Source organism: Oncorhynchus clarkii, chromosome 2, assembly GCF_045791955.1.
Source record: "Oncorhynchus clarkii lewisi isolate Uvic-CL-2024 chromosome 2, UVic_Ocla_1.0, whole genome shotgun sequence".
Taxonomy (NCBI): Eukaryota; Metazoa; Chordata; class Actinopteri; order Salmoniformes; family Salmonidae; genus Oncorhynchus; species Oncorhynchus clarkii.
Window position 1 is genome coordinate 64,800,654 of NC_092148.1, and position 72,089 is coordinate 64,872,742.

A 72,089-nucleotide genomic window follows, 5' to 3' on the forward strand; every position below is an offset into this window, starting at 1 on the left:
TAGCTAGCTCGAATCTACCACTCCCAAGGAATTGACTTCGCCAAGGTACACAAACAAAGCCAAAGCGGAAGAAGAGCGATGCAGAGCCTATCCACCCTACCACAAGCACCACCAGGATAATGGCTCCACAGCCACCACCACCTCCGACTGTTCTTGACAATCTTGGAACAGAGGAGCCAGCCCAGTTTAGCCTAGAATCCTACTCTAGGTTTTCTGTCCAAAAATGTTAATTTAATAGCAACTGGTTCATAGGAAGAGAGTGGTTGAAATACTGAAATACAACATTTTGTTTCTTGTATCGAAAGTTCTGTGTTAGGTCCAATGGTAATGCAGACAAGGCCTTTACCCAAGCTGGGTATTCTAACTGGAAGCAAGCTATATAGTACCAATAACGACACAGTGTGAGACTTTACAAGCATTTCGCCACACTCACATTAACATCTGCTAACCATGTGTATGTGACCAATAACATTTGATTTAATTTGACCCAGATGCAGACACAGGAGGCATATGGTTCGAGTCTCTGATATATATTAAAACTAAATGCATGCTCTTCAACGGATCGCTGCCCACACGACTAGCATCACTACTCTGGATGGTTCTGACTTAGAATATGTGGACAACTACAAATACCTAGGTGTCTGGTTCGACTGTAAACTCTCCTTCCAGACTCATATTAAACATCTCCAATCCAAAATTAAATCTAGAATCGGCTTCCGATTTCGCAACAAAGCCTCCTTCACTCATGCTGCTAAACATACCCTCGAAAAACTGACCATACTACCGATCCTTGACTTCGGCCATGTCATTTATAAATAACCTCCAAAGCTCTACTCAGTAAATTGGATATAGTCTATCACAGTGCCATCCGTTTTATAATCAAAGCGCCATATGCTATCCACCACTGCAACCTGTGTGCTCTCGTTGGCTGGCCATTGCTTCATATTCGTCGCCAAACCCACTGGCTCCAGGTCATCTGTAAGTCTTTGCTTGGTAAAGCCCTGCTTTATCTCAGCTCACTGGCCACCATAGCAACATCCAGCCCTATCAGGCGCTCCAGCAGGTTATTTCACTGGTCATCCCCAAAACCAACACCTCCTTTGGCCGCCTTTCCTTCCAGTTCTCTGCTGCCAATGACTGGAACGAATTTAAAAGATCACTGAAGCTGGAGACTTATATCTCCCTCACTAACTTTAAGCATCAGCTGTCACAACAGCTTACAGCACCTGTACATAGCCCACTCAACTACCTCATCCCCATATTGTTATTTATTTTTGCTCTTTTGCATCCCAGTATCTCTACTTGCACATCATCATCTGCACATCTATCACTCCAGTGTAAATGCTAAATTGTAATTATTTCGCCGCTATGGCCTATTTATTGCCTTACCTCCCTAATCTTACTACATTTGCACACACTCTATATAGATTTTTCTATTGTGTTATTGACTGTACGTTTGTTTATGCCATGTGTAGCTCTGCATTGTTGTTTTTGTCGCACTGCTTTGCTTTATCTTGGCCAGGTCGCAGTTGTAAATGAGAACTTGTACTCAACTGGCCTATCTGGTTAAATAAGGGTGAAAAAATAATAAATATAATAATTTAAATGTACTGCTCTGTGGTTGGAAAAACAAGTTCAAAGTGCTATGGGAACATTGGGCGCCAGCTGGCAAGAAATCGTATGTATTTGTCACGATTGTTGACATCATTGAGTTGCTTGTTTCAAACCAGTAGCCACTGAGGGGGACATTGCATGTGATAGAGTCAAGAGGAGACGGGGGCAGTGGACTTTTTCTGTCTATGATGGAACATACTCTCCGAAAAGACAAGGAACTTGCCAAAGTGTTTAGCACCATACACCACAATGCCACAATATTCAAAATGGAATCATAGGGCTCATGCGTCCACAGCTACATGCACAAACTAATTTTCCACTTTGACAAACGTGTTCAGTCAGAAGAAGCATGCTATACCTGGGGAAAACTTAACTAATCCAACTAGCATTTAAGTATCAAAAGGAAGAAAAAACATTGTTTATGAAAAAGTTATCTGTGCCTTACTACTATTAGCGCATACAAATGCATTGAATAACAGATTCACTACATGGAACAACAGATAGCCCCCCCCCCAAAAAAAAAACTATATAAAGGAAGTTTGTTCTGAAGTGTCTATCCTATACTAAGGATGGCGCCGAAGAACATGGCTGACATTTTACATTCTCCTTGTGCGCGATGTCTATTATTAAAGAAGTCTCGAGGTATTGCTCGCCTGAGTTAGAGTACCTTATAATAAGCTGTGGACCCCACTATCTACAGAGAGAGTTCTCGTCTGTTTAATTCGTAGCCATCGATTTACCACCACAAAAAGAAGCTGGCACGAAGACCGCTCTCAACCAACTCTATAAGGCCACAAGCAAAGAAGAAAATGCTCACCTAGAAGCAGTGCTCCTGGTGGCCGGGGATACTTAAATCAGTTTTACCAAATTTTTACCAGCATGTCACATGTGCAACCAGGGGGGAAAAATCAGAGACCATCTTTATTCCACACACAGAGATGCACACAAGCTCTCCCCCGCCCTCCATTTGGCAAATCTGACCATAGTTATATCCTTCTGCTTACAAGCAAAAACTAAAGCAGGAAGTACCAGTTACTCGCTCAATACGGACGTGGTCAGTTGACGCGGATGCTACACTACAGGACTGTTTTGCTAGCACAGACTAGAATATGTTCCGGGATTCAGCCAATGGCATTGAGGAAAACAGCCAATGGCATTGAGGAAATCGGCTTCATCAATAAGTGCATCGATGATGTCGTCCCCACAGTGACTGTACATACATATCCCAACCAGAAGCCATGGATTACAGCCAACATCTGCATCGCGCTAAAGGCTAAAGCTGACGCTTTCAAGGAGCGGGAGACTATTCCGGACGCTTATAAGAAATCCCGCTATGCCCTCAGACAAACCATCAAAACAAGCAAAGCATCAATACAGGATTAAGATTGAATCCTACTCCACCGGCTCTGACGCTCGTCGGCTTGAAAACTATTACGGACTACAAAGGGAAACCCAGACGCGAGCTGCTCAGTGATGCGAGCCTACCGGACGAGCTAAATGCCTTTAATGCTCCCTTCGAGGCAACCAACACCGAAGCATGCACGAGAGCACTAGCTGTTCAAGATGACTGTGATCACGCTCTCAGTAGCCGATGTGAACAAAACATTCACAAAGCCGCTGGGCCAGACGGATTACCAGGACGTGTACTCAAAGCATTCCAACTGTCAAGTCTCTTCACTGACATTTTCAACCTCTCCCTGACCGAGTCTGTAATACCTACATGTTTCAAGCAGACCACCATGGCTTCCTTGGGCACAGGGCCTAAGGTAACCTGCCTAAATGATTACCGCCCCGTGGCACTCACGTCGGTAGCCATGAAGTACTTTGAAAGGCTGGTCATGGCTCACATCAGCAGCATCCCCCTGGACACGCTAAACCCACTCCAATTCGCATACCGCCCCAACAGATCCACAGATGACGCAATCTCAATTGCACTCCACACTGCCCTTTCTCACCTGGACAAAAGGAACACCTATGTGAGAATGCTGTTCATTGACTACAGCTCTGCGTTCAACACCAGTGCCCACAAAGCTCACCACTAAGCTAAGGACTCTGGGATTAAACACCTCTCTCTGCAACTGTATCCTAGACTTCCTGACGGGCCGCCCCCAGGTAGTAAGAGTAGGCAACAACGCGTCTGCTACACTGATCCTTAACACTGGGGCCACTCATGGGTGTGTACACTTAGTCCGCACCTTGGGGGGGGGGGGGGGGGGGGGGGGGGGGGGGGGGGGGGGAAACATATTTAGGTAGCCTGTTTTGTCTGTGGGTTGTTGGTGATTGTCTATGTGTAGTGTTTGTGTCAGCACAATTGTTCATTAGCTTCACGGTTGTCACGTTGTTGTTTTTTAGTGTTCAATTTTCCCATTAAAATGACAAACACTTACCACGCCGCATCTTGGTCCTCCTCTCTATCTCCAGATGACAACCGTGACAGAACCCCTATATGTTCTTCGAAGAACCCTTGTAATATATTATTTGAAGAACCCCTTATTCCTCGAATAACCTTTTGGGGTTAATTTTTTTAACTCCCTGTCCACCCTCCCCCATTATCAAAAAATATTTTAATCATAATAATTACAATATTGACAATATTGATTTAAATAATGAATGATTTATTTAGTAGCACCACAAATGTGAATTAATATTTACAAAACAATTTACCAAACAAAACACATAAAAAATGGCAAAATTTCTGCAGACGTGTCAGAACATAATAAATAATACAATTTTCTAAATAATGATGTACAATAAAAACATGAATTAAAAATAAATCATAGGTAAACTTACAATATTGTAGACTTGGATTTGTTTTGTGTGTGTGTGTGTGTTTCCAACAGCCACTTGCCCAACAACCACCCATTTAAGTTAGGAAGTTTGCCATCTTTATGACTAGCCCTGGTAACTTCACCCCAACTTCTCTTATACCCAGAACACAGTAACTTAACAAGTGGTTTTCTGACATTTTTGGTCTTGGAGTCACGGCATTTGAACTGTATGTTTATTGTGGTATAGAGTGATATAAGTAGAATTCATATAATTCCAATGCAAGAAGACCTCAAAATTGTGCCACCTCACCGATTTCAACTGCCCCCTTATGCTAGTTAACTGTCAAAAACAGTTTTTTAAAAAACAGTACAGACCCCCAGAAATCGGGAGATTACCCTCTGGTGGTGAAAGTAAGAGCTGCTGAAAATGCATAGTCAAAGAGGAGAAGATGCATGGTCTGTCAAGGATGTAAATAAAAAGTCGGAATAGAGGCATGCTAAGAAAAAATAAACGTGAAAATGATAACACATTAGTGCAGGAAATTAAGAAATGTATTACAATGCTGGAAATGAATGCTGGAATTAAACAATTAACTATGCAAATGATCAAAAGCTGTGCGCATCATGGAAATAGACGCTTGGCTCAAATAGAAGCCTGTATCTAATAAGTGCCTTTTGTGTTCAGTGATTTTAAGTAAATAAGTGCCTGGGTTATGAATTTATGTTTTACAGTGCCTTTTTTTTTGGAACCCAGTTATGGTCTCAATTTACTGTTGAGAGTTAGAATGGTAGAATACACAAGGTGCAATATCGAAATGTGGTGGTGCATCAGCAGTTTTCCTCTTGTTATGTCAGTCATTGACAGTCAGTCAATTAGCCTTGTCAGCTAAAATTGGTAAGTTTGTCTAGCCAGCTATCTAAACTTGTAGTAATGGCTGAATTACCGACTGGGCATGAAGAGCACGTGCCCAGGGGCCCTGACCTCCAGGGGACCCCTGTTGATTTTGTTATGCTATGTTCATATGATATCTGAGTGAGCGTGACTATGTAATGGCAAAATGTGTTTAATTTCAGGAAATTAAACTTTACCCTCATACTACCAATGGGTCATTTTGACCCCACAGGCATATTTTTGATCATAACCCAAATGTGGTTTATTAAATTCTTCAAATGTCATGACTTTGTCGATCAACTTTTTAAAAAAAATAATCGTTGTTTAGTGTTTCTTTATCAACATTTTTACCCAAAAACAAAAACACCTATTTCCATCTATAGTAATTTGTTAGATATGACCTTTATTTGAATCTAGGTTTCTCTGGAGACATAAAAACAAGTTATCCATACCACCAGAGGGTGGAGGGGGAGCTGTATCAGTGTATTTGACCAGATAGAAAGATCATCTACAGAGATATAGCTCTCCATGTACTTGCCTAATATTGTACTCTTCTAACACGTATTGTATGACTGTGTATAAAACCAACATTAGCATATACAAAACTACAAATGGTATAAATACTTGATAGAACTGCAATACAGAACTCAGATACTTTCACGACTTCTGCCGAAGTTGAAGCCTCTCCTTGTTCGGTGCTCGGCGGTCGATGTCACCGGTCTTCTAGCCATCATTGATCCATTTTTCATTTTCCATTGGTTTTGTCTTGTCTTCCTACACACCTGGTTTCAATCCCATTCATTACCTGTTATGTCTTTGTCAGAGATTGTTTGTATTTCAGTGTTGTATATATTTTTGTATTGGTGCGTGCCGGGTCCTCGTACCCATTTTTGTTATTTATTACATTTAGTGTTTGGAGTATGTTTCGTTCATTGTTATTAAATAACTCCATTACACTCAGTTTGATTCTCCTGCGCCTGACTTCCCTGCCACCTATATAAATGACTCTGACAGATACACTCTGAATCTACACATAGCTGTATTGGTGTGTATTCTCCAAAAGTAGTTATTCTACAGCAAATCTAAAAAGTCTATTTGAATCCAGGTTTCTCTAAGAGACATAATATTAAGTTATAAATATCCTCAGAGGGTCGAGGAAATAAATTGCAAATAAATTCATAAAAAATCCTACAATGTGATTTTATGGATTTTTTTCCCCTCATTTTGTCTGTCATAGTTTAAGTGTACCTATGATGAAAATTACAGGCCTCTCTCATCTTCTTAAGTGGGAGAACTTGCACAATTGGTGGCTGACTAAATAATTTTTTGCCCCACTGTATGTTGTAAGAATAATTTCGATATCACAAACAGAATGTGATATAAACAGTTTTAAGAAGACGTACAGGTAAGATGCTTTGATGTCTATGTAGTGAAAGAAAGAGTATGTCCATAGGTTTCCTAAACCCTTACCATTGGCAAATCGCTCTCAAAATTGAAGATATTAGCTCAATTTCTAAATATTACCAGTGTTCCATGCGGTCCACGTGTGTACAAATAAGCAAATAGCCTACAGTAACATAAACTAATTAAAAAATGCTATTGTGTTCTTTGCAATAACTTTTATCCAGTCATTTGTACCACATAAATATGACAAAATGACTATTTAATTACAAATTCTAAAAATTAAATTATACTACAATCAAATGATGGCAAATCATCTTTTTAGTACTAATGTGGATTGTACTTTGGAAAAAAGCTGCACATAACATAATAAAATGCAAAAAAAGTATTTGCTAGAGTAGCAGTCTGTTTTGGTTATTTTTAATTTCAGATAACACCATTTACATGTATAATGATGTTTTGATAAGAATTAAGTTCATATTTTGGCATGATTGTTGCTTTTTCCAATAGTATCTTCTTGGGGTCAAAATGACCCAAGTTGGTAATCCATGTATGTAAAATACAGTGCATTCGGGAAAGTAATCAGACCCCTTCCCCTTTTCCACATTTTTTTACGTTACAGGCTTATTCAAAAATGTAATAAATAAAAAATGTTCCTCATCAATATACACACAATACCCCATAATGACATGGGGTAAAATGCGCCTTGGTCAGGGAAATGAGCAAGAACGTGATGGTCACTCTGACAGAGCTCCAGAGTTCCTCAGTGGAGATTGGAGAACATTCCAGAAGGACAACCATCTCTGAAGCATGGTGGTGGCAGCATCATGCTGCAGGGATGTTTTTCAGCGGTTCTGTGGTGTTGAACTTACCAAGACTTGTAAGTCTCTAAAAGTGGGTGATTTTATATGAGAATGTAATTTTAAACAGTGTCAGAGGAGTATTATCACAACATGTGTGTTATTGCCTATTGTTGGGCAAAGCCTCGCCACCTCCTGCGCTCCTTGGCTTTGTAGATAAAGGATAATGTGGGTGACCCTGTGTGACTGTTTGTTCTCCAATTTGTTATGCAGTTTCTCTGGCTCCTGCAAGGTGCCTTTGGCTAGGAGCGAGAGCTCCATCCCGCGCCTGCTGAATTGCTTAACTGGGTGAGAAATGAAGATTTATCTGCACATCTGCTAGGCGCTTTCTTTCCCCTGCCATGCCATGTATCTTAACTCCCCCACACATACACACAGTGGAGAGGGGAGACACATTATACTAAAGAAAGAAAGATGACCAACTATTATAATTTATTTACAATTTAGATACTTAAATCTCCATTGAATTGAGTTATGTAATCCTATATATTTATATTTGTACAGTAAATTCACAGTGTTCAAATACACCAACATTATGAACACACATTCTCACGCATACAAATACATGGAGTATTATCATTTAATTATAGTTTAGTCTTTAGAGTGCTTACTGCTCGGTCACATTTACTCAGTGTGTTGGAGCACACTCAAGCCCAAATGGCCCACACCACCTTCATTTCCTGCCAGGCCCCAGCTCAGGCTCCCCCTTATCTGACCTCTCACACAGTGAACCCTATGAATGGACAATAGTGCCCTTCAGTAGGGCCCCAAGACCATAGCAAAGCCTGCAGCTGGAGCGCATAGCAGGCCTGCCCCAGCCTGAGGGCATGCTAACAGCTGAGAAAGATCTCTGAACTGCCGAGGGGATTTGGGAAGGCTGGGGGAATCACAGATGTGAAGGCCAAAGAGGGAACATGTCCAAGAGCCTCCAGCTTGTCCCTGTTTATCAGATGCCATGGAGAAGCTGCTAGTCTTTCCAACAGGTGTTCAGGGGGTGGATGGATGGCAGTTCACAGCTTTAGGTCTGGCTGTTAAAGGAGAGGATGAGCCCCTGGAAAGCACTGTGGTATTATCCATGTAACGAAGGAAGTAGGAAATTAAAGCCCTTGAGAAAATATTTACTGGTGTAAAGTAATGTGAAGAAAAAAAAATGTGTATGGGTCATGTTATAATACGTGTATATCAATATAAAAATATGTGAACAGCATATGCATATAGGAAATTAATTTGAGTTATTTCCAATGAGAGAGCATTAAACACATCCGTTGACTCAGCCATCTGTCACCACTCTTAGTTGTTACTTTGCCAATGTGTCACCTTGACGGAAATATCCACTTCATAAGTAAAAGCCTCACGCCTTGTGTAATGAGCAAATAGAAAAACGCTGGACTGGATGTATGCAAAGGGTTGCCCAACATGTCTCGTCTTTAAGAAATATTTTCCCCACCCAACATGCCATTTTCTTAACTAGGCAAGTCAGTTAAGAACAAATTTCTATTTTCAATGATGGCATAGTGGGTTAACTGCCTTGCTCAGGGGCAGATTTTTACCTTGTCAGCTCGGGGATTTGATCTTGCAACCTTTCGGTTACTAGTCCAACACTCTAACCACTAGGCTACCTGCCTCCCCATAGTTCGTGATGAAAGGACAGAGTATTATAGGCTTACATAGAGGGCATCCTGAAATAACAGAATAACTGAACAGCCAGAGAGAGTTGGGTATTCTTTTCAGCCAGTGGATTAACCCATTAAGAGTAGAACAGTCAACAACAATAAAAAGTCCCCCACCGTGCTGATGTCACTGAGATAAGGCCACAACCTCAGTGGCAGCAGGGAGAGTGATGTGGCTTTTCCACCAGACCACATCCTCACAATGTTGTTGTTTTGTGGCCCCAAGGAGAGACAGAGAGAGAGAGAGAGTGTGCATGAGTGCATGTATGTATGTAGTGCGTGTGTGCGTTTGGAACATATGTGGAGCTAGCAATGAGCTCTTTGACCATGCTATTTATTTACAAAGCCAAAGAGAATAAAAGTGTTCGCATTTTTTTTTATCCCTGCCACTCAGAGTAAACAGTATGGGTGTGAATGCCATACAAATTGTGTTCCGGATTGCTGATACCCAACTGATTGCATCCGTGTGTGCTGCCTGATACCAGGGCTGTGAAGTTCTTTCCCATTTCCACTCTGTTTGCATAGCTCGAGACGCTGGTATAATCACAGCATTGTGCCTGGTCAGTATTTAGCCGTTGTTCTAATGTCAATAAGAGTCTCATTGACATAAGGTGTTTGTGTGCTGGCTATCACTCCATTGAACATATTCCTGTGTTTTTCCACATGTGAGATTGGGCTTTGTTTCCTTGTCAAGACAAGGAGGGTATAGATAGACTTTTGGAAATAGTCTGAGGGGGCATTTGGAACTTAAGGAGCGGTTCTCCATGGGTCATTTTCATTGCGTTTAACGCAGTTAATCTATTGTAATTAATTGATAAAAACTTCTGATAAAAGCTGGGATAATAAATGGTGCAATATAAAGTCGGTAATGGAAAAATACATTTGCCAAGAAGGCACATCTTCAGTAAGGACTGGTGTAATTAAGGCCATTTACCTAACTTTACTCTGTGGTGTTCTTTAAAGTTTATGTAATGCCTTTTGGATAGTTTGAATGGAGCTGATTATCTTTTTTTTTTTTTTAATCTTTTTTAAAGGTGTAGCTGTCTGAACAATGTAGCAATGGATTTAATGCTACCTCTCTCAAGCTTTGTTCAATGGGTAATTGACCATTACATTGATAGAGTAATCCATCACCGGTACCCGTCTTTGTGAACAGTTGTCAGTACTTACTGAGTAACTCCCAGCTTTGTATAATACTGCTGTAACACTGATGGACAACCTCTTAACATTCCTGCATGGCAGGAATACAAATCTAATGTAGCCCATAATAGAATCTAGCATTTTCAGAAAGATGACGGAATTCCAGCAGGAATTTGTTCTTAGTGCACTGGCGTTTCAGCACGTGTCTGAAAGGTTTTTGAGGTAAGATTATTTTCTCCATAGATACAGTAAATTGTTATGTCTGGTATCGTTACCTGGAAACCAATTAATTTACTTCCTTCATAAATGTTATGTCCCACAAAGACTTCTAATCAGAGCAGGAAATGGATTATGACTAAATATCTTCACACATATCAGGCCTGGGCAAAGGCCAGCCCTGGGGCCATATGCGGCCCGCAACCTGATTCAATACCGCCCGCAGAATCATGCTCAGATCACAAAGAATTTGTGATCATGAAGTTTTTTTAAACGTATTTGTTATTCAAATTAAAAGCCCAATGAACTCTCGCCATTATGTAATAATTTAACTCCCACCGCTCGTGGGACATTTATTTTGAAAGCACGTATAAATAACAACTGCACGAGGACAGTGACTGACACACAGGTCACGACGAACATTGACACGGCATGTTGAGGACATCGCAGAGAATATGGAACAACAGTTGAAAGACAAGGTAAAGGATTTCACCTATTTCTCCTTGGCCCTGGATGAGAGCAGTGATGCATGTGACACGGCGCAGTTGTTGATATTCTTACGAGGCATAACCCCAGACTTTGAAATTACAGAGGAGCTTGCTTCCGTACAGTCAATGAAAGCATAACCACGAGGAAAGATTTAATGTATGGCAAAGCTGGAACTGAGTTTTGGAAAGTTATCCAGTATGACAATTGATGGGTGCCCAAACTTGACAGGAAAAAACTTTGGCCTTTTGAAAAGGATACAAGATGAAGTAGCTGAGCTGAACCCAGATCAGAAAATTATTTTCCTGCATTGCATTATTCATCAGGAGGTGCTCTGTAAATGTGTTCTGAAAATGAGCCATGTTGTGGATACTGTCACTAAAGTGGTAAACTTCATAAGAGCAACATCTTTAAAACACAGGCAGTTTGTCTCACTGTTGGAAGAAACAGAGTTGGGTCATGCAGAGTTTGGGGAAGTGGCTTAAAAGGGTGTGGGACCTGATGTCAGAGATTGCTGAAATTTTGCAAATGAAAGGAAAATATGTGGATTTCCCTCAACTGCAAGATAAAGAATGGTTGGTTGATTTTGCCTTCACTGTGGACATCATGGCCCTCATGACTGAACTGAATTCTAAACTACAAGGGAAGGGCCTTTTCACACATCAGATATACAGCCTTGTCATAGCCTTCAAGGGAAAATGACTCCTCCTGACCCGTCAAGTAGAAGCTAACAATGTCACCCACCTTCCGACACTACTAGTCTGTTCCCTATCAGATGACCAGCGGGAGAAGTATACATCGCTGCTGCGTGCTTTGAACAGTGAGTTTTCTCGTTGTTTTGAGGATTTCAACGTGTTGGAAGATGACACGCTGTTGGTTTCCTCTCCTTTCACCTTCAATGTGGATAACGCTCCCACTGAGCTTATCGATCGTCAGTCTGATGCAGTGATTGGAGAACTATTCAAAACAATGTCACTGACGAGGTTCTATGCATCTCTCAATGAACAAAACTTTCCAAAGATTAGGAGTCATGCTCAGAAGATGTTTGTACTGTTTGCGTCAACCTATGTATGTGAACAGACATTTTCAGTGATGAAATATAACAAGTTAAGGCACAGATCATCTCTTACTGACTCACCTCTCAGTAATCCTGTGCATAGCAATGTCAGAAACTATACCTGACTTCACTGCTCTAGTCAATGTCTATCAGAGACCTCACTCCTCACACTGATTGAGTAATTTAAATGTAATATTGAGCTCTCTCTTTCTTGTTTTTGTGCATACCCATTAACAAGAGTTCTTTCTGTCTGTGATGCTGAATGCACAGTGTACTTTTCCCTCCGTGTAGTTTATTGCATGTTTAATAATAAAAATACCTACCAGAAGGAGAACATGGATGTGGTTTATTTCTGTGCATGTTAAAAAAGTAATATGGATGTGATTTACAGTAGATATATCTGTTAACACAGTCATACACAATATGTATAATCCTGTAATATGATTCTGGCCCATGACAATATATTCTAATGTGGCCCTCTATGGAAGATAATTGCCCAGGCCTGACATCTCCCTCACTAACTTTAAGCATCAGCTGTCAGAGCAGCTTACCATTCACTGCACCTGTGCACAGCCCATCTGTAAATAGCCCACCTACCTCATCCCCATTTTATTATTTGTTCTCTTTTGTACCCCAGTACTCTCTTTTTTTCTCTTTGCACATCATCATCTGCACATCTATCACTCCAGTGTTAATGCTAAGTTGTAATTATTTTGCCACTATGGCCTATTTGTTGCTTTACCTCCCTGAATTTACTACATCTGCACACACTGTACATAGTGTGTGCAGATCTATTATGTTATTGACTGTACGTTTGTTTATCCCATGTGTAACTCTGTGTTGTTTTTGTCGCACTGCTTTGCTTTATCTTGGCCAGGTCGCAGTTGTAAATGAGAACATGTTCTCAACTGGCCTACCTGGTTAAAGAAAGGTGAAATAAAATAATAAAATAAAGAAATATAAAGTATCCTGCGATCTTCTTCACTATATCATCACTGCTATGTGATATGGTTCATTATAGAGGACAATGTGACTGTAAATTACTTTTACCTGCTCATATTCCTGCATATGATCATCCGTAAGGGAATGAGCCCATCAGTATACTCCCCGAACAAGATTAAAATGCTGCCATCATCTCAAGAATTGATATTCCGTTCCTGCTCTAATGACATGCTTCCCATTTTCCTGAGCCAGACTGGTAGCGCTGTCCAAATCCTTTTAGGCCCCCAAACCCGGCCACTCCAAATGAGATATCATTAGCATAATAGTGTCTGGTGCTGTTTTGTGATTTATTTTAATCAACCCCAGAGTCACTAGTAATTAGTACTGTGCTACTAATGGATTCTGATTGACACTCTGGCATCCTGTCATTTGTCACTGGTCATTTTACACCATTCTCACAGTGGGTTCTGTGTAACCGTGTAGGTAGACTGATATCTCATTTAAATTTCTTTAGCATTTTCCTTTTTTGGTCCCTGTTATGAAAATGTTGTAATTATTAATGTTGTCACGGTCTCCTAAAAGAGGATTCTGAAGAAGGCCCATAAAAGTGTCATTATAGCACCCATCTAAACCATTCATATTACTCGCCATATCCCTAGGAAGATCTGCATTTCAAATGCACTTTTAAGTTTGAGCACTTGAGCTGTGAGATTTGACATCCAACTAATCTTCCTCTGAACCCGAGGATGGTATGCTCAGAGGGAATTGGCATTTCCGTCTTAGCCCGAGTGTCTCAGCATTGTTTCTCCACAGGACCTATAGTGATTGGACTAGTGAAAAATAATAACAGGAATAATATCCAGCAGGGTTTTTAGACACAGAGACTCAGTGGATTGAGAATGATTTTAAAAAATGGAATCAAATGCAGAATACATTACACAGCATCAACTGTTTCAAGGACACCAAAGGTCAGCCTGTCTGTCTGGCTCATTGTCTGGCGGTGGATGGAGCTGCTGGGATGATATTGTGTCAGAAAATAGTGGTATATGAGCTCTCTAGGGTGTGTTCTATCACTGCATCATTATCTACAGATATATATTTTTACAATCCGGGCTTGTGGGCTCCCAACTGTGTCACAGGAATCTTGACTTGAGCCAATCCATCCACACTGGTCACTGACCCATTTCTCCACTGCCTCTCCTCAAAATTACCAAGAGTGCAATGCCTCAGTGATCCCCTTCACTTTGTAGCTCCTCTGACCTTTGATGTTGAGGACTTGGTGCTCATGTATCCAGCCAGGAGGGACGGCATTCATCTAGAACCTAATCTGTCCCACGGCTGTGATTGATGCAGCCGGTGGCTTAGAGAAGTCCAATAAGAGCATGGTCTTATTGGAATCTCAACAGGATGTGTAATGGCAGGTTTGCAAATGACTGACTTTGTTAAATCACAGATTGATTGCGACAATAGTTGCCCGGAAACTATACATTCAGAAACTAGTCAAACTAGCTTCTGCTGCTCATTCTCCCTCTAATGCTCTTTTACTCAGCTATACCTATTGCACACAAACATTCACACAAGTAAACAAATTCACGCTTACACACATGCACGTAATAATAGTTTCAAGCTATCGCTCTCTCACCCCTTTTGCTTTTCTCCCTCTTGCAGCTACCAACACCAACCATTAAGCATGTAGAAGGTAGAAGCACCCACCCACACTCTCCTCACCTCCCCTGGGACAAACTGTTTCAACATGGGCAGTATGGCCTGGGAAGCTCAGCGTACGTGTCTGTTATACCCCTCCCTGCAGCTGTGCACCTGGATCTGTGCACAATTCCTGCATGGCAATGAACCGACCCACCTGTTCACACCTGAGGCCTGCGCCTCCACACCTCCACTGCCTCTCTCCTGTCCTGCCTTTGTTTCTTCCATCATCTCAGGAGATTGATGCGAACCAAGTGAACAGGTTATAAATCTACTTTGATGTTGTCATAGGGATGGAATGGAATACTAAATGTGTAAAACTGTCAGTGTCTCTTCATGGGATTGTGAGTATGACAGTTAATGTGGAATAGTTCAATGCATTATACAAACACATGTCAATTAGAAGTGTAGTTCAAATCAAATGTATTTATATAGCCCTTCTTACATCAGCTTATATCTCAAAGTGCTGTACAGAAACCCAGCCTAAAATCCCAAACAGCAAGCAATGCAGGTGTAGAAGCACGGTGGCTAGGAAAAACTCCCTAGAAAGGCCAAAACCTAGGAAGAAACCTAGAGAGGAACCAGGCTATGAGGGGTGGCCAGTCCTCTTCTGACTGTGCCGGTTGGAGATTATAACAGAATGAATGGCCAAGATGTTCAAATGTTCATAAATAACCAGCATGGTCAAATAATAATAATCCCAGTAGTTGTCAAGGGTGCAGCAAGTCAGCACCTCAGGAGTAAATGTCAGTTGGCTTTTCATAGGTGATCATTAAGAGTATCTCTACCGCTCCTGCTGTCTCTAGAGAGTTGAAAACAGCAGGTCTGGGAAAGGTAGCATGTCCGGTGAACAGGTCAGGGTTCCATTGGCGTGTCACAAGATTTTCACATCAAGCCAAGCTCACCCAGCCAGTTGAGCCAGCCCCATACAGAACATATTTGGCATGAAGTTTAACCATTGGATGTTAATCAGGGTCGTAAATAACTGCCAATATTTTCGTTGAGCAATACAGGTTCACAGAGAAAGCATAGCCCTTCTATGGTAAATTGACGCTGAATGCTTTGTCAATCCCTATTGATTATTTTCAGGTGTTACGGTCTGTGACATTGTTTGTTGTCATCATTGGCCTTGGTTTGGACCTGCTAGGCTCCATCTCCATAGTCCTGATTAAACTCTGAAATGCCATGTGTGACACTGACAGGAGTCCTCCTACATACCAGACACGGTTAATTTTAGAGAGTGATTAATGTCCACAAAGACCGACCTGCTTAGCAGCTGTCTTTGTTTGGCCTGATACATGCTAAATACTGCAGGATTTCACATGTATTGGTCATGAAACTCTTTAAAGGAGAATTTTGCCCAAAATCCAGAAACTCCCAAGTCATTTCATACATTGAAACTAGTTCAGTGTTTTTTGCCCTCTCCCCCTATCTCTCTCTGGAGTGCAGAACTGAGACAGATGCAAAAACATGTCGCGTGACGTGACTCGTGACGTTGCTGGATGCAGGCCTCACTCTGCTCCGTTGTCATTGATTTATATATCTGCAAACTGTGGACAAATTCATTGTTTTATTGAAAGCGTAAGGCCAAATTAGCAAATTTTTTATATATCGGTTTTGAGTCGTGTGCTTTTCCACGTACACTGAACAAAAATATAAACGCAACATGCAACAATTTCAAAGATTGTCCTGAGTTACAGTTTATAATAAGGAAATCAGTCAATTGAAAGTAATACATTTTGGCCCTAATCTATGGATTTCACATGACTGGGAATACAGATACCTTTTTAAAAAAGGTAAGGGCATGGATCAGAAAACCAGTCAGTATCTGGTGTGACCACCTCATGCAAAGTGACACATCTCCTTCACATAGAGTTAATCAGGCTGTTGATTGTGGCCTGTGGAATTTTGTCCCACTCCTTTTCAATGACTGTGCAAAGTTTTGGGATATTGGCGGGAACTGGAACACACTGTCATACACGTCGATCCAGAGCATACTCAATGAATGACTTGTCTGGTGAGTACGCAGGCCATGGAAGAAATTTGACATTTTCAGCTTCCAGGAATTGTGTACAGATCCTAGCGACATGGGGCTGTGCATTATCATGCTGGAACATGAGATGATGGAGGCAAATGAATGGCATGACAATGGGCCTACGGATCTCATCAAGGTATCTCTGTATATTCAAATTTCCATCGATTAAAATACAATTGTGTTCATTGTCCGTAGCTTATGCCTGCCCATAGCATATCCCTGCTACCACCATGAGGCACTCTGTTCACAACGTTGACATCAGCAAACCACTCTCTCACACGACGCCATATATTCTGTCTGCCCGGTACAGTTGAAACTGAGATTCATCTGTATATAGCACACTTCTGCAGCATGCCAGTCGCCGTCGAAGGTGAGCATTTGCCCACTGAAGTCAGTTACAACGTCGAACTGCAGTCAGGTCAAGACCCTGATGAGGACAACGAGCACACAGATGAGCTTCCCTGAGATGGTTTCTGACAGTTTATGCAGAAATTATTCACCTGTGCAAACCCACAGTTTCATCAGCGGTCCGGGTGGCTGGTCTCAAAAGATCCCGCAGGTGAGGAAGCTGGATGTGGAGGTCCTGGGCTGGCGTGATTACACGTGGTCTGCGGTTGTGAGGCAGGTTGGACGTACTGCCAAATTCTCTAAAACAACGTTGGAGGCGGCTTATGGTAGAGAAATGGACATTAAATTATCTGGTAACAGCTCTGGTGGACATTCCTGCAGTCAGCATAACATATTGCATGCTCCCTCAACTTGAGACATCTGTGGCGTGTTGTGTGAAAAACTGCACATGTTAGAGTGGCCTTTTATTGTCCCCAGCACAAGGTGCACCTGTGTAATGATCATGCTGTTTAATAGGCTTCTGTCAGGTGGATGGATTATCTTGGCAAAGGAGAAATGCTGACTAACAGGGATGTAAACAAATTTGTGCTCAAAATTAGAGAGAAATAAGATTTTGTGTGTATGGAACATTTCTGGGATCTTTTATTTCAGCTCATGAAACATATGGCCAACCTTACATGTTGAGTTTATTTTTTTGTTCAGTATAAAATATTTGCAAATGTTTTATATCATTATTTTATGTAGCCGACTGCCACAGCAACGAAAATGGGTAACAACGCATGAGTGCCCTCATTTGGAAACCCTGCTACTTAGAAATGTCAAGATGTGCCCTTATATGGCGCTTGATGCCACACGTTTTTGGGGGGGTAGAAGTAGTGAGGATACTGAAAGCTGCAATATGTAACTTTTTGGGGTGACTCGACCAAATTCACATAGAAATGTGAGTTATAGATCTGTCACTCATTGAAAGCAAGTCTAAGAAGCAGTATATCTGTTGTATATGCGCTGGTTCTATGCTTCCTTTCTTATGTTTCGTTTTTGCGTCTTAGGTTTTGTACACTAGCTTCAAACAGCGGAAAATACAATATTTTTGGTTATTGAAAATACATTTCAGAAGTTTAGATTGTACAATGATTCTCTACACTAATGCTTGTTTTGTCACAAATTGAAATTACAGTACAATTTCACTATAGTTCTCTTACAAAAAAAACTACGAAAAACATGTCTTACGACAAAATTGATTTGAGGCATAGTAGTCCATTCTGATGAAGAATTTAGACAAATTGAACTTCAGATGGCAGCAACCGTTTTAGAAACCGAGGCTGCAGTGGCAGCTGGACAGGAGCCCCAACCCATCCCCAGGATCAACACAGACTGGTGGTGTGTGCATTTGAGGCAATTGCGCTCCAATGACAACAATTGAAGAATGTTTGTGCTGCAGATCATTTGAATATGTGACTACAATTCTTAGACATGGAGGAACTTGATAATGAGGAGCAGTTAGTTAGCTTTTGAGACCACATGGATTTTGCTGCCCACAAAACTCTGTCCTGGAAACATCTTCCCTATTCCAAAAAGGAATTGGAGACACAACGCTGTTCCAGCTGTGCCAAATGGACATTTATCCAACGAGTAAGTAGTCAAACTTTACTTTATTGAATGATCGCTCATCATTAACCTCTATGAGCGGAACCGTTAGTGGGTTGATGTTTTGACATTAGCCCACACCACTATATAGCCTATATCTATTTATCACAATGTTTTTAGGATATTCTATTCCCCTTCTCCACTGCTTTGGCAGTCAGCCACATAAACTAACCGCAAATGTTTTAGGTGGAAAAGTACAAATTTCCTGACTCAAAATCGATAATGCTTTTGACAAAAAATAGCTAAGTCGGCCGTATGCTTTCAATAAAACAACAACTTTGTCCACAGTTCACGGCTTTGTGAATCTTGCATTCACTGACCAAGGAGCAGAGTTAGGCCTGCACCCAGCAATATCACGAGTCACATGACCCGTTTTTGCAGCTGTCTCAGTTCTGCAATCCATGGAGAGAGAGGGGGAGAGGACAAACTCCACTGAACTAGTTTCAATGTATGGAATCACTTGAGAGTTTCTGGATTTTGGGTAAACTTCTCCTTTAATATCAGACATCTATCACATTACAGTGTAAACTCAAGCAGTTAAAATGTCTGGGTATGTATTTTTCTGTTGTCTCTACCCATCCAATTGTAAATCAGTTTGGACTTTGAAAGGTCTTTCACTATGGGTTAAAAGTAGCTATGCACATTATCATGCTTAAGTACAGGCATTATCATATACAGTCTAGAGATTGTGAGTTGCTTTTTCAGAGGTTTACCCTCTGAACACCTATCACAGCATCCCATATTGCTGGTGTGGCACTTGGTTACACAAGGATGACACCATTTGCCACTGATTTGACTCCTCAAAACATAGCAGGGAGGTCTGACAAATCCTGGTCCCACCTCTCCCGCCTGCCCCCCACAGACAGGCTAGGGCTGTTGACAGGTATCTCAACATGCCATCTGTTGCTATTTCTCAATGGGGCTCCAACTCTGCACACACATTTAATTGATTTAGTGGGGGATGTCTGCGCATCTGTGGAGGATGAGTACGGAATTTCACTCAAACGGCAAACTCCACATTTCCATAGAAAAATATTTGCTCCATTATGTTGTTAGATCTCGGCACTTGATAATCAGCGTAGAGAATGGCATGCTTGACAAAATAATTAGAACACATTACTGAGCGAGATATGAATGTAATAACAAAGAGGACCTGGAAATGTCCTTGATTGGAGTGTGTCAGCCATGCTCCTCTGAAGGGTGAAAAATCTCTCTAATTTGGCCTGATTCCCAAACCGTTACATTGGCAAGACAAAGTATGTGACCACTTTGGAAATACCTGGATTTCTGCATAAATTGGTCATCAAATTTGATCTGATATACACAACAACAATAGACAAAGAGTGTGCTAAAACTAATAACACACAATATGTTGTATTTTTCTTGTCTATATTGAATACATCATTTAAACATTCACAGTGTAGGTTGGAAAAATTATGTGAACCCCTAGGCTAATGACTTCTTCAAAAGCTAATTGGAGTCAGGAGTCAGCTAACCTGGAGTCCAATCAATGAGACGAGATTGGAGATGTTGGTTAGAGCTGCCTTGTACCATAAAAAGAACTCACAAAATTTGAGTTTGCTATTCACAAGAAGCATTGCCTGATGTGAACCATGCCTCAAACAAAAAAGATCTCAGAATTCCTAAGATTAAGAATTGTTGACTTGCAAAAAGCTGGAAAGGGTTACAAAAGTATCTCTAAAAGCCTTGAGATTCATCAGTCCACGGTAAGTTAAATTGTCTATAAATGGAGAAAGTTCGACACTGTTGCTACTCTCCCTAGGAGTGGCCGTCCTGCAAAGACGACTGCAAGAGCACAGCGCATGAAGAATCCTAGTGTCAGCTAAAGACTTACAGAAATCTCTGTAAGTCTACGATATGTAAAACACTAAACAAGAATGGTGTTCATGGGAGGACACTACAGAAGAAAGCCACTGCTGTCCAAAAAAAAACATTGCTGTATGTCTGAAGTTTGCAAAAGTGCACGTAGATGTTCCACAGCGCTACTGGCAAAATATTCTATGGACAGATGACACTACAGTTGAGTTGTTTGGAAAGAACACACAACACTATGTGTGGGGAAAAAAGGCACAGCACACCAACATCAAAACATCAGCTCAGAGTTCCAGATCTCTTCCAAGATGGCGTAGCAGTTCAGATGTCTTTGTCTTGTCGTGTCCCGTGTATATCTTTTTTTTCCTTCGTATGTATTTCGTATATATTTTTTTATATTTTTAACCTCAAATTCAACAAACACTCCTACAACCTGCCTCACCCAATGTGGTATGGATCTGCAATTTTCTATACTTTAGTATAGTATACTTCAGATAGCAACTGCTAGCGGTCATCAGCTAACCTTAGTCCGGTCAACACCTGCCAGTCTGCACAGCGCGATTCAACCCAGAGCATACCGGACTGCTTTTTCTCCACATCTCCAGTTTCCCACTGCAAAATCTGAACCTTTTCACCTGGATCATTGAAGCTAGCTAGCTGCTATCCGAGTGGCTACCCCCTGGCTAATGTCTCTGTTCCTAAGCAAGCACCAGTGAGCCTGGAACTAGCTTTGTGCTAGGCCCATCTTCTGGCTAGTTGAAGAGGTCCATCAGCCACTCCTTGGCTACAATACATATTTTGCCAATTGGCCTGGACCCTGGCAATGTAGAGGTTAATTAAGGCCCTGCAGCGCCTAGCTCCACTCCCATTCCCCAGGTGCTCTCATTTGTTGACTTCTGTAACTGTAAAAGCCTTGGTTTCATGCATGTTAACATTAGAAGCCTCTTCCCAAAGTTTGGTTTACTCACTGCTTTAGCACACTCTGCCAACCAGGATGTCCTAGCCGTGTCTGAATCCTGGCTTAGGAAGGACACCAAAAATCCAGAAATGTCCATCCCTAACTATAACATTTTCCGACAAGATAGAACTGACAAAGGGGGCGGAGTTGCAATCTAGTTCTGTCATACTATCCAGGTCTGTACCCAAATAATTTGAGCTTCTACTTCTAAACATCCGCCTTTCTAGAAACAAGTCTCTCTCTGTGGCCGCTTGTTACAGACCACCTTCTGCCTCCAGCTGTGCCCTGGACACCGTATGTGAATTGATTGCCCTCCATCTATCTTCAGAGCTCGTACTGTTAGGTGACCTAAATTGGGACATGCCTAACACCCCAGTCATCCTACAATCTAAGCTAGATGCCCTCAATCTCACACAAATGATCAATGAACCTACCAGGTACAACCCCAAATCTGGAAACACGGGCACCCTCATAGATATCATCTTGACCAACCTGCCCTCTAAATACACCTCTGCTGCCTTCAACCAGGATCTCAGCAATCACTGCCTCATTGCTTGCGTCCTTAAATGGGTCTGCGGTCAAACAACCACCCCTCATCACTGTCAAATGCTCCCTAAGACACTTCAGCGAGCAGGCCTTTCTAATCGACCTGTCCGGGTATCCTGGAAGGATATTGATCTCATTCCGTCAGTAGAGGATGCCTGGTTATTCTTTAGAAGTACTTTCCTCACCATCTTAAATAAGTATGCCCCATTCAAAAAATGTAGAACCAGGAACAGATATAGCACTCACTCCAGACCAGACTGCCCTTGACCAGCACAAAAATATCCTGTGGTGTACTGCATTTCCATTAATTAGCCCCTGCGAAATGCAACTTTTCAGGGAAGTTAGGAACCAATATACACAGGCAGTTAGGAAAGCAAAGGCTAGATTTTTCAAACAAAAATGTGCATCCTGTAGCACAAACTCCAAAAAGTTCTCCGACACTGTAAAGTCCATGGAGAATAAGAGCACCTCCTCCCAGCTGCCCTCTGCACTGAGGCTAGGAAACACTGTCCCCACCGATAAATTCACGATAATTGAGAATTTCAATAAGCATTTTTCTACGGCTTGCCATGCTTTCCACCTGGCTACGCCTACCTCGGTCAACAGCCCTGTACCCCCCACAGCAACCTACCCAAACCTCCCCATTTCTCCTTCACCCATATCCAGATACAGTTGCTGATGTTCTGAAAGAGTTGCAAAATCTGGACCCCTACAAATCAGCTGGGCTAGACAATCTGGACCCTCTCTTTCTAAAATCATCCGCCGCAAGTGTTGCAACCCCTATAACTAGCCTGTTCAACCTCTCTTTCGTATCGTCTGAGATCCCCAAAGATTGGAAGCTGCCACGGTCATCCCCCTCTTCAAAGGGGGAGACACTCTAGACTCAAACTGTTACAGACCTATATCTATCCTACCCTGCCTTTCTAAGATCTACGTAAGCCAAGTTAACAAACAGATCACTGACAATTTTGAATCCCACCGTATCTTCTCCACTATGCAATCTGGTTTCCAAGCTGGTCATGGGTGCACCTCAGCCACGCTCAAGGTCCTAAACGATATCATAACTGCCATTGATAAAAGACAATACTGTGCAGCCATATTCATCGACCTGGCCAAACCCTCCATAACTCGGGCGACGCTAGGCCAATTGTGCGTCACCCCATGGACCTCCTGGTCACGGTCGGCTGCGACAAAGCCTGCACACTGTGATGCAGTGCCTTAGACTACTGCGACACCCGGGAGGCCCCCAATCACCACATTCTTATCGGCAGACTCAACGGCCTTGGTTTCTCAAATGACTGCCTCGCCTGGTTCACCAACTACTTCTCAGACAGAGTTCAGTGTGTCCAATCGGAGGGCCTGTTGTCCGGACCTCTGGCAGTCTCTATGGGTGGTGCCAAATGGTTAAATTCTCAGGTCGACTCTTTTCTCTCATGTCGCTCTTGCTGCTGATGATTCTGTGATCCACCTCTACGCAGACGACACCATTCTGTATACTTCTGGCCCTTCTTTGGACACTGTGTTAACTAACCTCCAGATGAGCTTCAATGCCAAACAACTCTTATTCCATGGCCTCCAACTGCTCTTAAATGCAAGTAAAACTGAATGCATGCTTAACCGATCGCTGCAGGCACCTGCCCGCCCGTCCAGCATCACTACTCTGGACGGTTCTGACTTAGAATATGTGGACAACTTCAAATACCTAGACTGTAAACTCTCTTTCCAGACTCACATTAGGCATCTCCATTCCAAAATTAAATCTAAAATCGCTTTCCTATTTCGCATCAAAGCATCCTTCACTCATGCTGCCAAACATGCCCTCGTAAAACTGACTATCCTACCAATCCTTAACTTTGGCGATGTCATTTACAAAATAGACTCCAACACTCTACTCAGAAAATTGGATGCAGTCTATCACAGTGTCATCTGTTTTGTCACCAATGCCCCATATACTACCCACCACTGCAACCTGTATGCTCTTGTTGGCTAGCCCTCGCTTCATATTTGTCGCCAAACCCACTGGCTCCAGGTCATCTATAAGTCTTTGCTAGGTAAAGCCCCGCCTTATCTCAGCTCACTGGTCACCATAGCAGCACCCACCCATAGCACGCACTCCAGCAGGTATATTTCACTGGTCACCCCCAAAGCCTATTCCTCCTTTGGCCGCCTTTCCTTCCAGTTCTCAGCTGCCAATGACTGGAACGAATTGCAAAAATCACTGAAGCTGGAGACACATATCTCCCTCACTAACTTTAAGCATCAGCTGTCAGAGCAGCTCACAGATCATTGCACCTGTACACAGCCCATCTGTAAATTGCCCATCCAACTACCTCATCCCCATATTGTTTTTTTTGCTATTGTTTTGCTCCTTTGCACCCCAGTATCTCTACTTGCACATTCATCTTCTGCACACTATCACTCCAGTGTTTAATTTTTAAATTATAATTTCTTCGACACTACTGCCTATTTATTGCCTTACCTCCCTAATCTTACCTCATTTGCACACACTGAATATATATTTTTTTCTATTGTGTTATTGACTGTAGGTTTGTTTATTCCATGTGTAACTCTGTGTTGTTGTTTGTGTCGCGCTGCTTTGCTTTATCTTGGCCAGGTCGCAGTTGTAAATGAGAACTTGTTCCCAACTGGCCTACCTGGTTTTAAATAAAGGTGAAATCAAATAAATAAAATAAAAATCCCAACTGTAAAAGTATGGTGGAGGGAGCATCATGGTTTCGGGCTGCTTTGCTGCCTCAGGGCCTGGACAGCTTACTACAGTATCATCGACGGAAAAATGAATTCCCAAGTTCATCAAGACATTTTGCAGGAGAATGTTAGGCTATCTGTCTGCCAATTGAAGCTCAACAGAAGTTGGGTGATGCAACAGGACAACGACCCAAAACACAGAAGTAAATCAACAACAATGGCTTCAACAGAAGAAAATATGCCTTCTGGAGTGGCCCAGTCAGAGTCCTGACCTCAACCCAATTGAGATCCTGTGGCATAACCTTAAGAGAGAAGTTCACACCAGACATCGCAAGAATATTGCTGAATTGAAACAGTTTTGTAAAGAGGAATGGTCCAAAATTCCTCCTGACAGTTATGCAGGTCTGATCCGCAATTACAGAAAACATTTGGTTGAGGTAATTGCTGTCAGAGGCGGTTCAACCAGTTATTCAATCCAAGTGTTCACACTGTGAATGTTTACACGGTGTGTTCGATAAATACACAAATACGTATAATTGTGTGTTATTAGTTTAAGAAGACTGTGTTTGTCTATTGTTGTGACCTAGATGAAGATCAGATCAAATTTTATGACCAATTTATGTAGAAATCCAGATATTTCCAAAGTGTTCACATACTTTGTCTTGCCAATGTAACTACAGAATAAGGTTCCTCTATTTTCAGCCCAGTCCAGCATAATAAACTTTCTCACACTGGTCTATTCCTCTGTGCACAATACTGTGTATTAGCAGGGACAGTCACTAGTGAGAGGTCAATTAGGAGGGCCATTCTGCCTGGGCCAGCCCCTAGGGCTTGTTTCCCTCTCTGTGTTTGGGGAAGCCAGTTGCCTAGCGCTGCCTTATTCATTGCGGTTATTAGGAACTCTCAGGCATCTCAGTCTCAGCTCAGCTCCTCACTACTTTAATTCCTTTCTGTGGTCTCTGAATTAATTAGTAGGTTATCCAAGGATAATAAGGGTTTGTTTCTCTGAAACACTTCCCTCCCCACCCCATTCTCATCCCCATCCAGAGCTCTCTATATCCAGGTGCTTTGCTGTGGATGTCTCTGAGGCACGGATGCCATATGAAAGCTGCTACTGCCCAAGCCTAATTGGTTAGGTGATTTATTTTATATATTGTCCCTTTTATCCCCATCCCCTTTATCTGTCTCTTTTTGACCCTTGGCCTCTCCAATGCGTGTGTGCATTTTAACACTAAAACCGCTGGGTCTTCGACAACATTCTAACAGTGTAATTAATAAATTTCACATATACAATTTCAAAAATTATAATTTGGTTGTGTTTATGAAGGTCTAGGGTAACTTTAAAATACATTTTTTATTTGATTTCAAATAACACAATAGCCTTTATTAGTTGAGTGGAGTGTCTTTGTTACAACTATTAAACAGAAAGCGTATTGTTGGAATAGGGTTAGAGCTTCTTTTTATAACGACCAAATAAATAAAAAATATCCCAAAATACCCCAACCACCAAGACACACACACGCGCGATCAAATGAAGAAAACATCAGTAGCCTAAACATGATAAGTGCCAAGTCTGCTTGATAGTGAAAATCAGCACAAAATCAATAATGCCATTATAATGATTATAAGTGTTGATATGACATCAGTAAAAAAAATATATATATTTATGTTGGATACCATAGGCAGTTTCTTTGTCATCAAATTGGAGGTAACGTATAATCTCTCTGAAGCGATCCCGTGACATGGTTTCTCCAAAGAAAATAATCTCATACATGTCTGACCAGAAGCTCTTTCCACCGAATGCTCATACAGGATTGATACAGGATTGAAATGAACGCTTCCAGCTCATCAACAGACAGATGCCAGGCAGTGTCTCCTGGCTCCGTGTGAGCCTTAGCCACAGTACAGTCCCTGAATGCTTTGGATGTCCATGCCCCATAAACAACGAAAGCTGGTGAGTGCATTGCTGATGTTGTTTTTTTGCTTGATCTTTTTAATATTTTTGTATCCAAATCAGGCTTTAAACTTCTTCACAACAGTATCTCGGACCTGCCTGGTGTGTTCCTTGTTCTTCATGATGCTCTCTGCGCTTTTAACGGACCTCTGAGACTATCACAGTGCAGGTGCATTTATACGGAGACTTGATTACACACAGGTGGATTGTATTTATCATCATTAGTCATTTAGGTCAACATTGGATCATTCAGAGATCCTCACTGAACTTCTGGAGAGAGTTTGCTGCACTGAAAGTAAAGGGGCTGAATAATTTTGCACGCCCAATTTTTCAGTTTTTGATTTGTTAAAAAAGTTTGAAATATCCAATAAATGTCGTTCCACTTCATGATTGTGTCCCACTTGTTGTTGATTCTTCACAAAAAAATACAGTTTTATATCTTTATGTTTGAAGCCTAAAATGTGGCAAAAGGTCGCAAAGTTCAAAGGGGCCGAATACTTTCGCAAGGCACTGTATGTGAAATTAGTTTTGGTATAGTTTAGGTTCAATTTCGAGGCAACAATCAGGTTGATTATCAACTGGGCACGGCACATTCCAATGTTGGGAGAAGGAGAAGGTCCTTTTTTTTTTTAAATGACGTCGTCATAAATCTGGTTATAACTCCAGTTCTGTTTGTGATATTAAGATTCTAACAGCGGTAGTGTGTTATATAGACAGAAGGGGGAATGACTTAAAAAGGCAGAGTAATACTAAAAATATGTCTGAGCAGTCAAAATGACTGCTTTAGTGGTTCTAGGGTTAACAACGTATGGTGCTTCTATTCATCCAAATCTGCTTCCCCCAGTATTCATACTTTCTCATGTGTGTTTGATTGTAGAGTGGCATATTTTTGACTCTCATCACCATAATAGGATAATAAATGGATAACGGTCTTAAAAATGGAGTTTGTTCGTGTGATGGAAGTTGGGGGTCTTGGTCTCCTCAGTGGAACGGTAGCATATGGACTTGGTAAATAGACACACAATGGTCTGAATAGAGGGGGCGGAAGAAAGGCGCTGACCTTTAGCAGTCTACAGAAGCTCTCTGGGCAGTGGGCCCTGTCAACAGCACAGAACAGAGCTATTCCGGAGCGCCTGGAAGGCTTTGAATAAAGAGCATCTTTAATGGGCCGCTGTGCACAGCCCATGCTAATGCTAATGTCACCCTGGAAACCTAATCAACTCTGAGCTGTCACTGGGCTGTCATCACCAGACCTTCATCACAACAACCCTTCATATACAGAGATGGAGGTTATGAGTGGAGTGCATCTGTGCTGCAGTTCTATCTGGGTTGACTGCATTGTTAGGAGCTAGCAACATTAGCATTTCGCTTCACCGCTACAACACCTGCTAAACTGTGTACATGACCAATAAACTTTGATTTGATCTTCAGCTCCGTCTGAATAACAATGGATAAGTAAGCGAGCTATAAATCTGCTAACAAAATGGTGCATCAAATTAACATGCTAAAATTCCATAACATATATATACCGGTATATTGAACAGAACTATAATATCACATTTGATTTGATTTGACATTAACAGGTCCAGCAAAATCCTCAATTTTCCACATTAAATGTGCATATTAATACATTTACAACCTATAATGAGTAATAATATGCAGTAAACTTGTGTTATACGTCTGGCAAAATGCTTTCAGTTAGATTTTGAAGTCTTTGTGAATATCAAACAGGCATGTGAAGGACAATAGTGCCCAGGGGTATAATTAATGGTTTTCTGTTGTTTCTAAGAGAAATTGATGACATATTGCATCCCATAATCGAGAAGTAGTGTACTTCATTATAAATCATTGTTCATGCATAATATTGAACATAATGCATTGATATTAGGGTACTTTATCACTTTATGTCATTGATGACCACACAGCATTTCAGAGAGGAATAAACCAAGTTGTTTTTAAGGATTAGAGGATAACCCCGATTTTCCATAGCGATTTTCCATAGAGTTTAAACCATGCAAACACACACACAAACACATACACTCTCTGCCCAAATGCCACATGTGTTCGTCCTCTGATAATGTGGAAATCCAATTGTTATTCTTGGCCGTTCTCCACTGTGGAATACTTTTCTTCCAACATCTGCTTAACAGTCACGTAAACTGGAAAAGTGAATTACCTCTAATTCCCCCAAATCTGCCAGTGTCCATGCATAATCCTGACTTTAATTGAATTCAAATCAGGGGATATGAGCGAAATGCACATCCAAAGAGCACTGTCAGGATGTGGACTTTCTGCCCCTGGCCCGCTGGCCCCTATTGTGCCTCTGATCTGAAATGGTCCCAATCAAGACCATTTAACACCATCATGGTCATCTGGGGTGTGTTTACAGTATGCTGTAAGTAAACATGACATAGTTATACAGTAGATACACATATGATAAATTGTTCACACATAGAATGTACATTATCAGCTGTAAGGGAGTACGAAGTCATTGTTTTTTTTAAATCTCCATGAACAGTCATTGTTTATCAAAGTCAATTGACAGAATATCACATTGTCCCAAAGGGTAATTTTGTCCGGATGTTTATCACTGGGATGTTTATCTCTGCCAAACCCTAGACTTGGTTTCTGCATTAACAATTCTTATCAGGTCTGACAGCTCTTTGTCATGGCAATCATCAAATGAAATCAAATGTTATTGGTCACATACACATATTTATCAGATATTATTGCGGGTGTACTGAAATGCTTGTGTTCCTAGCTCCAACAGTGTGGGTATCTAAATAATTCACAACAATACACAGTAAAAGAATGGAATGAAGAAATATACAAATATTATAATTTTATGCCTCATAATGCCTACATCGTGATCTACCATGAACCAAAAATAAAGCAAGAGGAAATCAGCAAAGTAAGTGGGAATGAGATGTCTTTTAGTCTTTTCACTACTGCTTTTGAAAAGATGTGATTACAATCTGGCAACAGCGCATTTCCGCAGACTCAAGCGGGATTTATATTGTTATTCATTCGCTCTGCTGCAAAAGCAGAGGAGGGCTTTTCGTAAACACCCGGAGATGGTCCCCCCCTCCCTGTCCCCCCCAGGTGAAAACCACAGCTACCTCGTACCAGAATGCACCTCTGCAGAGAGAGGCCCACAGCAGCAGCTTTTCTCCTCAATGGGTTCGGGGGTCAGCCTTTTCCCACCAGGGAATCCTTTTTCAACTCATATACGATGGATGCATTATGGCCTCTCAATGAGAGAGGGCTTTCTTTCTGCATTCCTCTGTGCTTCTGCTCTTGCAGAGGCTGAGTGAATAAGAAATCAGCATCTCTATAAAAAACTTTTTTTATTCACAATCCACTTCCCCACTCCACCCACCCATAGCCCCCCACATCCTTCTGTCTGTGAAGTTGGGAATCCATAGGAGGTTTATTTGAGATGCAAGTACAAGTGTGAGAACACTGGGCTTGGGAAAATCCTTCCCTGCGAGCTGAATAGATGCATAGAAGAACTCAGCGTTCCTCTGTCCTTTCCAAACCGGACGTTTCAAGCCCTTTCTCAGTAACTCCTTCAACAACAGAGTTTGTTCTGTGTCAGCTGAACAAAACTTGGCTGTCGTTTTTACAAAAAACCCAAGCTACATTATTGCCTACTTTGATTGAACTCTTTTGTAAAGTAAGAATTGCTTTATTAATGTCGTTTTGGCCCTCTCTATCGTTATTTTGCCATTCGAATGCCTTCAGAAAGTATTCATACCACTTGACTTATTCCACATTTTGTTGTGTTACAGCCTGAATTCAAAATGGATTCAATACATTTTTTTCTCACCAATCTACACACAATAGCCCATAATGTTAAAGTGAAAACAATTTTAGAAATGTTTGCAAATCTATTGAAATGAAATACAGAAATATCTCATTTACATATGTATTCACACCCTTGAGTCAATACATGTTAGAATCTCCTTTGGCAGCGATTACAGCTGTGAGTATTTCTAGGTAAGCTCTGTCAAGTTGGTTGTTGATCATTGCTAAACAGCCATTTTCTTTTTTTTGTTGTCCTTAAAAAAAATCCCCTTTTTCTTGTGGTATCCAATTGTTTTTCAGTAGCTACTATCTTGTCTCATCGCTACAACTCCCGTACGGGCTCGGGAGAGACGAAGGTTGAAAGTCATGCGTCCTCTGATACACAACCCAACCAAGCCGCACTGCTTCTTGACACAGTGTGCATCCAACCCAGAAGCCAGCCGCACCAATGTGTCGGAGGAAACACCGTGCACCTGGCAACCTTGGTTAGCGCACACGCCCGGCCCGCCACAGGAGTCGCTGATGCGCAATGAGACAAGGATATCCCTACCGGCCAAACCCTCCCTAACCCGGACGTTGCCAGGCCAATTGTGCGTCGCCCCACGGACCTCCTGGTCGCGGCCGGTTACGACAGAGCCTGGGCGCGAACTCAGAGTCTCTGCGCCACCCGGGAGGCCCCCTAAACAGCCATTTTCAAGTCTTGCCATAGATTTTCAAGACGATTTATGCCAAAACTAGGCCACCCAGGAACATTCAATGTCGTCTTGGTAAGCAACTCCAGTGTGTATTTGGCATTGAGTTTTAGGTTATTGTCCTGCTAAAGGGTGAATTTGTCTCCCAGTGTCTGAAGAAAAACAGACTGCACCAGGTTTTCCTCTAGGATTTTGCCTGTGCTTATAGCTTCATTCCGTTTCTTTTTATCCTTAAAAACTCTCTAGCCTTGCCGATGACAAGCATACCCATAAAATGATGCTGCCACCACCATGCTAGAAAATATGAAGAGTGGTACTCAGTGATGTGTTGGATTTGTCCCAAACATAACGCTTTGTATTCAGGACATAAATGTAATTTCTTTGCCACATTGTTTGCAGTCTTACAAACAGGATGCATTTTGGAATATTTTTATTCTGTACAGGCTTCCTTCTTTTCACTCTGTCATTTAGGTTAGTATTGTGAAGTAACTACAATGTTGTTGATCAAGCCTCAGTTTTCTCCTTTCATAGCCATTAAACTCTGTAACTGTTTAAAATCGGGATCATAATGCAACCCCTGAGCGGTTTCCTTCCTCTCCGGCAACTGAGTTAGAAAGGACAACTGTATATTAGTAGTGACTGGGTGTATTGATACACCATCCAAAGTGTAATTAATAACTTCACCATGTTCAAAGGGATATTCAATGTCTACTTTTTATCTACCAATAGGTGACCTTCTTTGCGAGGCATTGGAAAACCTCCCTGGTCTTTGTTGTTGAATCTGTGTTTGAAATTCACTGCTTGACCGAGGGACCTTACAATTATCTGTATGTGTGGGATACAGAGGTGAGGTAGTCATTCAAAAATCATGTTAAACAATTATTGCATACAGAGTGAGTCCGTGCAATTTATTATGTGACTTGTTAAGCACATTTTTACTCCTGAACTTAGACTTGCCATAACAAAGTGGTTAAATACTTATTGACTCTTATTGAATCTTTCACTTTGACATTGAGGTAATGTGTGTACGCCAGTTACACAAAATGTGTAAAAAGTCAAGGGGTGTGAATATTTTCTGAAGGCACTGTAGTAAACACATTGGTTTTGTCTAGGCAAAGGAAATGGCTGAGGCAAAACAGTGATCAGAGGATTTCTGCATGATTGTGTGACTGCTTAGCTAATGGCTTCAGAACTTAAAGAAAATGATGCCAGTCGCACAGTGGTCCCCAGCATTCCTTGTCAGAGTTGTATCACAGAAGGAGAGGGCAACACAGAAAAGGGGTCCGAAGTTCCCTTAATAAACTTGACAAAGAATTGCCTTTAATGAGCTCCAATTTAACTCACCAATATGAATAATGCATTTTGGGTTGTGGTTATTGAGTCAATCTGTTGCTCTATTTTTTCAGGTTAAATTATTAAATGAGGACACCATTTCCACTTCAAATGTACATTTTGGTGTAACTTGGTGCCTTTACACATCCACAAAGAAGAGCACATAATCATGTCTTGTTAAGACCCCCCTCTGTTATGATATAAATGTATGATAATCATGCCGTATACAATATTTGCTTTCACCAAAAAATGTAATATTGTACCATTTCAGCATTTTGGGTCTGTCCACAAATCACTCCATGTCTTCTCCTGACAGCTAGTGATTTTTACAATTTCTTCCCACACAAATGAAATCACAGAAACAGCTGAGATACAGCTCCATGAGACTCTCTGAGAAAGAGATTTACCAACAAGCCCTGATTGTACTACTAATACAGCATGAATAGTATCTAATGATTCACTGCATGGTGTTTGTGAAAGCACTGCCTTCACAGTATAATGAGGCAATACAAACAATTTGGCTGGGAGGACCATTCATGGGACGCATGATGAAATCTTGATAAGGGAAATGAACACAATGCTTTGACTACACATACTACCTTGTCCATGTGTCTTTTGGCTCATTTGTAATGCCAGAGGGAAATTATGTGAGAATGCATAGCGTTATTTCCCTCACTAGAGACTGGACATGTTTGAATGCCCATACTAGCGTACTACATACTTAAACAGCATACTATGTACTCATCGCTGCATACTATTTAGCAAGTACCATTTAGTAAAAAGTATGCAGTATACATCGTCTGCAACACAGTAGCGGCTCCTGACTGGCTGAGTAGGTGGGGTAGGGCCGAGTGCGGGTGGATTTTTCTAAATTCAACAGATATGCATTGCATTAACCAGAAACATGATAGGTAATTTACCATTTGATGAATTTCTCTAAACTCTGAATAGAATAGTGGAGTTATAGGCAGAAATTAATTCATTTCTCTAAATTCTGAATAAAATAGAGTGGAGTTACAAGCAGACTATCACATTAGACCAATGCCTTATTCACACCCCTTTACTTTTTCCTAATATTGTTGTGTTACAGCCTGAATTAAAAATCTATTACATTTAGATTTTGTGTCACTGATCTACACACAATACCCCATATTGTCAAAGTTGACTTTTTTTGTAGAACATTTTAGAAATTAAAAATAAATATAAAGCTGGAATGTCTTGAGTCAATAAGTATTCAACCCTTTTGTTATGACTAGCCTAAATGTGTGCTTAACAAAAAGCATAATACGTTGCACGGACTCATTCTGTGTTCAGTAATAGTAGTTCACATGATTTTTGAACAACTACCCTATCTCTGTACCCCACACAAACAATTATCTGTAAGGTCCCATAATCGAGTAGGGAATTTCAAGCACAGATTCAACCACAAAGACCAGGGAGGTTTTATCAATGCCTTGTCAAGAAGGGCACCAGTTGGTAGATGTGTAAAATAAAAAAAAGCAGATGCTGAATATCCCTTTGAGCATGGTGAAGTTATTAATTAGGCTTCGGGTGGTGTATCAATACACCCAGTCACTACTAATATACAGTTGTCCTTTCTAACTCAGTTGCCGGAGAGGAAGGAAACTGCTCAGGGATTTCACCATAAGGCCAATGGTGATTTTTAAAACAGTTAGAGTTGATTGGTTAATGGTTGTAATATAAGAAAACTGAGGATGGATCAACAACATTGTAGTTACTATACAAAACAAGCCTAAATGACAGTGTGAAAAGAAGGAAGCCTGTACAGAATAAAAATATTCCAAAACATGCATCCTGTTTGCAACAAGGCACTTAAGTAATACTGCAAAACATGTGGCAAAGTAAACCTTTTTTTCCTTAATACAAAGCGTTATGTTTGGGGCAAATCCAATACAACACATCACTGAGTACCACTGTTCATATTTTGAAGCATGGTGGTGGCTGCATCATGTTATTGGCATGAAAAAGTATATATTTGCTATATGCTATACAAAACCTGAAATGTTTTACAATAGTCCTGTTTGGCCTCATGAAGGGGAAAAAAGTATATGTTTGCTATATGAAAAAGCTCCTTGAAACACTTCCTCATCAGCAATGGCTAGTGAGTTTTTTTTAGGATAAAAGTGAACAGAATACAGCTACAGGCACTGACAAAATCCTAAAGGAAAACTTGGTTCAGTCTGCTTTCCACCAGACACTGGGAGATTAATTCACCTTTCAGCAGGACAATAACATAAAACACAAGACCAAATCTACACTGGAGTTGCATACCAAGACAACACTAAAATCAATTCAAATCAAATTTTATTTGTCACATACACATGGTTAGCAGATGTTAATGCGAGTGTAGCGAAATGCTTGTGCTTCTAGTTCCGACAATGCAGTAATAACAAGTAATCTAACTAACAATTCCAAAACTACTGTCTTGTACACAGTGTAAGGGGATAAAGAATATGTACATAAGGATATATGAATGAGTGATGGTACAGAGCAGCATAGGCAAGATACAGTAGATGGTATCGAGTACAGTATGTACAAATGAGATGAGTATGTAAACAAAGTGGCATAGTTTAAAGTGGCTAGTGATACATGTATTACATAAGGATACAGTCGATGATATAGAGTACAGTATATATGTATGCATATGAGATGAATAATGTAGGGTAAGTAACATTATATAAGGTAGCATTGTTTAAAGTGGCTAGTGATATATTTACATCATTTCCCATCAATTCCCATTATTAAAGTGGCTGGAGTTGAGTCAGTGTCAGTGTGTTGGCAGCAGCCACTCAGTGTTAGTGGTGGCTGTTTAACAGTCTGATGGCCTTGAGATAGAAGCTGTTTTTCAGTCTCTCGGTCCCAGCTTTGATGCACCTGTACTGACCTCGCCTTCTGGATGATAGCGGGGTGAACAGGCAGTGGCTCGGGTGGTTGATGTCCTTGATGATCTTTATGGCCTTCCTGTGACATCGGGTGGTGTAGATGTCCTGGAGGGCAGGTAGTTTGCCCCCGGTGATGCGTTGTGCAGACCTCACTACCCTCTGGAGAGCCTTACGGTTGAGGGCGGTGCAGTTGCCATACCAGGCGGTGATACAGCCCGCCAGGATGCTCTCGATTGTGCATCTGTAGAAGTTTGTGAGTGCTTTTGGTGACAAGCCGAATTTCTTCAGCCTCCTGAGGTTGAAGAGGCGCTGCTGCGCCTTCTTCACGATGCTGTCTGTGTGAGTGGACCAATTCAGTTTGTCTGTGATGTGTATGCCGAGGAACTTAAAACTTGCTACCCTCTCCACTACTGTTCCATCGATGTGGATAGGGGGGTGTTCCCTCTGCTGTTTCCTGAAGTCCACAATCATCTCCTTAGTTTTGTTGACGTTGAGTGTGAGGTTATTTTCCTGACACCACACTCCGAGGGCCCTCACCTCCTCCCTGTAGGCCGTCTCGTCGTTGTTGGTAATCAAGCCTACCACTGTTGTGTCGTCCGCAAACTTGATGATTGAGTTGGAGGCGTGCGTGGCCACGCAGTCGTGGGTGAACAGGGAGTACAGGAGAGGGCTCAGAACGCACCCTTGTGGGGCCCCAGTGTTGAGGATCAGCGGGGAGGAGATGTTGTTGCCTACCCTCACCACCTGGGGGCGGCCCGTCAGGAAGTCCAGTACCCAGTTGCACAGGGCGGGGTCGAGACCCAGGGTCTCGAGCTTGATGACGAGCTTGGAGGGTACTATGGTGTTGAATGCCGAGCTGTAGTCGATGAACAGCATTCTCACATAGGTATTCCTCTTGTCCAGATGGGTTAGGGCAGTGTGCAGTGTGGTTGAGATTGCATCGTCTGTGGACCTATTTGGGCGGTAAGCAAATTGGAGTGGGTCTAGGGTGTCAGGTAGGGTGGAGGTGATATGGTCCTTGACTAGTCTCTCAAAGCACTTCATGATGACGGATGTGAGTGCTACGGGGCGGTAGTCGTTTAGCTCAGTTACCTTAGCTTTCTTGGGAACAGGAACAATGGTGGCCCTCTTGAAGCATGTGGGAACAGCAGACTGGTATAGGGATTGATTGAATATGTCCGTAAACACACCGGCCAGCTGGTCTGCGCATGCTCTGAGGGCGCGGCTGGGGATGCCGTCTGAGCCTGCAGCCTTGCGAGGGTTAACACGTTTAAATGTCTTACTCACCTCAGCTGCAGTGAAGGAGAGGCCGCATGTTTTCGTTGCAGGCCGTGTCAGTGGCACTGTATTGTCCTCATTGAATGTTCCTGAGTGGCTGTCTAGCAATGATCAACAATCAATCTTGAATGATTTTTGAAGAACAATGGGTAAATATTGTCCAATCTAGGTGTGTAAAGCTCTTAGACACTTATCCAAAAAGACTCACAGCTGCAATTGCCATCAATGGTGTTTCTACAAAATATTGCCTCAGGGGTGTGAATACTTATGTAAATTAGATATTGCTGCATTTCATTTTTAATAAACTTACAAATATTTCTTAAAACATGTTTTTAACTTTGTCATTATGGGGTTTTGTGTGTAGATGGGTAAGATTTGTTTTTTTTTATTCAGGCTGTAACACAACAAAATGTGTAATAAATCAAGGTATGAATGCTTTCTGAAGGCACTGTATACCGTAGGCTATAAAGCCCATCTATCCTATTTAAAAAGGACTGAATACAGAAACAGATCATTTGATTCCATTTCAACATATTTATCAGTGAAACCAAAGCGCTGTAACATTTAAACATTTTATCAAATAGCCTACACACACCAAAACTTTTCAAATGTTCAAATCAAAAGGCTATTTCACAGAAAAAACTTTGACAGTTGGTGCATCGCAAATTCAGAACCGCTGGAGAGCAACATAATAAATGAATGACTGCTAAGGATTGATCCAGAAATTAAATTGGCCAGACTACAAAACTAAAACAATCCATATGTTCAAATCAAAAGGCCTAAGAGAATAAGAAACACTTTTCAATGAGAAAACAGAAATCCACATTGTGTAAAAAAAATATTTGAAAAAAGACTTATGACCTATGATGCAATACTCGTGATCATTTTAAGGAGAACAAAAACTACTTAGCATAAATTTGAACACCACTGCAGAAGCTTCGCTTTCCGGCATCTGCACAATAGGACTGCGCGAGGAGGTCCAGACGGAACTGGCATGTCAAGATGACAACCTCTCCTTGGACGCATTCATCGTGATGGCCATCCGTTTAGATAACCTTCTTCGGGAGCGTCAGTACCCTCATTGCTTTTCTCCCTCCCTCAGTGACCACTCTGTATCAGAGCCTGGGCACATGGAGGTAGGGGTCACACGCCTCCCCACAGCTGAACGACGTAGATGGAAACAGCTGGGGCTCTGTCCCTATTTTGGTCAAGGAGAATACCAGCTTCAGCTGTGTCCAGTGCGTCCAAACTCGGGATCCACAAGAGCAGAGAGACAGTCACGTGCTCTTCTACCCCTTGGGGCAGGTGTGAGTATCCCATCTTCATAATTTTCTGCCAGATCCCTTTTTAGTGTCGATGTCACACCCCGGTCTTAGTATTCTGTGTTTTCTTTATTATTTTAGTTAGGCCAGGGTGTGACATGGGTTTATTATGTGGTGTGTTTTGTCTTGGGGTTTTTCGTAGATTTTGGGATTGTGGCTTAGTGGGGTTTTCTAGCATAGTCTATGGCTGTCTGGAGTGGTTCTCAATCAGAGGCAGGTGTTTATCGTTGTCTCTGATTGGGAACCATATTTAGGCAGCCATATTCTTTGAGTGTTTCGTGGGTGATTGTTCCTGTCTCTGTGTTTGTTTGCACCAGATAGGCTGTATAGTTTTTCACGTTACGTTTGTTGTTTTTGTACTGTTCGTGTTTCTTCTTTATTAAACATGTTTCAGAATAACCACGCTGAACTTTGGTCCGACTCTCCTTCACCGCAAGAAAACCCTAACAGTCGATCACACTAGCTGGCTGTCCCTCAGGTACTGTTTCTACAGTACTAGTGGATTCCGGTGCCGCAGGGAACATTATTGACCATACACTTGCCTCTTCTCTTAATATAACATCATACCCACTCTCCGCTCCGTTTCCTGTCCAAGCCATTGATAATTGACCACTAGGATCCGGAACCATCACAGACACACGTCACCACACCACTCACCGTGGAGTCCATTCATCAGGAGAATATTCCCTTCCTCATCACTAGTGCACCAGCTGAAAAGATCATCCTCTGCCTCCCATGGCTCCAACGCCATAAGCCCACCATCTCATGGTCGAGGATGAAAATCACCGACTGGTCACCCGAATGCCGGAGGACCTGCTTTCCCGTTCCATCTCAAATCCCCTGTGGTCTGGGATGTAGATGTGGACATTCGCCAGGCTCTGAAGAGGGAACCCGCATTCACTACCTGTCCTCCTGAGCGCATCTACATTCCCACGGGGTTAAGGAACGGCATTTTACCTGGGTACACACAGCTGTCATTGCTGGGATAACCCATACTATTCAATCACCGAGAAGTATTGGTGGCCCACCTTCGCGCAGGATGTTATTTGTTACATCAAATGCTGTTCTGTGTGTGCTCAAACTAAATCCCCACGGAAGCTCCTTCCCCTTCCCGTGCATCAAAGTCCCTGGTCTCATCTGTCCATTGCTAACAAAGTCAATCTCCCCTCGTCTGACGGTTTCACCACCATTCTGGTGGTTGTGGACAGCACTACAGCCTTCCGGAGGACATCGTCTCCGACTGTGGGCCCCAATTCACATCACGGGTATGGAGAGCATTTATGGAGAAACTGGGGGTCACTGTCAGCCTCACTTCCTCAGCCTCAGTCCAATGGGCAGGTGGAGAGAATGAACCAGGAGCTGGGGTAGTTGGCCCGATTCCTTCCTTGGGCAGAATACACCCAGAATTCATCACGTCACTCCTCCACCTGGCTTACTCCCTTCCAGTGTGTCCTGGGTTATCAGCGGGCCGGAACCATTCACCCCTGCCGTGGAAGAATGGTTCCGGCGCGCAGAGGAGGTTTGGAGTTAAGCTCATGTGAGGCCCCAGCGTGCCATCCATCTACCAGGAAACTCCCACTCCGCCTGCCTGCAAGAAGCTGAGCCCCTGCTTTGTGGGGCCATTCAAGGTTCTCCGGGGGGTCAACGAGGTGACGTATAGGCTACAGTTTCCCAGGAACTACCGCATTTCACCTTCTTTTCATGTCTCCTTTCTCAGGCCGGTGTCTCCTGGTCCCCTGGCTGATGCTGTTCCCCACGACACCTCTCCTCCCCCCCTGGACATCAAGGGAAGTCCCGCCTATGCCGTCAGATGGACTACCAACGTCCAGTACCTGGTGGACTAGGAGGGGTACTGCCCAGAGGAGCTGTGTTCCGTTGGAGGACATTTTGGATCCCAACATCATCCGTGATTTCCATCTTCGCCCGAACCGCTCCTCATCCTCGGAGCCATCCCTCTGGCCGGCTTTGTCCTGCGGCTGGAGCCGCGTGTCAGGGGGTGAGGGGGGAGGGGTACTCTCAGGTCTACTCCCGCTCCTTCCCTCCGGCATTCGAAGTCACCGGTTTACTAACCACGAGCCCTGGAAACCATCTTTGTGTGCACCTGGCACCCATCATTACGCATAACTGTGTCTCATCATGAGACACACCTGGACCCTATCACTTCACTGATTACCTCCCCTATCTGTCACTTCCTTAGTTCCATTTCCCAGGCAGTATTGACTGTTTCATGTCTATACGCTACTCATGTTTCTTGTATTGTTCTATGTTCCGTTTATTATCAAACTCACCACCTGCACTTGCTTTCCGACTCCCAGCGTATACGTTACAAGCTCAGTAATGATGGCAAAACAGCTGACCTCCATAAGGGTGGTTGTGCCCTTACGAAAAAGTTTGCAGTTAGAGTACAGTACAGCAAAAACTGCATCCAAAATATCACAGTTGATTGCAGTTACTGCACTTTTACTGCAGTTTCAAAACTGAAATCATTTTTGAAAGGGTGAGGTAAATGCCCAATGAAGATATTAATTCAAATCAATATAATATTAATTCTGCAATGGTCATTCTTTCTCCCCCAAACAGACACCGAGTTTGGGAAACCCTGCTTTAGACACATACATGATCACTATCTAGGGCAGTGAATGCTAATTTCCTATAATCAATAACACAACACAGCACTTTTAACTTCCAAATGAGGCTCTGTTGCCTGGATTGATTGGATGTGAATGATGTCTCATTCCGCTGAATATCATAATCATGGCATTCTGAGAACAAAAGTCTCTAGAGATGAAGTTGACACAAATACAATCACACAGGGATGGGGAATTTGTTTAATTTCAATCTGCTTCGGTTAATTTGCTGAATCTACTCAAGCGGATCCTGAAATGTTTCCTTGCAAATGCTTTGGGCTTCAAATGTAGAGACAAAAATGTAAATGACATTTGTTGCAGTAAGCGCTGGCTGCCTGTCAGTCTGCCTGTATTACAGGTTGGTTGGGTTATCTATTGTAACGTATTTAACCAGCTTTTCTCCACATTCCTACCCTTGAGTATGCAGGAGTACTTTCAGAAAATGAGTAGGATTTATACCACCTCAAGCTGGGTTTCAGACTACCACAAATATCTAAATTGCTTAATGTTTGATGCTCACTGCAGCACTCAGAAAAAACAGCATGTCAGAACTAAAGATAACAGAGAGAAGATGCCAAGAAAGACTTTTGGTTACCTCAGAAATACTAAAGTAGGCTAGCCAGGATAAGCTTTTCTGAATTAGTACAACGTAGGGAGTACTTTGTGTGTTTTGGGATATCACTTTAATTAATGCTGATGGTAAAAGGGACAGCTGGGATGGCAATAGAGAAGCCAGTCACAGGTGTTGTGTGGGGCAGATGGGGGATTTGGGGAGTGTTTGACAGAAAAGGCCATGTGTAGAAATGAGCTGACAGGTGGTTGGCCTGATCCTGCATGCGTCAGGCTGCCACGATGGTTTTGCCTTGGGGAGCATCAGGGAAACACTGCTACATTAATGAAAAAGGCACTAGCTGAATTTACAACTTCCAATATTATAACGTAGAAATAGAAATGCTCTCCATCCTAGCTTTAGCACCCTCACTACCACAAAAGACAAGCACTAGAGCCTCCATACTCAACTGGCGGACCGGATCTGGACCCAGAACAGGGTCAATACACACTGCAGGTTTTTATTTTTTTTACATGTATCATATAAACACACAGAAGACATGGAAGAATACATTTAATCATTTTATCTCCGCCAACAAGAGGGCTGTGAACAGTTGGGGGTTGCATGAGTTGCGAGGTGGGGGTTTGTTACAACACCGATAAATTACATTATCCATGAGGACCTTTGCCACCTCGGATATTTGTGTGACCGGTCCTTCTCATAATAGTACTTGAGTAACCCTGCACCAGAGTCAGCTCATTTACAAGCAGCTACCTCTTTCAAGGATGAGACCCATTAAATGTGAGCAGCATACCACCCTGCATCCCACTGCTGGCTTGCCTCTGAAGCTAAGCGGGGTTGTTCCTGGATGGGAGACCAGATGCAGCTGGAAGTGGTGTTGAAGGGCCAGTAGGAGACACTCTTTCCTCTGGTGTATAAAAAAATACCAATGCCACAGGGCATTGATTGGGGACATTGCCCTGTTTAGGGTGCCATCTTTTGGATGGAATGTTAAACAGGTGTCCTGACTATGTGGTCACTAAAGATCCCATGGCACTTATCATAAGAGTAGGGGTATTAACCCTGATGTCCTGGCTAAATTCCCAATCTGACCATCATGGTCTACTAATCATCCTCAGCTTCCAATTGGCTCTTTCATCCCCCTGTAACTATTCCCCAGGTCATTGCTGTAAATGAGAACGTGTTCTCAGTCAACTTACCTGGTAAAATAAGGGTTAAATAAAAAATATATAATTGTCCTTCCTGTACCTCTCAGAATATGACAGCTACTCCAGCAGATGATCTCAGTAGTGAAATACTGCTCTAACGACAGGAGAGAAGGTGAGTAAATACTGCTTTTGTGGTCTTATGAGAAGAACGATAGTTTCAAGAATTACACAAATCTTGGTACAAACTCAAGAGACACCAAGGCTTTTGAGTGACTGATTGCTCCTCTCATCTGTGCATTATATGTTCCAGTAGGAACATTCAAAATTTCCTCAGCATCTTATATGGCTCTATCCCTGCCTTCTCTGTAACGGTTTTCTTGGTGAGAAGGAGAGTCGGACCAAAATGCAGCGTGTAGATTGCGATCCATGTTTTAATAAACAAACGTAAAACACGAATCAATACAAACACTACAAAATAAAGAACGTAACGAAAACCTAAACAGCCCTATCTGGTGAAAACACAGACAGGAACAATCACCCACAAACACACAGTGAAACCCAGGCTACCTAAATATGGTTCCCAATCAGAGACAATGACGAACACCTGCCTCTGATTGAGAACCATATCAGGCCGAACATAGAACTAGACAAACTAGACATGTAACATAGAATGCCCACTCAGATCACACCCTGACCAACCACAACATAGAAATATACAAAGTAAACTATGGTCAGGGTGTGACAGTACCCGCCCCCCCCCCCCAAGGTGCGGACTCCGGCCGCAAAACCTGAACCTATAGGGGAGGGTCTGGGTGGGCATCTGTCCGCGGTGGCGGTTCTGGCGCTGGACGTGGACCCCACTCCATAATCGTTTTAGTCCACCTCCTTAGCGTCCCTAGATAGGTTACCCTCCTTAATGACCGCTCGGGACAGAGGGACAGCTCGGGACAGAGGTAGCTCGGGACTGATGGGTAGCTCAGCACTGAGAGGAAGCTCAGCACTGAGAGGAAGCCCAGGCAGATAGTTGGATCTAGCAGATCCTGGTCGACTGGCGAATCTGGAAGAGTCTGGTCGACTGGCAGATCTGGAAGAGTCTGGTCGTCTGGTCGACTGGCAGATCTGGAAGAGTCTGGTCGACTGGCAGATCTGGAAGAGTCTGGTCGACTGGCAGATCTGGAAGAGTCTGGTCGACTGGCAGATCTGGAAGAGTCTGGTCGACTGGCAGATCTGGAAGAGTCTGGTCGACTGGCAGATCTGGAAGAGTCTGGTCGACTGGCAGATCTGGAAGAGTCTGGTCGACTGGCAGATCTGGAAGAGTCTGGTCGACTGGCAGCTCTGGAAGAGTCTGGTTGACTGGCAGCTCTTGCTGCTCCATGCTGACTGGCTGCCCCATGCTGACTGGCAGCTCTGGCTGCTCCATGCTGACTGGCTGCTCCATGCTGACTGACAGCTCTGGCTGCTCCATGCTGACTGGCAGCTCTGGCTGCTCCATGCTGACTGGCAGCTCTGGCTGCTCCATGCTGACTGGCAGCTCTGGCTGCTCCATGCTGACTGGCTGCTCTGGCTGCTCCATGCTGACTGGCTGCTCTGGCTGCTCCATGCTGACTGGCGGCCCTGGCTGCTCCATGCTGACTGGCGGCCCTGGCTGCTCCATGCTGACTGGCGGCCCTGGCTGCTCCATGCTGACTGGCGGCCCTGGCTGCTCCATGCTGACTGGCGGCCCTGGCTGCTCCATGCTAACTGGCGGCCCTGGCTGCTCCTTGCAGACTGGCAGCTCTGGCGGCTCCTTGCAGACTGGCAGCTCTGGCGGCTCCTTGCAGACTGGCAGCTTTGGCGGCATCCTGCAGACTGGCAGCTCTGGCTGCTCCTTGCAGACTGGCAGCTCCCTGCAGACTGGCAGCTCCATGCAGACTGGCAGCTCCATGCAGACTGGCAGCTCCTTGCAGACTGGCAGCTCCTTGCAGACTGACAGCTCCTTGCAGACTGACAGCTCCTTGCAGACTGACAGCTCCTTGCAGACTGACAGCTCCTTGCAGACTGACAGCTCCTTGCAGACTGACAGCTCCTTGCAGACTGACAGTTCCGAACAGGCGGGAGATTCCGGCAGCGCTGTAGAGGCTGACAGCGCTAAACAGGCGGGAGACTCCAACAGCGCTGAAAAGGAGGAAGGCTCTGGCAGCGCTGGACAGGCGAGAAGCACTGTAGGCCTGATGCGTGGTGCTGGCACTGGTGGTACTGGGCCGAGGACACTCACAGGAAGCCTGGTGCGGGGAGCTGCTACCGGAGGGCTGGGGTGTGGAGGTGGTACTGGAAAAACCGGACCGTGCAGGCGCACTGGAGCTCTTGAGCACCGAGCCTGCCCAACCTTACCTGGTTGAATGCTCACGGTCGCCCTGCCAGTGCGGCGAAGTGGAATAGCCCGCACTGGGCTATGCAGGCGAACCGGAGACACCAAGCGCAAGGCTGGTGCCATGTAAGCCGGCCCAAGGAGACGCACTGGGGACCAGCTGCGTAGAGCCGGCTTCATGGCATTAGGCTCGACGCTCAATCTAGCCCGGCCGACACGCGGAGCTGGAATATACCGCACCGGGCTATGCACCCGCACTGGAGACACCGTGCGCACCACTGCATAGCACGGTGCCTGTCCGGTCTCTCTAGCCCCCCGGTAAGCACAGGGAGTCTGCCCAGGTCTCCTACCTGGCGTAGCCATACACCCTGTTAGCCCCCCCCCAAGAAATTTTTGGGGCTGCCTCTCGGGCTTCCATCCGCGTCGCCGTGCTGCCTTCTCATACCAGCGCCTTTCTGCTTTCACCGCCTCCATTCTACGATAACCTTCCTCGCACTGCTCCAGCGAATCCCAGGCGGGCTCCGGCACCCAGGCGGGCTCCGGCACTCTCCCTGGGTCGGCCGCCCACCTGTCGATCTCCTCCCAAGTAGTATAGTCCATACTCCTGCTGTCCATAACGTCCTCCCATGTCCATTCCTCTTTACGCTGCTGTTGCTGCCTGTTGACACGCTGCTTGGTCCGTTGGTGGTGGGTGATTCTGTAACGGTTTTCTTGGTGAGAAGGAGAGTCGGACCAAAATGCAGCGTGTAGATTGCGATCCATGTTTTAATAAACAAACGTAAAACACGAATCAATACAAACACTACAAAATAAAGAACGTAACGAAAACCTAAACAGCCCTATCTGGTGAAAACACATAGACAGGAACAATCACCCACAAACACACAGTGAAACCCAGGCTACCTAAATATGGTTCCCAATCAGAGACAATGACGAACACCTGCCTCTGATTGAGAACCATATCAGGCCGAACATAGAACTAGACAAACTAGACATGTAACATAGAATGCCCACTCAGATCACACCCTGACCAACCACAACATAGAAATATACAAAGTAAACTATGGTCAGGGTGTGACATTCTCTCGACATATCAGAGAGCCAGAACATCTTAGTGGCTGTTCTGTATGCCTGAATAAGTCATTCACTGTGATTTTTTCATTTGTATATACTGTCATGTCTTTTATCAATATCTTAACCCATAAAATGTTATTGTGGAACAAATGCTGTAGTTAACAACCTCAACCCAGCTATGACAAATAGTCTGCTCATCTTTTCCCTATCTCCACCTTAGCTTTAGGTGTTGAAGTGGAAGGACTGCAGGTATTTTATGTCTGCATCAGCTTTTTTATTGTTTCCAGGAAGTAGAGGGACAGACACCCCCAGGTGCAAGCGTGTCAGCACACAGGTTGAAGAGGGAGACAAAAACACACATAAAGGGAGGCTGACTGATGAGTGATGACTTCTACAGCCAAACTGTGCAAGTTGGTGAGTATGTAAAATATTCAGGCTAATTCTTAGCCTGCAAAGAAAAGTGTAGCCTTTACTGTATCTGTTGACTAAATGATTGTTTTGGTCACCATACATGCAGTATATTATAATGACATGTTCAGAAAGGTTATTTAGATCAAGAAAGTTAACATGTTAATGTAGGCTAAGTTAATTGTTTCTCCAACAGTATCAGCCCTTCTCACACAACATACTGTATGTCAAAACACCTACAAATACACACAATGCAAGAACTGATAACTCTCCCAACAGTAGCCCACATACAAGTGTGTGGACTACTTCAACCGCCACCCCTCCCCCAGAAGCACAATATCCCCCCTAACCAGACATGATTCGTTAAGCCAAAGTCCATATTAGCATAATCAGTCTGCTTTCTCCAATCATATCATACATGGATAATATCATTGCCTATAACTAGCTTTTCAGGCACTGCCATACATGCACATGTATTGATTGTTCTCTCTCCTTCCCTCTTACCCAGTGTAAGGGAAAGCTGACAGTAGCCTACACTGGCACAACCATCAAAGGAGTAAAGACACTAATATTGACAGAAAGCGTGTGATCTCTACAACTAAACTGTGTAGGAGAAACTACTTTGATGTTTTGATGTTTTTTAACCAAGCCTGCAGAGGTCTCTCTTTTTTTCACTCCTTTTCCGTCCATTGTAAAGGCTCCCATACATGCCATGCAGTTCTGCTGCTGCTCCTGATGCACTACAGATGCGCCTGATGCACTACAGACGCAGCAGACAGAGGTCACGGGTAAGACCAAGCCCACACCTGTAAGGCTTTTGCTGTTTCCATTGGTTCAAACCTGTTACTCACCCAGGTGAGTCAAATGTGTTATGGAGTAGGTTAGGTAGGTTAGTGTTATCATAATTACACACTACACTACACTTTAATACTCCAGGTGGTAGCACCAACCGGGTCAGGTTATGCTCTGCCAGGAAGCCTTGATGATCAAATCAAATCAAATGTATTTATATAGCCCTTCGTACATCAGCTGATATCTCAAAGTGCTGTACAGAAACCCAGCCTAAAACCCCAAACAGCAAGCAATGCAGGTGTAGAAGCACGGTGGCTAGGAAAAACTCCCTAGAAAGGCCAAAACCTAGGAAGAAACCTAGAGAGGAACCAGGCTATGTGGAGTGGCCAGTCCTCTTCTGGCTGTGCCGGGTGGAGATTATAACAGAACATGGCCAAGATGTTCAAATGTTCATAAATGACCAGCATGGTCGAATAATAATAAGGCAGAACAGTTGAAACTGGAGCAGCAGCACGGTCAGGTGGACTGGGGACAGCAAGGAGTCATCATGTCAGGTATTCCTGGGGCATGGTCCTAGGGCTCAGGTCCTCCGAGAGAGAGAAAGAAAGAGAGAATTAGAGAGAGCATATGTGGGATGGCCAGTCCTCTTCTGGCTGTGCCGGGTGGAGATTATAACAGAACATGGCCAAGATGATTACTCAGGTGTTGGCTATCAGATTGATTGTGAATCAGAGAGAGGTGGCTGAAAGCCTCAGCTGGCATTTGTCTGTTTTTGGCTTAATTAACCTCTCTAGTTTAGGCATGCTTCTTTGTAGTTATTTTTGTATACATTTATTTTGGTCACCTTGAACAACGATAACCCACTTGCGCTAGCCGACACAGAAGTCAAGGCGGAGCTAGCCCTGGACCCAGGTAAGGTTGCTGTGCCATGGGTACATGCATCCAACACGGTCCACATACCCTGACTTCTGCACACACCTAGTCAGGTTACAGACCAGTTAGCTAGGCCTAAGACCCCTAGATGAGTGCAACAATATTAGCTGGCTTGTTAATTGGTTTTGTAACAAATGCCCTGATGCATCCAGTCATAATACACAATGGCTGGCTAATATTTACTCTCAAAACAACATATATTACTCAGTATACAGTATATGCCTGAGCTGGTTATGACTTGATATTTGACAATTCATTTTAGGCATTGTGATGTGTGCTGATGTATTCCAACTCCCACCCCTTCTACCAGTATTACCTTACCTCCACGTTGTTCTTTCCTCATTGTAACCGAAGATTCCTTACTTGCCACAATATTGCCGCTGTACAAAATGTTGTGCATGCCGGGGCTTGCTTTTTTAGTCTGCCATTCTGCCATATACAAAGGCAGTGCTCATCCCAGTTTTGTGTTCAGGATTAAGAGAGCAGATATGCTGAAGCCACATCGAGTGCCACGTTCAAATTATTGCTTCCGTTTTCCCACACTCACATTTACAGGTAAAGCTTTAGAATTGTGTAAGTGTCTGAATTTATGACACTCACTCAGATATTCCCACCTGGAGCTATAAAAGTGATCTTAGATTGAGCTACAGCAGCCATGTTTCCGAGATTAGAAATGCAGGCAAAATATTCTGCAGAAAGTGATGTGAAATACTAATTGGGTCTGTATTGAAGCAGTTTGAGTTTAACAGTATATTAAGAGGTTTATCAGTATACTCACAGAGCAGAGCAATTCCAGGTGGTTCTCCCTGTTCTCCAGGTAAAGCACGGTGCATGCTGCCAGGTCCAATCACTGCTAAACACTCCTGCCACAACCCAGAAAGTGAAAGCCCAGCAATAAAGACAGCTGGGCTGCATTAATGGCTTGCTCCTTCCATGTTTCTGAAGGAGCAACTTGTTGAAGTTTGCAGCTCACAACAGGGTTAACTTTTAGCTCTTGCACCAAACCTCTACAGCCACAGTTTCTGGCCCAGGTTTAGATTGGGGGAGAGCCTGTGGAAATGAGTAATTTCCCAGTTTTGACACAAAGGCTCTCTGTCTCCATCTTGGCTTATTGGGGGTCAAGCAAGACATGTCCAGCATGAAAGATTCACAGACCAACTACTAATTAAAAAGTAAATGCAACATACACCTGTTTTCTTTCCTGAACTGACATTCAACGTGTGGATTTGATGTACTCCTGAGAAAACAAACAATTCATAAAAGCAGATTCAACCTATTGAGTTTAACCATGGCGTGAAACCACTGCTGGGGGAGGTAGAACATAACTGTTGTTTTTGCAGAACACAACTGTCATTTTAATGAATGTGGTTCAATGTGAATAAGACAAATATACTTTTCTCTCAAAAGTCTTTGCTTTGCTTTCAGTTTTGTTGTTGAAAGAAATGAGAATACCCATGAGTGAGGAAGGTGTCAGCTGCTCTGAAGGTAGAAACAGGGCCTGCCTGTTCCCATCTCTGGGTCCAATTCCCTTTTCATCCCTCTTCCTCCTGCCTGTCTGTATCCATCTCACTCTTTCCTCACTCTTAATACCTCTTTTTATTTGAGCTGTTTGCCGATGTGGTTCCAATTTGATGCATTTAAAGAATGTATTTTCTTCTCTCCATTTTGCAGAAACTACACAGGTTGACAGTTGCCTCATTGAAACTGGGGTATTCACTTTATTAGCCTGCTATATTGTGTCAAAAGATTTGCAGGTGCAAAAATGACTTGGCAATTGAATGAGAAGGGATGAATGTGTGTGCGTGCGCATATTTATAACAGGGGTTGGAACCGGTTCAGGGAACAGAACCGAAAACAACAAACATTTTCAAGGATCAGAAACGGAACCTGGAATGAATGTGATCCATACTATTTTGGAACAGAAACTTTTTTTTTCCGAAGCATGGGAACTGGTTAATAACATTATTTTACGTTCCAGGCATTTTTTTCCTTTTAATTCCACAACAAAATGCAACAGAGCACCTATGCTAAGCCCTCTCTGGTCATCATAAACTTATTCCAGTGTCTGCCTGCAAGCTGAAAATGGTTGCCCATGCATCTTTAGGCTACCTCCCCCTGTCCCCTCTTTGGCATAGGCTACTGTACTCATATTACAAGCTTGATTTTTATTAACTAGAGAACAATGGATTAACTTTTTCAGTGCAAGTTAAGAAAACTATAGGCCTAGATTTTATGTTGGATTTATCAACTGCAAAAATATGTTTTTAATTCTGGTACCGCTCTGCACACACAAGCTTGTTAGCTAGTTAGCTCAAAGAACATTCAAAGTTCCTCCATTCAAGCCGCTCCTCCTAAGTATAATTCTGTGGACCTAGTTCATATAATGCATGTCATAACAAGATGCCCAGTACTTCAAGCCTCCGCAATCCTCTCTCACCCTCTCCCCACCCGCAAAACTTCAGTTGCATATTGTGTCATAGGCTACACTTGTCTGTCCATCACGCATGTAAGCAACAAGCTTGCCTGCTCTATCCACACTGATTCGAAGCTATTTAATGAGCTAAATCTAAAACAAAATGATTTCACAAGTTAAAAAAGGAATGGTCTAAACCAGTACTCTCTTGGGGGTTCGAACTGGTTCACATCTTTTTTGCTGGTTGGAACTCTGGAACGAAAGGGTTAAATAATAGTGGGGGGGGGGGGGTTCAGAACAAAACGATTGGAAAACGATTTTGGTTCCAACCCATGACTTATAAATAATCACATTTCGAGAGAGATGATCCTAAAACAGAGGTAATCATGTCTGTGCAGGTTACCCACTTGAAAAGTACTATAACATGGTATAAATACTGTAGCATTACTATATTTATATACTACAATATTCACTGTAGTGTTTTTTTTTTTTTTACTTTACTGTAGTATACTATAGTATTTATGTAGTTTTTTTCAGAAATGACCGTATACGCTGCAGTGTTTTTGCAGACGTGACTGAAGTATATTGTAACACCTGCCGTCAAGGGTTAGCTAAAAGACGACGCCAGTTACTTGAGGGGAACACTTCAACCTATTGAGTTAGGTGAGTTCTGAGTAATGCAATGGACCAGACAACACCTTAGCAAAAATATACAATTTAGAACAATTGTAACATCTAAATGTTAGACACAGGTTCTAGGCCAAATTAAGGTAAACAGTACAGAGGCAGATGTAAAGAACAAGCCAAGTTTATCTAATCAATAAGACACGCGAGGGTGTGGTATATGGTCAATATACCACAGCTAAGGGCTGTTCTTATTTACGCCACAATGCGGTATATTGGCCATATACCATAAACCCCAGAGGTGCCTTATTGCTATTATCAACTGGTAACCAACGTAATTAGACGAGTAAAAAGTAATTTGTCATACCCGTGGTATACCACGGCTTTCAGCCAATCAGTATTCAGAGCTCGAGCCACCCAGTTTTTACTAAAGTGAGGATTATGTTTGTTTGTTTGACACTGATAAATAACTCATTAACAAGAGTTCACCAAAATGACTTAATCTGTTACCTCCAATATAGCTTTCTGAAATACAATGCTTTCACAGAGATTCAGCTGACCAAGTTCATTCGATGACCAAAAACAGTGGCCAAACAATACTTTACTTATGGTGAAAACAAATGGTTAACCATTGCATTTACATAAACAATATATATTTTTTAAATGCAAATTACTTTACAAAGACAGTCACCTTATTGGAGTGTGCTGCCAATAAACGGCCTGGACCTCAAACCAGCAAAGCCTCTTCACACAAACCATTTGAAAATAAAAGTACATTGTTGTCCACAAAAACATTAGTTGCACACTACAAAAATGTCTGCAAAAACACTACAGTGAATACGGTGTATGTAAATATTGTAATACTACAGTATTTAGACCAAATTATACAATAGTATATTTAGACCAAATTATACAATGGTATTTATTTCATGTGGGTTAGCTGTACATGTGTAGCATGTTTGAACTAGGACCACAATGTTGTTTTTTTGTGTGTTGTATCCACGGGTGGTGGTATGGTGTTTTTTTAAATAGTCAAATAAAATCAATCAATCAAGGGATAATAGTGTGGAGTATAGTATACTACAGAATTCTATAGTAAACACTGCACAATCGAGGGGGAACCTCAGAGGAAATCCCCAGCGTGAGCTTCCCAATGACAGCACGTTCAAAACAGCATCGACAAAGCTAGCAGTAAAGCCAGCTAGCAGTCCAATCGATCAAAAAAATTATAAAATAAGCACTACATGATCAAGGGATACTACAGTGTGTAGTATAGTATTCTACAGTATACAACAATAATCTAAAGTAAGTACTACACATGACCAAGGGGTAGTACAGTGTATAGTATACTGCAAAAGTCTGTAGTAAGCACTACAAGATCAAGGGATACTAGTGTGGAGTACCGGATTCTACAGTTTACTACAGAATTCTACATATTTCTGTAGTAAGTACTATAGTATTTTATAGTAAACTGTAGTATTTTTTTATGTGGGTAGGACTGGAAATATTTACCACTTGATGCAAGAATGGGACAGAACTTTCAACACTTAATATTTTCTCATTAGGTGTACATTGGTAAAGGTTGATTGGTTAAATATGTTACAAGCAACTGCATGCACTGTAGCACAGAGAGTGCAAACAATACTGCTAAGAGCAGAGAGGCATTCCTCAATAGCTCACTCAGCATCTTTTTCTGTTTTAATACAAGAAAAACTGCCAACACCTTTATTCAATATTGATATAGATGCAACAAGAGGCAAGTATGGGCAGATACCCTGAGAGTGTCTCTAGCTGTAGAATTCTTGGCTGTGTGATCTGAAAGGAATTGAGTTTCTTATTTAAAACTGCTGTGTGATGTCCAATTTCCTCTGTGTGGACTGTACTGACTGAAAGCTCAGGATTTATTTTCAGAGCTCGACACAGTGATATTGGCAGTAGTGCAAATGTGTCATCAATATAATTGTACACACACATGAACACACTCAGATGTATGCACACTAAAATGCACACACACATATGCACACAAAATCAATACAGCTGTATTGCTCTCAAACGGTTTGGATTCCAACATTACCCTGTCAACTCTCGCTCTCTCTTCCTGTTGGCTTTGTCTATATTCATCCATCTATCTGTCTTGGTATGCCCTCTGCATGTGTGTCCATGAGTTGAGATGTGTTTGAGCATTCTTTCTTCTGTTAGTGGTGTTTGGGAGAGGGACAGCCAGACGTTCAGACAAATGGGGTAAACATGGGTCTTGGGAGAAGAAATGTTGAGTTTAGATCTTGTCGCTGGACTGCTGAAATAATTTAATTGACGGCTGATTGCTGGTGCAGATCACCTTACTGTAGAGAAGAGACTGATAGCAGCAGGAAAGTAAATGAACATGTGTCAGCCATCTGGAGAACTCACCCAAAACACGGTGCATCCTCTGAGATCAGACAAAGGAGTCATTTTACTTTTTGAAAAGCTTTGCTCTGTTTCTGTATTCTTGATTACATATGAATTTCCAAGCTGTTGTTTTCCTTTTGAGTTGCTATACTGTACAGTCTCACTGGAACACACATTAGTTACACAATATTATTCCTCTTGTTCTACAATGCTTACAGGCTAAATGCGTTACATAGCTGTTTAGACTGGCAATCTCTATTGGCTCATAGGAAACTAATGATAGCCAAACACTTGTATTTGTTTTAAAAAATGGCACTTCATCCAATAAGAGGTATGTCATAATGTCCCTTTTTTATTGGCCAAGAGGTTGTCTATCCCACACTTTACTTTGATTGGATGCAGAAAGGAATCTGAGGGATATTGAGTATTGTTTCCAATTGAACTGGCAGAGAGACAGACTTTTTCCAGTATTCCAGTTTACCATTCCCTTGCACACATTGCACTTATAAAAGTAACTCCCATATCACTCAAGGGAAAACAAACGCATGCACACATCTGCTAATGTAATTTGAGTTGTATTTTACCAGGGATGGCCCCTTTTGGAGTTAAATAAATGTTTTTACCAGCCAAGTATAAAACTAAAGATATTAACACACACACACACACACACACACACACACACACACAATGCAGGTCCCTCTTACTTGGGCACATTGCACATGGAACAAGAGGAAAATGAAAGAAGACATGTCAACACTTTTTTTTTCAGTATACAGTCAGACAGATGGAGAAAGGTGAGGTTGGGTATCTGGTGTCTTCATATACCATGTTTAATTAAAGTTCCTGATGAGAGGACTAGACTGCATGTTGAGACAAGGAAGATAATGGCAGTGCGGCCTAAAGGCAACTGGTATTATTTTGGCATTGGGAGTTATGCTGGGCTTCAGTCTCCCAACTATTGGCTGAGAGTTTTGTACTGAGGGCCTGTCTGTATCAGGTGCTGCTGCTCTGCTACAGTGTCTCAGAGACATATCAAAGACATCAGGTTTCATCATCATTCCTCTGCATCACCAAAAATAGGATGCAGTCCATGCCCCTCCTGTCAATGTTTGGGCTGGTGTCAGCCATAGAGTTTTGTGAACCTACAACCTACCAGGATTTCTTTCTTAAAGGCCCAGTCAAAAAAAAGTGATTTTTCCTGTGTTTTATATATATTTCCACACTGAGGTTGGAATAATAATGGGAAATTGTGAAAATTATGATAACGCCCTTTTAGTGTGTGAGCAGTTTGAAATTTCAGCCTGTTTCGTGGGATGGAGTTTTGTTCTGCCTGGTGACATGACCAGGTGATAAACTAAAATAGTTAATAGACCAATAAGAAAGAGTTGCAAACCTCTCTACCAATAACAGTTAGTTTTCAGTTTTCCCCTCCCCACTCAGACCACTCCCAGACAAGTTCTAGCAAAATTATGGCTTGAGAAATTGCTCTTTGCTAAGATATTTTTGTTTCTTTTTGACCTTCTTAATTGAAAACAATCACAGTAAGATACTTAATTGTTACCCAGAAATTATTGGTATTGAGAACTGCTGAATTGGACCTTTAAAAAAAAAAGTTTTTAATTAATAGAGGTCTATTGTAACAGCCAAGTTGGAGCAATTACAATTTAATCTTACAGAAAACGATCAATAACAACATAATTAAGCCCCGAGGAGAGGTATGTTGTCTCGGGGGGTTGGGGATATCTGTAAGCAATTTTCCTGTAATCAGCGCTGACATTTCCACGGCTCATTAACGAGACAGTGTACTTTATGAGACGGAGTGGACTACATGGGGGCAGTGGGAAATTAACATGTATCACAGAGTTCCATGACATCCCTGTCTAACCAACAATTTCAGAAGTTTACTTTCAAATGTTTGGGAGCAGCTTCTAATGGGATACTGCTACTAGCCTACTCTCCAGCACATTGAGCTGAAAGCACGTCTTAATGAGTTTCAAATGAATCTGCTCTTCCAGCCACCTCAGCTTTACACATCGATGAATTTAAGAAGTCTATAAATATTTCAGTATGTAAATGATCTTGTTCCAAGTCCTTTGAGTTGCAAATTAATTTCCAGCTATTGAATAAGGATAGATTTACGCTCTGAACTGGTATAAAGCAATTGACTTATGACATTGGCTTCAAGGACAGTTCAATTATTTCACATGTACACTGAATATGAATGTGTTCATACGGTTATCTTGACAGGCCTACTGCCCGGAAAGGTTACATGCTTGTTGTAAGTACTACCAAAAATACAGTATTTTCCCCTTTATATTTCAGTCCACTGAGGCTGAGGTCTCATTGCTGGATCACTATAAGGTCTCTCTCCCACAGGAGTCAACAGCAGTTCTGACTAGGGCATCATGCACTGTAATGTCTGTGCAATGAAACCTTAAGAAGTGCCTGTTCTCTCTGAGTATCCAGTCGCCCTCATAATTACACAAACACCATTTCAAAGCACGCTTCACTATCACCCGAGCATGAAAGCTGCAAAATAATTTAATGCTGCCAATAATTGGCTTGCAGCTGCAATAACTTTAGCTCTTGCTGCAGCCATTGTGACAGGATGCCACGAAAGGAAGGGCAAGCCTTAGCCGCTGCAGCTGTGCATACAGGACAACACTACAGCACACTGGTCAAGTTCAACAGCGGAGTAGAAGAAACTAAAGAAATTAAAGGCCTCACATTTTCAGACCTACTGATTTAATTTTCTAACACCAGATTCCCAGATGTTGGTAACTCTAAATGCAAACAAAACAAAATTTTGGGTAAGCAGGTTGTGGATGACAGTGGAATTGATCTACATTCCCCAGGTGTTTATGTCCTTGTTGAGAGATGTTGCTGTGTCCCCACTGTTCACAGATGTAATTTCAACATCTCTAGTTTTGATTTACATTTTGTAAATCAACATTTAGGTTGACCTTTTGCAAATCAAATCAGTTTTCCACATTGCTTCAACGTCATCACATTTCATTTTGTTGATGAAATGATGTAGAAACAACATTGATTTAACCAGTTTTTGCCCAAGAGGGTCATTACTCTGTAATACCATTAGAAAGAGGGCGAGAGTGGCTAGTTGTAGCTGAAACATCAGTGGAAGACTGTGTCTGTGAATACCCCTCTCAAAGACAGATCAGGTACTGGTGTCTTTGTTCCATATCAGTCCAGACAACATTCACAGAGGGAAAGGGTTTAATTGGTTATATAACATAGGGGCCGACCTTAGTTAAGCGTGAGTAAATAGATCGTAATTCCCTTTTTATGCACTTTTCTTTCCATGCGTCTTCTGACCTTCGTGATGGAGTTCTAAGAAATGAAGGTGTGCCAGAGGTGTCTACAGATACAGCGTGTTCTGACCTTGACTTAATGCCTGATAATTCCACCACCTTTACACAAAACCAGAAATAAGGTCGAGCGAACTTGTCGGTTCCAAGTGGAAAAAGCATCTACTTTCTTTTTTCTGATTAGAAATAACAGCATTCTCCATGCACTGTAATTTATAAATTGATAAGTGCTAGGCAATTGAATTTTATTCCTTGTGATCCATGGAGAAGAATGTGGAACCAGTCATATGGAAACAAACTGAAAATGATATCGACATGTATTGTAGCCCCTTTTCCACATTGAAGTAGGCTATAAATAGCTGTGCCGTTATTCAGAATTTTTACTGTGTGCCCTTACAATTTGCATGAATTGAGATCCAAGCTATAGGCTTCTCTAGGGCTGAACCTGCTGAATTGATGTATGCGCTTTGGAATTAATTATATACATGGGCCTTATCCATTTTATTTACAAATTGTATCATGTTAAACATTAGCTATTGTCGGGAGCCACCGTCAGTTATACCCACATACATTTATAACTGTTTAGAGTTTGTTTTCTTAAATTTGGCCTCATTCCATTCAGATACGTTTATTTCCTTTGTCACATCCGTGTAGTTGTTCCTGAGGGTAGCTAGCATTATTGGATCATATTAGGTGAACGTTGTGCATTAATTTTGGAACTCCGACCACACGTAGCAGGTTAAACCTGGAGCATGGTTCACGACACTGGACCGTTGTCATACAGTTCCATGATTTAGTGAGAATTATGGTAGATTTATTGTTCAATCCTTTTTTCTTTTTTTTACCCCCTTTTTCTCCCCAATTTCGTGGTATCCAATTGTTAGTAATTACTATCTTGTCTCATCGCTACAACTCCCGTACGGGCTCGGGAGAGACGAAGGTCGAAAGCCATGCGTCCTCCGAAACACAAACCAACCAAGCCGCTCTGCTTCTTAACATAGTGCGCCTCCAACCCGGAAGCCAGCCGCACCAATGTGTCGGAGGAAACACAGTGCACCTGGCTACCTTGGTTAGCGCGTACTGCGCCCGGCCCGCCACAGGAGTCGCTGGTGCGCGATGAGACAAGGATATCCCTACCGGCCAAACCCTCCCTAACCCGGACGATGCTAGGCCAATTGTGCGTCGCCCCATGGACCTCCCGGTCGCGGCCGGTTGCGACAGGGCCTGGATGCGAACCCAGAGTCTCTGGTGGCACAGCTGTTTTATTATTCATAAATACTTTCCTAACCCAAAAATGCCCGTAAATAATCAACAAAATCAGAGTTTTTTTTATCTACCAGCTGGTGCTTAAACGTAGACGAATATGCACCCTGATCTGTTTCACCTGTCTTGTGCTTGTCACAACCCTCCAAAAGGTGTCTCATATTTTTCAGCCTGCCTGCCGTTCTGTCCCTCTTTGACCCTGCCTTGGATTACGAACCACTGCCTGCCCTCGACCTGTCATTTGCCTGCCCCTTTGTATAAAATACAAATTTGGAGTATCGAACTATACGCCTCCTGTGTCTGCATCAGGGTCATATCCTGAGTCGTGATAGTACAAACTGGCCATTACTGACCAAGCAAACTCATATCAGCTCCACAATGCTGTCTCCCTGCAAGGAGCCACCATTGGAATACACAAGGAGCTACTTCAGAACCTTATGGAGGAATTCCATAACTTGGAGGAATACCATGACCATGTATTAAAAACTCATTACTGGAATAAACCATAATGGAAACCTCCCGGGTGCTCAGTAACCTCACTACTAGTGATGCTTTTCCCCAGCCTACCCCGACAACCCTGCTTACTTCCTCCGGAGCGCTATGCAAGAGATCCTGGAACCTGCTGGGCGTTTTTCTCCCAGTGCTCTCATCTTTCAGCTACAGCTCTTGTTATTTCCTTCGGATCAGTCAAAGATAGCATATCATATAACGCTGATGTCTGGAAGGGCGCTTGCTTGGGCTACGGCAGTGTGGGGTCAACAATCCACCATTTGCCTTAGTCTGGAGGATTTCGTAGCAGAGGTAAGGAAGGTGTTCGATTCCCCTGTGTACGGGGGAATCGTCTGCATCAAGACTCCCGCAGTGTGGTAGACTAGGCAGTAGACTTTCGCACTCTGGCTGCCAAGAGTGCCTGGAACCCAGAGTCCCTGTTTGACACCTTCCTTTGTGGATTATCGGAGGAAATCAAAGACTAACTTGCAGGAACGCAGGAGGGAGAGGTCTGTTCTCAGCCACACTCGCTCGCCCACGGTTTCTCCCTCTTCTCCAATTAACCCCGGGATTCCCGACATATGCATTCCAGAGAGAACCCGAAATCACTCAAACCCCCTCGGGTGGTGGCTAGTGACTCGTCTCTTCCGGAGCCCATGCAACTGGGCAGGGCTAGATTGTCTCCTAGTGAACGTTTATGCAGGCTGAGCTCCAACAGTTGCTTGTATTGTGGTACTAGAGGACATTACATATCCATCCAGTAGGTGGATATGTAATCATCAGTATGGTGGGCCATACAGGGATTCTCCAAACTCCCATTACTAGTACTCCTCTCCACGCTATCCTGCTGTGGGGTGACCGTTCAAAATCTCTCTGGGTACTCATTGACTCTGGGGCTGACGAGAGCTTCATGGACTCTACCCTGGTATCTGAGCTGGGTATCTCTACTCAACTCCTCTCCATTGCCATGTACTCCAAAGCTTTGGACGGATGCTCCATTGGCAGGGTCATTCACAGTACGGTTCCCATTAACCTACGAATGTTGGGTTACCACAGTGAGTTCATACAGTTCCTACTAATTTAATCTCCTCATGCACCTGTGGTTTTGGGATTTGCATGGCTCCAGAGGCACAACCCCCTGATCGACCTGGCTACTGTTCTATCCTGGGTTGGAGCCCATTCTGCAACGCACATTACATTAAGGCGGTGCAGCCTGCCGTGGGACGTCCTTCTGCGGGCTTAGGTAAAGCCTCAGATCTCTCTGCCATCCCCGTGGAGTACCAGGACCTACTGGAGGTTTTCAATAAGACTCGCGCCACATCTCTTCCTCTGCATTGACCGAACAATTGCGCTATTGACCTCCTCCCGGGCACCGCACCACACCACCTTGGAGGCAGATTTATTCCCTGTCTGGCTCGGAGACCAAGACCATGGAGGTATTCTGAGTGGCACAGCGGTCTAAGGCACTGCATCTCAGTGCTAGAGGCGTCACTACAGACAACCTGGTTCAAATCCAGGCTGTATCACAACTGGCTGTGATTGGTTGTCCCATAAGGTTGTGGACAATTTTCCCAGCGTTGTCTGGGTTTGGTCGGTGTAGGCCGTCATTGTAAATAAGAATTTGTTCTTAACTGACTTGCCTAGTTAGATAAAGTTTACACATACAGTACACTGAGGACTCTATAGCTGCTGGGATGTAGGGAGTGTAGGGATTTTCTTTCTGGGAAAGGACAAAACCCTGTGCCCGTGTAACTACTGAGGCCTCAATGACATCACTGTAAAAAATCATTACCTGCTACCACTCCTCAGTGCTTTCGAGCCTCTCCAGTGGGCACCATATTTTGAAGATGGGCATGCGGAACGCCTATCACCTAGTTTGGATACGGGAATGGCATGAGTGTAAGACAGCCTTCAATGTGGCTAGCGGACACCACGAGTACCTGGTTATGCCGTTTGGTCTGACCTATGCTCCCGCAGTGTTCCAGGCCCTGGTTAATGATGTGCTCTGTGACATGTTGAACCGGTTTGTGTTTGTCCATCTCGACGACATCCATGTCGGTTCAAAAGCATGTTCTCCATGTCTGACAAGTCCTCCAGCGTCTCCTGGAGAACCAGCTGTTTGTTAAAGTTGAGGAATGTGAGTTCCATCATTCCACTATCTCGTTTTTGGGATACGTCATTGCTGCAGGGAACGGTGACACCCTAGACCCACTCCAATTTGCTTACCGCCCAAATAGGTCCACAGACGATGCAATCTCAACCACACTGCACACTGCCCTAACCCATCTGGATAAGAGGAATACCTATGTGACAATGCTGTTCATCGACTACAGCTCGGCATTTAACACCATAGTGCCCTCCAAGCTCGTCATCAAGCTCGAGACCCTGGGTCTCGACCCCGCCCTGTGCAACTGGGTACTGGACTTCCTGACGGGCCGCCCCCAGGTGGTGAGGGTAGGCAACAACATTTCCACCCCGCTGATCCTCAACACTGGGGCCCCACAAGGGTGCGTTCTGAGCCCTCTCCTGTACTCCCTGTTCACCCACGACTGCGTGGCCACGCACGCCTCCAACTCAATCATCAAGTTTGCGGACGACACAACAGTGGTAGGCTTGATTACCAACAACGACGAGACGGCCTACAGGGAGGAGGTGAGGGCCCTCGGAGTGTGGTGTCAGGAAAATAACCTCACACTCAACGTCAACAAAACTAAGGAGATGATTGTGGACTTCAGGAAACAGCAGAGGGAACACCCCCCATATCCACATCAATGGAACAGTAGTGTGAGGGTAGTAAGTTTTAAGTTCCTCGGCGTACACATCACAGACAAACTGAATTGGTCCACCCACACAGACAGCATCGTGGATTGGCTCCAACCCACATCCAGAGTGCAGCTGCAATGTTTCCTTTGATTTGCTCATTTCTACCACCACTTTATTTGGGGCTACAGCACCCTGGCCTCCCCTTCTCTACACTCACCTCTCCCAAGGTTCCGTTCATGTGATCCCCAGCTGCTGACTGGGCATTTCTGGATCTGAAGCATCGTTTCACCACAGCCCCCATCCTCATCCATCCGGACCCATCCAGTCAGGTTGTAGTGGAGGCTGACGCCTTGAACATCGGAGTGGGGGCAGTTCTGTCCCAGCGTTGTGTCCAGGACTAAAAGCTGCTTCCCTGCACTTTCCACTCCCATTGTCTCAATTCCACTGAGAGGAACTATGACGTGGGAACTTTAGGTGGTCAAGATGGCGCTGGAGGAGTGGAGGCACTGGCTTGAAGTGGTGGAACATCCATTCTTAGTGTGGACCGACCATAAGAATTTGGAAGATCTCCGCACCACCAAGCGCCTCAACTCAAGGCAGGCTCGTTGGACTCCGTTATTCACTCGATTCAATTTTACCATTGCCTACCGCCCTGGGTCCAATAATGGGAAGCCTGACACCATTTCCCACCTAAACCACCTGACCCTGAGACCACCCTCCCTACCTTCTGTCCAGCAGCTGTCCCAGATTTGGCCTGGTCCTGGAATGGGCTCATTCCTTTAAACTCACCTGTCATCCCAGCTCCCGTCGGACCCAGGCTTCATCCAGCAACATTTTTTGGTGGCCCACCAAGGTTCCGGACGTCTCCTCATTCATCGCCACTTGCAATGTGTGTGCACATAACAAGACTCCGCTGGCCTCCTTCAACCACTCCCGGATCCTCATTGCCCGTGGTCCCATATATCCCTGGACTTTGTCATTGGTCTCCCTCCTTCAGATGGCAACACCACCATCCTTACGGTGGTGGGTAGGATTTCCAAAGCTGCACATTTCATCCCCCTTCCCAAGTTACCCATAGCCATGGAGACGGCCCAGCTTATGGTGCAGCACGTCTTCCAGATCTATGGACTTCCGGTCGACATGGTCTCCGATCAGGGTCCTCAGTTCATGTCCAGGTTCTGGAAGGCATTCTGCACCCTCATTGGGTCATCGGTCAGCCTGTCCTCCAGGTTTCATCCCGTCCAACAGCCAATTGGAGCTAGCCAATCAGGACCTGAAGACTACTCTTGGCTGCCTCATCTCTGCCAACATCACCACCTGGAGCCAGCAACTTGTGTAGGTGGAGTACGCCCCCAACTCCATTCCCTACTCAGCCACTGGAGTCTCACCCTTCAAGTGTCCCTTGGGTTACCAGCCACCTATCTTCCCTGAGGAAGAGGTCAGCATACCCTCACCAAGATCTTCGTAAGCCGCTATTGGCGTACCTGGAAGAAAACCCGGTCCACTCTTAAGACCACCTCCAGGTATCGGCGACAGGCAGATCGCCACCAGACCCCGGCTCCATGCTTTCGGCCCGAGCAGAGGGTATGGCTGTCCACCTGTGATCTGCCCCTCCGGGCAGAGTCTCAAACATTCCCTATATCTGTAGTCTTTAGTCCTTCTGCTCGTTGTCTTCTGTTGCCCCGCACCCTCCCTATACATCCCACTTTCCAGGTGTCTAGGATTAAATCTTTGTCTCACAGCCCTTTGTCTCCTGTTTCCAGAGCCCACCCCTCCCCATCTCATCAACGGCCATCCAGCATACACGGTGAGGCGCCTCCTAAACTTTCGACCTCCGGGCAGGGGATTCCAGTACCTGGTTGACAGGGAGGGTTATGGCCCGTGAGAGAGGTGCTGGGTCCATGCTAGGGATATCCTGGACCAAGCTCTCATCGCTGAGTTCTGCTGCTAACACCACGGTCAACCAAGTACAGTTGTACATTTAAACTCAGTTTCTCACAATTCCTGATGTTTAATCCTAGTAAAAATGCCATGTCTTAGGTTAGTTAGGATCACCAATTTATTTTAAGAATGTGAAATGTCAGAAAAGTAGTAGAGAGAATTATTTATTTCAGCTTTTGATTTCTTTCATCACATTCCCATTGGGTCAGAAGTTTACATACTCAATTAGTGTTTGGTAGCATTACCTTTAAATTGTTCAAATCAAATCAAATTGTATTTGTCACATACACATGGTTAGCAGATGTTAATGCGAGTGTAGCGAAATGCTTGTGCTTCTAGTTCCGACAATGCAGTAATAATCAACAAGTAATCTAGCTAACAATTCCAAAACTACTACCTTATAGACACAAGTGTAAGGGGATAAAGAATATGTGCATTACATAAAGATATATGAATGAGTGATGGTACAGAGCGGCATAGGCAAGATACAGTAGATGGTATCGAGTACAGTGTATATACATATGAGATGAGTATGTAAACAAAGTGGCATAGTTAAAGTGGCTAGTGATACATGTATTACATAAAGATGCAGTAGAGGATATAGAGTACAGTATATACATATACATATGAGATGAATAATGTAGGGTATGTAAACATTATATTAGGTAGCATTGTTTAAAGTGGCTAGTGATATATTTTACATTTCCCATCAATTCCCGTTATTAAAGTGGCTGGAGTTGAGTCAGTGTGTTGGCAGCAGCCACTCAATGTTAGTGGTGGCTGTTTAACAGTCTGATGGCCTTGAGATAGAAGCTGTTTTTCAGTCTCTCGGCCCCAGCTTTGATGCACCTGTACCGACCTCGCCTTCTGGGTGATAGGACCAGGCCCCAGGAATACCTGACATGCTGTCCCCAGTCCACCTGGCTGTGCTGCTGCTCCAGTTTCAACTGTTCTGCCTTAATATTATTCGACCATGCTGGTCATTTATGAACATTTGAACATCTTGGCCATGTTCTGTTATAATCTCCACCCGACACAGCCAGAAGAGGACTGGCCACCCCACATAGCCTGGTTCCTCTCTAGGTTTCTTCCTAGGTTTTGGCCTTTCTAGGGAGTTTTTCCTAGCCACCGTGCTTCTACACCTGCATTGCTTGCTGTTTGGGGTTTTAGGCTGGGTTTCTGTACAGCACTTTGAGATATCAGCTGATGTACGAAGGGCTATATAAATAAATTTGATTTGATTTGATAGCGGGGTGAACAGGCAGTGGCTCGGGTGGTTGTTGTCCTTGATGATCTTTATGGCCTTCCTGTGACATCGGGTGGTGTAGGTGTCCTGGAGGGCAGGTAGTTTGCCCCCGGTGATGCGTTGTGCAGACCTCACTACCCTCTGGAGAGCCTTACGGTTGTGGGCGGAGCAGTTGCCGTACCAGGCGGTGATACAGCCTGACAGGATGCTCTCGATTGTGCATCTGTAGAAGTTTGTGAGTGCTTTTGGTGACAAGCCGAATTTCTTCAGCCTCCTGAGGTTGAAGAGGCGCTGCTGCGCCTTCTTCACGATGCTGTCTGTGTGGGTGGACCAATTCAGTTTGTCTGTGATGTGTACGCTGAGGAACTTAAAACTTACTACCCTCTCCACTACTGTTCCATCGATGTGGATAGGGGGGTGTTCCCTCTGCTGTTTCCTGAAGTCCACAATCATCTCCTTAGTTTTGTTGACGTTGAGTGTGAGGTTATTTTCCTGACACCACACTCCGAGGGCCCTCACCTCCTCCCTGTAGGCCGTCTCGTCGTTGTTGGTAATCAAGCCTACCACTGTTGTGTCGTCCGCAAACTTGATGATTGAGTTGGAGGCGTGCGTGGCCACGCAGTCGTGGGTGAACAGGGAGTACAGGAGAGGGCTCAGAACGCACCCTTGTGGGGCCCCAGTGTTGAGGATCAGCGGGGAGGAGATGTTGTTGCCTACCCTCACCACCTGGGGGCAGCCCGTCAGGAAGTCCAGTACCCAGTTGCACAGGGCGGGGTCGAGACCCAGGGTCTCGAGCTTGATGACGAGCTTGGAGGGCACTATGGTGTTAAATGCCGAGCTGTAGTCGATGAACAGCATTCTCACATAGGTATTCCTCTTATCCAGATGGGTTAGGGCAGTGTGCAGTGTGGTTGAGATTGCATCGTCTGTGGACATATTTGGGCGGTAAGCAAATTGGAGTGGGTCTAGGGTGTCAGGTAGGGTGGAGGTGATATGGTCCTTGACTAGTCTCTCAAAGCACTTCATGATGACGAAAGTGAGTGCTACGGGGCGGTAGTCGTTTAGCTCAGTTACCTTAGCTTTCTTGGGAACAGGAACAATGGTTGCCCTCTTGAAACATGTGGGAACAACAGACTGGGATAGGGATTGATTGAATATGTCCGTAAACACACCAGCCAACTGGTCTGCGCATGCTCTGAGGGCGCGGCTGGGGATGCCGTCTGGGCCTGCAGCCTTGCGAGGGTTGACACATTTAAATGTTTTCCTCACGTTGGCTGCAGTGAAGGAGAGTCCGCATGTTTTAGTTGCGGGCCGTGTCAGGTGCACTGTATTGTCCTCAAAGCGGGCAAAAAAGTAATTTAGTCTGCCTGGGAGCAAGACATCCTGGTCCGTGACGGGGCCGGTTTTCTTTTTGTAATCCGTGATTGACTGTAGACCCTGCCACAGGGAATAGGAGGGAATAATTACACTGTTTGTATTCGGTCATGTTTCCGGTCACCTTGCCCTGATTAAAAGCAGTGGTTCGGGCTTTCAGTTTCACGCGAATGCTGCCATCAATCCACGGTTTCTGGTTTGGGAATGTTTTAATCGTTGCTATGGGAACGACATCTTCAACGCACGTTCTAATGAACTCGCTCACCGAATCAGCGTATTCGTCAATGTTGTTGTCTGACGCAATACGAAACATATCCCAGTCCACGTGATGGAAGCAGTCTTGGAGTGTGGAGTCAGATTGGTCGGACCAGCGTTGAACAGACCTCAGCGCGGGAGCTTCTTGTTTTAGTTTCTGTCTGTAGGCAGGGATCAACAAAATTGAGTCGTGGTCAGCTTTTCCGAAAGGAGGGCGGGGCAGGGCCTTATATGCGTCGCGGAAGTTAGAATAGCAGTGATCCAAGGTTTTTCCAGCCCTGGTTGCGCAATCGATATGCTGATAAAATTTAGGGAGTCTTGTTTTCAGATTAGCCTTGTTAAAATCCCCAGCTACAATGAATGCAGCCTCCAGATAAATGGATTCCAGTTTGCACAGAGTCAAATAAAGTTCGTTCAGAGCCATCGATGTGTCTGCTTGGGGGGGAATATATACGGCTGTGATTATAATCGAAGAGAATTCCCTTGGTAGATAATGCGGTCGACATTTGATTATGAGGAATTCTAAATCAGGTGAACAGAAGGACTTGAGTACCTGTATGTTGTTATGATCACACCACGTCACGTTAACCATGAAGCATACGCCCCCGCCCCTCTTCTTACCAGAAAGATGTTTGTTTCTGTCTGCGCGATGCGTGGAGAAACCAGCTGGCTGCATAGTTTCCTAGGAAAAAAAAAAAAAAAAACTGCATAGTTTCCTAAGAACGCGAAGCGAGGCGGCCTTCTCTGTCAGCGCCGGAAGTACTAAGTAGCTTGGGTCAAACGTTTTGGGTAGCCCTCCACAAGCTTCCCACAAAAAGTTAGGTGCATTTTGGCCCATTCCTCCTGACAGAGCTGGTGTAACTGAGTCTGGTTTGTAGGCCTCCTTGCTCGCGCACAATTTTTCATTTCTGCCCACAGAATGTCTATAGGATTGAGGTCAGGGGTTTGTGATGGCCACTCCAATACCTTGACTTTGTTGTCCTTAAGCCATTTTGCCACAACTTTGGAAGTATGCTTGGGGTCGTTGTCCATTTGCAAGACTCATTTGCGACCAAGCTTTAACTTCCTGACTCATGGCTTGAGATGTTGCTTCAATATATCCACATCATTTTCACCCCTCATGATGACATCTATTTTGGGAAGTGCACCAGTCCCTCCTGCAGCAAAGCATCCCTACAACATGATGTTGCCACCCCATTGCTTCACGGTTGGGATGGTGTTCTTCGGCTTGCAAGCCTCCACCTTTTTCCTCCTAACATAGCGATGATCAATTGTGCCAAACAGTTTTGTTTTTGTTTCAACAGACCAGAGGACATTTGTCCCAAAATTACAATCTTTGTCCCCATGTGCAGTTGCAAACCATAGTCTGGCTTTTTTTATGGCGGTTTTGGAGCAGTGGCTTCTTCCTTGCTGAACGGCTTTTCAGGTTATGTCGATAGGACTCGTTTTACTGTGGATCTAGATACCTTTGTACCCGTTTCCTCCAGCATCTTCACAAGGTCCTTTGCTGTTGTTCTGGGATTGATTTGCACTTTTCGCACCAAAGTACATTCATCTTTAGGAGACAGAACGTGTCTTCTTCCTGAGTGGTATAATGGCAGTGTGGTCCCATGGTGTTTATACTTGCGTACTATTGTTTGATGAATGTGGTACCATCAGGCGTTTGGAAATTGCTCCCAAGGATGAACCAGACTTGTGGAAGTCTACAACTATTTTTTCTGAGGTCTGGCTAATTTTCTTTTGATTTTCCCATGATGTCAAGCAATGAGGCACTGAGTTTGATGGTAGGCCTTGAAATACATCCACAGGTACACCTCCAATTGACTCAAATATTGTCAATTAGCTTGTCATGGCTTTACAAGCTTCTGATATCCATTTTCTGGAATTTTCCAAGCTGTTTAAAGTCACAGTCAACTTAGTGTATGTAAACTTCTGACCCACTTGAATTGTGATACAGTGAAATAATCTACCTGTAAACAATTGTTGGAAAAATTATGTGTCATGCACAAAATAGATGTCCTAACCGACTTGCCAACACTACAGTTTAACAAGAAATTTGGAGTGGTTGAAAAACTAGTTTTAATGACTCCACCCTAAGTGTATTTAAACTGCCGACAACTGTACGTTTCTGTCTGTCTGTTGCCAGTACATCTTGTCTTACCAGCGTTTTTCCCGTTTCTCCTGCTCTCAGGTCAGATCTGGGAAGACTAGATACATTTGTTTATCTGCCTGTCCTGACCCTGAGCCTGCCTGCCGTTCTGTCCCTGTTTGACCCTGCCTTGGACTACGAACCACTGCCTGCCCTCAAACTGCCCTTTGCCTGCCCTTTTGTACAATAAAAATTGACTGTCGAACTATCACACCTCCTGTGTCTGCATCTGAGTTGTGATATAGATGGCTTCCTTTCATTGATCCCTGTATTCTGAACCCGTTCTCTCAATGTATTCTAGTCTGTTAACAAAATTTGAATTAAAGGTACACCATTATTAAAGGGATGGCTTAAGATAAATGTACTGAAAACCCTACTGAATGAAAACTCCACAATAATCTTTTGGCTAGCAAGTGGAAGGGTATTCCATGGTTGAATTAAATCTATTCAGCGCACGCAAGGGAACCACGCCTACAAAGCCCATTACGCACCTGCAAAATCTAAGTCTGAATAACAACTACTGACAAGTGATTAGGAAAGGCTCATGTAGGTTAGGTGTCTGTTTCCTACGCCTGAATCGTGCCCATTATGCATTTTTCAGCAAATGTTGTCATTTCTAGATCTTCCTCTGTTAAAAGCCATTGCAATATATTAGTTTCCACATAATCTAGTCTTTAGCTGTCTATTGAAAGGTATTTTGTTAGAGATTTGCATTAGTGATAGCTTGGATAAGCATGTCAGGACTCTGATTATTTATGATTCATAATGCAACAGCTCACCCAGATCAGAGTAGAAGACTCATATTTATCTAGTCGTATTCTGTGGATTATCTGCAGTCACCATTCAAGGTAGGTTCTGTTGACATACTCTGACTGTATTGGACAGCAATTTCCCCTCTCATGAATAACAAATAATTATCTCTTTCACCCACTTATCATTTGTGCAATGTGTACTAACATTTGGGAAGATGCAACATGAATGTTTGATAAAATGCTATATTCCAAATCGCAACTCAGGCTGTTTCTATGACAACGAAGACGAAGATGGGCATGATATCAATGTCTGTTATTAATGTTGGGACTCTCAGTAAACTCATTTCACTCATCTGTACTGAACAAAAATAAAAACATAACATGCAACAATTTCAATGATTTTATTGACCTACAGTTATATAAGGAAATCTGCCAACTTAAATTCATTAGGCCCCAATCTAAGGATATCACATGACTCGGCAGGGGTGCAGCTATGGGTGGGCCTGGGAGCCAGGCCCAGCCAATCAGAATGAGCTGTTCCCCACAAAAGTGCTTTATTACAGACAAATACTCCTCAGTTTCATCAGCTGTCCAGGTGGCTGGTCTCAGACAATCCCGCTGGTGAAGAAACCGGATGTGGAGGTCCTGGGCTGGTTTGGTTACAAGTGGTCTGCGGTTTTGAGGCCGGTTGGACACACTGCCAAATTCCCTACAATGAAGTTGGAGACAGCTTATGGTAGAGAATTAAACATTGAACATTGAATTCAACTTTAAATTCTCTGGCAGCAACTCTGGTGGACATTCCTGCAGTCAGCATGCCGACTGCACGCTCCCTCAACTTCAGACATTTGTGGCGTTACGTAACAAAACTGCACACTTTAGAGTGGCTTTTTATTGTCCCCAGCACATGGTCCACTTGTGTACTGTTAAATCAGCTTCTTGATATGCCACACCTGTCAGCTGGATGGATTATATTGACAGTAGAAAAATGCTCACTAATAGGACTGTAAGCAAATTTGCACAAAATATAAGAGAAATAAGCTTTTCGTGCATATGGAACATTTCTGGGATCTTTTATTTCAGCTCATGAAACATGAGACCAACACTTCACATGTTTGTTTATATTTTTGTTCAGTATACTATTCAACTGAAGACCATCTAAGACACATTCTAAAATATGTGAAAAGTGGCAGCTCATCTAAATCTAAATTATATTCCATGTCCTCATAAAATTAGGATCTGCCCTCCCTCCATTTGGGAGACATTATGCAGCAAGAAATGTACAAGGCAGCTGTTTTATTGAGATAAGCCTCTGTACTGTAGAATACATTAACAAGACCAAACATGCAAATCGAAGCAGGTCTGTTGTTCTCCAACTCTCACTGCATTGCAATGTTTTGACAAACCACATGCATTATTCCAAGGACCATACTTTGCACTGGGTTGGCTCTGCACTTACCAATGTTGCTCATGGTCATTAGGTTTGATGTGCAGTGTCATTCAGTCTGATTATCTCTATTTGGTATCAGGACTAATTATACTTGCCGTCCATGCACATTCCCTGGTCCGGTTTGGTGCATGTCTAGAATTAAGGAGTGCACATAATTCTCATTGGATCAGTGTCTGGGCTTTAAAAAAAAGATTATCCTTCCCTGCCTAGAATGAGAATGTGTTTTTTTATATATTTATATACTGTATAATGAGGGTGTAAGCATTCTACTCCATAACTCTGTGTAAGGTTCTGCCAATTTACTGCTTTCCTGCATTCACATTGTTATAGACTACGTCTGAGTAATGCTATGCACTGCCTGCTTTCTACATATCACCAGCAAATAGACTTTTCACTCACACTTCTCATTATCAAAGACAATGACACACACCCTCATTTCAGACTTCATTAATCTAGGCTATGATACCTTTTGAGTCCTATTTTATTTGAGTTTGTACACCAGCTGTGATGAGAAGACATGGAACTGCCCGTCTTAATTTTTCTTTGTTAGCACCAGTAAAGTAGCTATCTAGCTACTTAAACCACGCCGCTCTGCAAACACGCCTTCTCCGATGTTGGTTACAAAGCGTTACTTATTTAAATTAGGTAAGAGAATATCATGTTACCATTGGGGTATTAAAATGAGAGAGTTAGGGTGAGTCCTGTTTTTGACATGGGGGAGGCGACCAGTAACTTTATGATCAAACTTTATCAATGTAAAAGAAACAGGCCTTTTTCATAATTTGGTAATCATACTTTGATCTGGTTTCATCCAAACATCATCCAATTTCATGAAAAACATTATTTTGACTGTTCATGACCTTTAAACGCTGTGTGAAAGAAAGAAATTACTTTCTTTTTTTTCAGTTGGAGAAACAATCCCACTGCTTCTCGGACAGCCATGACAAATCCATCTGGAGTATGTCTGCAAAATGCACACACACCTCAGCAGATATTCAGCTCACTGCCTGACTCACTCTTGGCACCTTGTTGTTATGCTAGCTAGGTAGGAAACAGATGGGCCTACCAGCCATTAGAGGATCATAATGCTACAATCCCTTGCTATTCAAGTCAATGCAAATACTAATTTTTAAAAACAATCTCCTTAATCTGTTAGAGGCTCTGAATATTTATCTCTGTACTGCTATAATCCCCTAAACACTTGTTCCGTTAATACATAGTTCAGTGGTCAATTTACCTCTTTAAGTAACATATTACACCATCCACATTTTGTACAGTGCCTTCAGAAAGTATTCATACCACATTATTTCATCCACATTTTGTTGTGTTACAGTTCAAATTGTTTCAATCGATTTTGTAACAAAACCCCATAATGACAATGTGAAAGGATGTTTTTAGACATTTTGCACATTTATTGAAAATAAAATACAGAAATATCTCATTTACATAAGTATTCACACCCCTGAGTCAAGTTAGAATCACCTTTGGCAGCGATTACAGCCGTGAGTCTTTTTGGGTAAGTCTCTAAAGAAGGCATCAGCATGCTTCGGTTCAAACTCGGCTTGGCGAACCGAATGAGTGTGCTTGCACAACCTCTTAATAGACCTTTGCTTGAAAAATTTGAAAAAAAGTTGCAAAAGTACTG

General features: G+C 43.3%; 1 pseudogene; it reads left to right on the forward strand.

Moving 5' to 3' along the window:
- Positions 1-11,247: 11,247 nt before the first annotated feature.
- Positions 11,248-39,955, forward strand: LOC139377875 (general transcription factor II-I repeat domain-containing protein 2A-like; annotated as a pseudogene).
- The last annotated feature ends 32,134 nt before the right edge of the window (positions 39,956-72,089 follow it).